The 61,060-nt window shown below is 44.8% G+C and overlaps 1 pseudogene; it reads left to right on the top strand.

Moving 5' to 3' along the window:
• The first annotated feature begins 638 nt into the window (after window positions 1-638).
• Window positions 639-28,419, top strand: LOC132515542 (small ribosomal subunit protein uS8-like; annotated as a pseudogene).
• Window positions 28,420-61,060: the final 32,641 nt, after the last annotated feature.

Here is a 61,060-nt window from a genome sequence, read left to right as displayed (position 1 = left end):
ATCTTTTAAAAATATAAATCAACCAATATCTCTCATGAACTTAGATGAAAAAATATTCAGCAAAACATTAGCTTATTGGATCCAGCAATGTACAAAAAATTTATATACTACGACAAACTGGGGTTTATTCCAGGGATGCAGGGCTGGTTCAAATGTTTGAAAATCAGTCAATGTAATCCACCATATTAACAGGCTAAAGGAAATTCACACAGTCATATCAATTGATACAGAAAAAGCATTTGACAAAGTTCAATTCACAATCATGAAAACTCTACAAAAAGTATAGAAATAGAGGGGGGGACTTCTCAACTTGCTAAGGAGCAACTACAAAAAATTCTACAGGTGACATTATACTTAATGGTAAAAAACCAAATGCTTTTCCCCCTAAGATTAGGAAAAAGGCAAGTATGCTCACTCTTACCACTCTCATTCAGCACACTACCAGAAATTCTAGCCAGCACAATAAAGCAAGAAAAAGAAATAAATGTCATATATATTTGAAAGGAAGAAATAAAACTGTCTTGATTTGCAGACAATATGATTGTCTATGTAGACAGCCCCAAGGAATCTACAAAAACAATTTCTCAAAACAAAACAAAAAGTCCTAGCTCTCTCAGCCACCTTTCCATGCTTCGCTAATGGTGTGAATGACTGTCCTGACTGATGCTCTCAAGAGCATCAACAGTGCCTAAAAGAGAGGCCAATGACAGGTTCTTATTAGGCCATGCTCCAAAGTCACCAACTGGTTTCTAACTGTGATGATGAAGCATGGTTACATTGGTGAATTTGAAATCATCAATGATCACAGGGCTGGGAAGATTGTTGTGAACCTCATAGGCAGGCTAAATAACTGTGGAATGATCAGCCTCAGATTTGATGTGCAACTCAAAGATCTAGAAAAATGGCAGAATAAACTGCTCCTGTCCCATCACTTTGGTTTCATTGTACTGACAACCTCAGCTGGCATCAGGGACCATGAAGAAGCAAGATGAAAACACACAGGAGGGAAAATCCTTGGATTCTTTTTCCAGGGATGTAATACATACATGCAAATAAAATGCCCCAGAGGAAAAAAGAAAAATCTTAGAACAAATAAGTTCAACAAGGTAGCAGTTTACAAGATGAACACACCAGGAAAATCTACAAACAAAATATATGTGGAAACTGAAATTAAACTGAAATTAAACACACAATACCATTTACAATAGCTCCACAGAAAATTAAATACTTAGATATAAATCTGACAAAACACATACAGGATCTGTATGCTAAAAATTATAAAATGCAGATGAAAGAAAACAAAGAAGATCTAAACAAATGAGAGATATACCATTTCATTTATTGTTCATTTATTGAAACTCAACATAGTAAAGATTTTAATTCTCCTCAAATTGATCTATAAGCTTAATGAAATTCCTATCAAAGTCCCAGCAAGCATTTTTTTATATTAGAGAAGCTTATTTAAAACTTTATGTCAAGCTAAAAGAACTAGAATAGCTAAAACAAGTTTGAAAAGGAACAGTAGTAATGTCAGAGGAATCACTCTATTTGATGTTAAGTTTACTATATGGCTACAGTAGTGAAGACAGTGCGCTACTGATAGAAAAACATATAGATCAATGGCACAAAATAGAGAACCCAGAAATAGACACACACAAATATGCCCAAGCGATTTTTGACAAAGTTGCAAACGCAATTCAATGGAAGAAGGCTAGCCTTTTCAACAAATGGTGCTAGGGCAATTGGACACCCTAAAGCAAAAAAATAAAAATAAAAATAAAAGAACCTTGAGCTAATCCTTACAGAATTAACTCAAAATAGGTCCAAGATTTAAATGTAAACATAAAACCACAAAACTTTTAGATAAAACATAAAAAATCTTCAGGACTTAGGATGAAGTAAAGACTTCTTAGACTTCACACCAAGAGCACAATCCAAAAAAAAAACCAAACCCAAAAAAAAGAGAATATGATAAATTTGACTTCATCAGAATTAAATACTTTTACTCTGTGAAGACTTTGTTAAGAAGATGAAAAGATAAGCTACAGCTTGGGAGAAAATATTTGCAAATCACGTATCTAGCAAAGGGCTACGTTCTAGAACATACAAAGATCACTCAAAATTCGACAGTACAAACGATCCAGTTAGAAAATGGGCAGAAGACATGTAGAGACATTTCACTGAAGTACAGATGACAAATAAGCACATGAATAGATGTTCAACATCATTAGCCGTTAGGGAAATGTAAATTACAACCACAAATAAAATATCACTATATGTTTATCAGAATGGCAGAAATAAAAATTAGTGATAACACCAAATGCTGGTGAGGATACAGAAAAACTGGGTCACTAATCATACATTGCTCGTGGGAACGTAAAAGGTACAGCCACTCTAGAAAACAGCAGTTTCTTTTAAAACCAAAAAATCACTTACAGTACAATGCAGCAGTCTCACTCCTGGGCATTTATTCCAGAGAAATGACCACTTATGTTCATGTAAAAACCTGTACAAGAATGTTCATATTATTCATAATACCTAAACCCTGGAAACAACCCAGATGTCCTTCAGTGGATGATAAACAGGGCATTTATTCCAGAGAAATGAAAACTTATGTTCATGTAAAAACCTGCACATGAATGTTCATATTATTCATAATAGCTAAACACTGGAAACAACCCAGATATCCTTTAATGGATGATAAACTATGGTACATACATACCATGGAATACTACTCTGCAATAAAAAGAAACAAAGTATTGACATAAACAACCAGGTGGATGGATCTCAGGGAAATTATGCTGAGTCAAAAAAGCCAATTTCAAATGGTTACATACTGTATGCTTCCATTTATATAATATTCTTTAACTGTTGTAAATATAGAGATGGAAAACAGATTAGTGGCTGCCAGGGATTAGGGCTTTGGGGGAAGTGGGAAGAGTGGCTACAAAGGAGTTACATGATGGAACAGTTCTGCATCTTCATTGTGGTGGTGGTAAGACTACTCCTGTTATAAAATCACCTCTAAATATAGACACGCACACACACACACACACACACACACACACACACACACACACACACAAGTACAACTATAGAACTGTTGAAATCTGGATAAGCTCTGTGGGTGGCAGCAATGTCAATTTCATGGTGTCATTATTGTACTATATTACATATAGGTACTCTATATATTGTATGTATATAGTTATATAAGTTACTAACATAGGGTGAGGAGGGGTGAAGTTTCAGGAGACCTGTCTGTACAGTTTTATGCAATTCCTGTGAACCTATAATTATCTCAAAATAAAAAGTTAAAAAATGTAAATCAGATCATATCAGATCTCTTACTTAAAATCAGTAGGAGACTTACTAATCAGAATTAAAAGAAAATTCAAATTCCTTCCCTTATGTCATCTTCTCCCTAACTACGTCTCTGACCTTATCTCACTCTCCATCTTATTAGTAAAGCCACGCACATCTTCTTTTGCCTACTCTGTGCTCTTTCACATGCCCAAGATGTTTCACTTGTTTCCTTCCTGGAAAGCTCCTCACATATCTCATCTGCATGTCTTATCATTCAGACTCACCACAGTCACCTCCTTAGAGAACCTTCCCTTTGCCCCCAGTCTAAAGCATCCCCATCCACTCTGTTACCCTCCATGACATTACACAGTTCATTCCTTCCTAGCACCTGCCATTATCTGAATTTACCTTTGATCTTTGTTTATCAACTGTCTTCCTCCTTTGGAATGTAAACTCTATTAGAACTGGGGTCATGCTGTCCTATCTCTAGCGGTTTAGACAGTGTCTGGTCCTCAACTCCAAGGGTCTTCCCCCCTCCCCCCCCACACACAATAAGCAGCATTCCTCTTGCCCTTCAGGTTCTGAACAACTTCAAGAAATATAATAAAAGGGTAAAGACAGAAGTGAAAATATCACCTATATTACCAGGGGCTAATTTGGAAGCATAGCCTAGGCAAAGCTAACTGGTTGTGGAATTAGGCAGCCTTACCCATTGGGTCCCAGCCAACTCTGGGCTGGATTAAGCCCTCCTTCTCCAGCACATGGAACATAAATGCATGCTAAATATTTTGTAAAGGAAAGAGGGAAGAAGTAAAGGCTGTGACAAATCTCTGAGTCCTCTCTCGTATTGGGTTTGGGAATAAGGCACAGAGGCCTGCTGATTTAAGGATACCGGGAGGATAGGGTGAAGGTTAGAGACACAGGTAGGAGGCAGCCCATAGAAAATCTCACATGCCGAGGCATTAGGAAGCTGTTCAAAAGGAAGTTGGGGAGATGGTACATCTTTTAATCCAATTCCATCAGCTCATTTATTTTGGTGCTATTTTCATTATTTGGGGGGGGAAGGTGTGAGTGATTGCTTTTCCTATGACTAAGCTCACATCAGTACTCGACACAGGTACAGTATTAAGCAATCCATCAACCTTAATAGAGTTTATGTCTTTCCCATAACTTTCTTGTCTCAAAAATAGTAAAAGCACGCCTGACATGCCTACTTGTCAGCTACTATAAGGTGCCACATTAATTGGAAGTGGAATTTAAAAAAAGGTAACTCATGAGTTCCAAACCATCACCACAGTATTTCCTTTAATGGAAAAATGAAAGTTTTGGGGAGCCAGATAGTTATATTGTCTGGAGCAGTCTGGCTACAGTCATGAATAAGAGATTTTAAAAAGGTGAGTGTGAGCAGAATCAGAGGAAAGGAATACAGGATATTCAGAAGTATGAGGGATAAACAATACAGCAAACTTGAAAAAGAAAACCTTTAAGAAAGATGAAATGATGGCGCTTCCCTGGTGGCACAGTGGTTAAGAATCTGCCTGCCAATGCCGGGGATACGGGTTCGAGCCCTGGTCCGGGAAGATCCCACATGCCACGGAGCAACTAAGCCCGTGCGCCACAACTACTGAGCCTGCGCTCTAGAGCCCGCGAGCCACAGCTACTGAAGCCCACGTGCCACAACTACTGAAGCCTGTGCGCCCTAGAGCCTGTGCTCCGCAGCAAGAGAAGCCACCGCAATCAGAAGCCCGCGCACCGCAACGGAGTAGCCCCCGCTCACCGCAACTAGAGAAAGCCCGTGTGAAGCAACAAAGACCCAACGCAGCCAAAAATAAATAAATAAAATAGGGCTTCCCTGGTGGCGCAGTGGTTGAGAGTCCGCCTGCCGATGCAGGGGACGCGGGTTCATGCCCTGGTCTGAGTAAATCCCACATGCCGCGGAGTGGCTGGGCCCGTGAGCCATGGCCGCCACTGAGCGGCGCGTCCAGAGTCTGTGATCCGCAACGGGAGAAGCCACAACAGTGAGAGGCCCGCGTACCGCAAAAAAAAAAAAAAAAAAACAAAAAAAAACAAAAAATTAGTTAAAAAAAAAGAACAAGATGATGCTAATATTTAAAAAAAAAAAAAGATGAAATGATGTCTCTATTCTGAACCACCACCATCATCAAATGGCCACAATGTGTGTTGGACACACACCCAACTTTCTCTTGACAGTTTCCCCATTATTTCTCCAGATATATATGTGTAAAGATAAATTTAAAAATATAATACATATATTTCTATTTTTCCAGTTTGTCCTGTGCCTACTGAGCAAGCTTAAGCCCACATGTATGCTCTGCTCTGTCAAATGCTTCTGTGTGCATGTGTGTGTTGTGTGCGTGTGTGTGTGTGTGTGTGTGTGTGTGTGTTTATACACTGGGGAAATAGGAGTGAGAGGTGCTGTGTGTAAAAACAAGATATACTGTGTTTTGGCGTCATTTTAGGATTTTAAAGAGTTGTAATGGGTCACTAACAGCTTGGGGTACTAGTTTTTCTCCTTGTTTTCCTGTGGAAGAAGAGATCCAGAGCCCCAGAGTAGCATGAAAGGAGGGAAGGGGAGGGGAAACACAGATTTTTACTTACTTCACAATTTTACTTAATGCCTATTTATAAAAACCAATCCTTTGAAAATGAACAGACCTCTCCACATTAATCAACGTTGCTCAGTGTTGCAGAAAAAAAAATATAAATCAACTGACATTTGAAAATGTCTTTTAGTCAGAACTTTACCCATCTTAGTGAAAACCACAAGTGGCACCCTGTAACTCACAAGAAAGAGTTTTTGAGACAGATTTGGGGAGTACATTTCTATAAATAAGGAAGATGGACTACTTGCTTGACAGGGGCTTAAACTTTTCTCATGTTTGTTATGGCTTGATTCATATCGTCATTTGATTTTCCAACTGTTTATCCCTTGTCCCCCAGGTGTGTCAGTCAGGGTCCTGGCAGGAAGCAGAAGTACACTCAGGTGGAATTCACGAGAATTGGACAAAGGGACTATTTACAGAGGTAAGGGCAGGTTAAGGCACCACGGGGCTAGCCTCAGGGTGGTGGTCTCTGCCACCCCTTGGGGCCCGTGGGAGCTGGTATCATGAGGGAGGGGATCCCCAGTGGGGGCTGAGGCTGCGGAGGGATGCAACCATTCCAGAACCATGTGCAGATCACAGAGGGATGGTGAAATACATTGACTTCACATTCCTTTAGCTCTCTACCTCCCTCTAGTACCTCCCATTCATACCTCCACGAACCCACCTGGAACCCAGAGGGCAAGGGAACCCAAGGGCTATGGTCCACGGCAACTGGTTCCTTGGCACACAGAGCAGGCACAGGAGGAAGGCGAGGGTACCCAGTGGTGGCAAAAAGAGGGAAGTGTGCCAATTCATAACATTGTGCTTGAATTCCAGGTGAAAGAAAAATTAGATGCAGCAGATTCCCGCTGGATAGGACCATTCAGGAGAGAGGGTGAGATAAGAAACTTTAGAGGTTTTTTTCTCATAAAAAACAATGCAGTTGCCCAGACCTGGACTATTCGAGGAGTGAAAGAAGACAGAGAAGATAGCACATTCTAGACTGGTCTCCAGAGGCAGCAGGCAGCCCAGATTTGAAGCAACTACCCTATGTTTGGGATGATTTATGCCCCTTCATGCCAGAGTGTTGCTCCATTTTGCCTGGAATTCAGGCAAAGTTTGATTTAAGAGGCCTGGATTCTCTGAGAAATTGTCTTGGCCAAAGAAGTGCTGACTTAGCTCACCAGGTCTTCAATCCCTGAGGTCAAGCCTTGTGGCATCCTCCTCCTGGGTTGCTCCTGGCAGAGCCTGATGGACTCATATTACTGTCACTGTGTGCTGGTCAGAAGTCATACTGTTTGGAGGAAAGACAGGGATTATCTTGCCACCAGGGCTAGCTACATTGATGAAGTTAGAGTTCTTACAAGTGGCTGAGATTTGATGGAACATGAAAAGTCCCTTCTGAACTCCAGTGTTCTCCTTCAGAGGTCCTCTTTCTATCTTGTTTTTATTGTTGTTTACTTGTTCATTCATGCAGTTAAGTATTTATTGAGTTCAGTGGGTCAGGCAGAGCTACTATATCTTTCAATTCTAGGATATTCTGCAATGCCATAGTCCTGTTTCTCAGGGGTATAAAGACGAGTAAAATATAGAACATACAACGTACAACATACAAATTTAGGAAATGCAGTGAGTGGGAGAAACGGGTGATAAATCACATTGCGACATTGAGAGTACTGCAAAAGATACCAATCAAGAGTTGGAGACAGGACAGAGCAGTGAACTCTGCCTGGGGCAGTGTAATGACCTAGGAAGTCCCACATCATCTATTACTTGGGTTAAGTCATCAAACACCCATATAAAAGCATCAATATTTCCTGGGAGATAGCTTTACCCGTTAACAATTTTCAAGTCCATATTATAGAACATGATCAACTTCTTTCTTCCTATGTATGCTTCTCCTCAGCATTTAAGGGTGCTCAAGCCTTGTACCTCCTAAAGAATTCCCCCTGGAGTCCACTTCCCCCACCGCTCCACGTCTCCTCTTCCCCTGTGTGGTAAGACTTCACACAAGAACTGTTTACTTTCTTGCCGTCATCATTTTCTTGCCTCCTAGTCACTCCTCATCTCCCAACTCACATCATCCTGGCTTCCACTCCAGCCGCCATCAAAATGATCCTCCCTAAGATTAACAATGGCCTCCACATTGCTTGAGCCAATTGGCAACCTTTCAATCCTCAGCTTACCTGACCTCTCAGCAGCATTTGATGCTATGGACACCAGCTCCACTTGTTAACTTGGCATTTGTGAAACATTCTCCTGGTTTTTCTCCTTTTTTTAAAAATAGGCTTTATTTTTTAGAGCAGTTTTAGGTTCACAGTCATACTGAACGCAAGAGATTTCCCATATGCCCTTTTGCCACTGCATCGCACAGCCTCCCCCATTATCGACATCTTGCACTGTAGTGGTACCTTTGTCATAACTGATGAACCTACATTGACACATCATTATCACCAAAAGTCCATAGTTTACATTAAGCTTCACCCTTGGTGTTGTACATTTTATGAATTTGGACAAGTGTATAATGACACGTATCTACCATTATTGTACACGGTAATTGCATTGCCCTAAAAACCCTCTGTGCTCTGCCTTTTCATTTCTCTGGGACCTGATTTTTGGGAAGTTTAGGGATTCTAATTCAGAACCAGAATGACAAAATGTCTGATTCCAAAGCTCGAAGCCCATAGTAATTATGTGCTGTTGTTTTGTCAATAAATACTTCCTGGTCAGTAGCCAGGTCAAGGAATTTCAGGCATACTTGTTTGAATATGGGCTTTTGAAATCTCAGTGGTTTTTCTCCTCCTTCTTAGTACTGTTTGCTGGATCACCCTCCCCTCTGTGATCTTCAAATGGTGCAATCCTTAAGGTCTTTTCCTAAGCCTCTTTTCTCTTATCCCTCTGTACTCTCTCCCCAAGTGAACTCATCTGCACTCATGGCTCAATGATCATCTATATAATAATAACACTGAAAAGTATATCTTAGCCAAATCCTCTCTCCTGAGCCTCAGATCCATATATTTTGACATTTCCATTGAGATGTCTAAAAGGTGTTGCAACTTCAGTTTATTTAAAACCAAACTTACAGTGTCCTGGGTCAAAACGGGCCTTTTTACAGTGTGTATTCTGACAAATAGCTCCACTATCTACCCAGAAATGCAGCATCATTCTTCATATCCTCTCGCCAGTCTCCCCAGCCACCAAGTTCTGCGGATTTTTCTCGAATCTCTCTCCAGTCTGATCACATCGCTCCTTCTCCAACGCTACCATCACTTCTCCCTTGAACCATGGCAATGGACTACTAATTTGTTTGCATATGTTCACTGCCGTCTCTTCTCCAATTCATTCTCCACAGGGCAGCCACAGCCATCTTTTCAAAACACAGCATGACCTGCGTCTTTCCTCTGCTTAAAATCATTCAGTGGCTGCCTGCTGCCCTGAGCAAAATCCTTAACAAGGCCTAAGGCCCTGAATGACCCGGCTCTATCCTCCCACATCTCAGCCCAGCTCTTTTCACTCTACCCCTTGCTCTGACACACTGGCTTTCTTTTGTGCTGCCCATTTTTGTGCTTCTGTTTCAGGACCTGTGGAGTGCTAATTCTTCTCCCTAGAATTCTCCCTCCCCTCTTTTCACCAAATGAACTTAACAGATTTTCAATCTCGTTTCAAACACTACCTTCTCAGGGAGTTTTTCTTGAATTCTAGACTAGAAAAGACCCCTCCGTTATATGCAGTCATAACAGCTTATGCTTGTAGTAAGTTTGTAATTATATGCTTGCCTGATTATTTGATTCATACCTGTCTTTCCCTCTATACCGTAATACTCGTGATATCCGAGTCCATTTCTGCTTTCTCACTATGGGAACCCTAGTGCTTAGGGTAGTGTCAGGCACATGGTAGGTATTCAGTAAATATGTTTTGGAAGAAGGGAGACTTTGTAACCCGGAAGGGCTCAGGGGGAAAGTGACCAAGGGCAGGTGGGTTATGACATTTGGAATCACTCGGGAAAGACGTAGACAATTAGGTGGGTGGGCCATGACAGTGGTGACCTCTGGGCAGGAAAGAACGGAGAGGGCCTGTCAGGGACAGAGGGCATGTCCACAGGTGCCCTCTGAGCCTCTGTAAGGCTGTGTCTTGTGGGAGCAAGTGCCCAAACTCTGCCAGGAGACCTGCTTGTGGGGCCTGGATTTGATGCTAACTAGCTGTGTGTTTTCCCCTCTCATTCTTAATTTCATCTGTAAAATAACAGAGTTGGATTATTATAGCAGTCAGGGCTCTTAGCTGCAAAGAAATATTGCCTCTGGGCAATTTCAACAGAAAATGAACTGATTGAAGGGCTGTTGGCCAGCTCACAGGATTCCTAGCAAGCTTGAAGAACCAGACGGAGAGAACTGGTAAGAACAGAGAAGACTGAATGGGCAGAACCGAGGCCAGCATCTCAGTGAAGGGCCAGACTCTCTCGAAGCCAGCACAGCTACCCACCGTGCCATTGAACGCTGAGCAACACAGCTTGTGCCCCTGCCGGGAGTGGGCAAGGGACACCCCTGTTGGCACCACTGGCTGTGCTGCCCTTGGGAACTGGATGTTGCTGCCTTTGCTGTTACTCTCGGAAAGAATGCTCTGCTTTCTTTCCTTTGTGTCATTAGTTTCTGACTCAAAAACCTGAGCAGGTGCATCTGACATCCTGAGCTCGGTGTGCGGGGGCAGGTGTGGGGATGGAGGCGGGGGCCGACGACGGCAGACTGGAAAACAGCTTCCTAGAGAGGGAGGCAGGCTCTGTTGGCCATCAACCCTCCTGAAATGGAGAGTTCCCCAGGGGAGGAATCAGAGGGTTCAGATCCCGGGCAGCCAATCAAATCGAACGTCCAGTACTAGGCAGTCTCGATGGTCCCTCCAATGCTAACAATCCATGCGTCCACCAACAAAATGAAAATGGATCCAGTCGTCACCTCACACCCCTTTCCATTAACCTCAGCAACATAGAAAAGCTATGACATCAGCGTTTCGCCTCAGAAGATTTTGTTCGGTATTACAACTCCTTACTTCTAGGTACTTTGGAGACGACTCTGTGTGTCCTTGTCTTACGTGTTTATTTGAGCCACTGAAGCCAGCCTGTGTTTCCTGGCTCCACAGTCCTAAAAATAGGGCATTTTTGAGTAGCCTAATAACCTGTTCAGAGTGCAGCAGGGCCTGTGCTGGTTTGTATTTTTAGCAGATGCTCTTTCTATTGGAGGATCTATTTTTAAACCAGCCAAATGTCAGTTCTCTCTCAACTGTCGATTTTCATTCTCAAAGACATGCTGGTTTGTTTGTTTGTTTTTTCCTGGTAGAATTTACTCTACCATATAAAAGGCACATTTCAGTCATTAATGGTTCCTTTTGGACAGAAATAACATTTTCTTGCCCATACTCTACAGTATCTTTTTTTTCAAACTTGACTGAGAACTAGGAGAATCAATGAAAAGGGAATATTCTGGAAGGAAAGGGTCCAGGATCTTGGAGTTGATTTATAGCACCTTCTTTTAATGCAGTTTCCACCATATCTGCTTCCTTAGGCAAGTAGCTTGCATTTAAAGTAGCCGAGCTGTGGGAACGAAGCAAGCTTTATAAAATCATTCAGTGTGAATAGCTGATTCCGGCTTAATTTGCTACCACTCCAAGGTAACATAGAGGTGTGAATGTAAAGTAACTTGACTGATGCTTTAAAAACCACCAGAGATCTTACACATCCAAATGAATGTGGAACTCCTCAAAGAGCCCCCTTTGGAAGGCATTGTACTTGGTCTGACAATGTGTTTTTGCTCAAAGCATTTTTGGAGTACCTTTTTCAGAACTACCTTCCCAGGCATGGATCAGGCTCTGGAATGTCCTCAGTGATCAAAGCCGTTATGTGCTTGGGGAACGTGGGGCATTCGCTGAGGAGAAGATGCGGTCCCATTCTGGTGGTGCGTGTGTGTGTGGGGGCAGCGTAAGTGTGGTCATAGTGGAGCAGGTGTGAACTTTGGAGTGAGACGTTTCGGGTTCAGTTCCTCTCTCTTCCAGTTACGAACTTGGTCAAGCTGCTCAACGTCTTAGAGCACCAAATTCCTTGTGTGCAAGATGAAAGAAATCCACCTTCCTCGTGGGGTTGTTGTGAAGATTAAATGTATTAATGTGTGTAGAGTTCTGGTACCTGGTAAACATTCAAAAAGTGTTAATACCCTTCTTGACTACACAGTTCTTCTAACACACTTTGTCTCCAGCCAAATGAAGCTGCTTTGCTCTTCCGCTTTCAAGCCCTTCCTGTCTTTACTGATGTTCTTCCCCATCCCACCTCCCACCTATATTTCCCCCTCCTGCATCTCTGTATGTCCAAATCCTGTTTGTCTTTAAGGTCTGGCTCTAATAAAAATAATACTAATGAAGAAAGACGTTAAGCAACTTGCTCAAGGTCTCACAACTCTCTTTTGTTTAAAATAAATTTATTTATTTATTTATTTTTGGCTGCATTGGGTCTATGTTGTGATATGTGGGCTTCTCATTTGCAGTGGCTTCTCTTGTTGCAGAGCACGGGTTCTAGGCTCTCGGGCTTCAGTAGTTGTGACATGCAGGCTCATTAGTTGTGGCTCACGGGCTCTAGCGTGCAGGCTCAGTAACTGTGGCGTACGGGCTTAGTTGCTCCGCGGCATGTGGGATCTTCCCGGACCAGGGATCAAACCTGTGTCCTCTGCATTGGCAGGTGGATTCTTAACCACTGCGCCACCAGGGAAGCCCCAGGGTCTCACAACTCTTATGTAAGTGCTAGAGCCAGGCTTTGGGCGCAGGTCATCAGACACTAGTGTCAACACTCTACAATGTCTACACTACACTAGGCTACATTATACCCACGTGTATAAATGCCTCTTCCACCTTCTACATGAAGTTTTCCAGATCCCTCATTTAGAAACACCCTCTTCTGCCTTTGAATCACATATACTCCATTTACAAAGCTTTTCTTATGAAGCATTAACTTTCCACATGGTATGATGATCATTTTGGTGATTAGTCTTACTGCCCTGCAAAATCGAGTGCTCAGTAAGTGTTACTTTTTCCAGTCTCTTCTTAATATCTTGCATAATTTGTTGTAGGCGCTCAAGAATGTTTGTTGAGTGAATCGTTTAAAAAAATGTAAATCTGATCACGGCTCTCTGCTTAAAATGTTCCATTAACTTTAGGGTGAAAATGAAAATGTTCAATACAGCCAGAAGGTCCTGAGGGCCTAGTCTGCCGCCTCGTGCCTCACCTGGAACCACTCTTGCCCTGGCTCTCTGCTGTCCAGCTCACAGTGCCTTTCTGTTTACTCTTCACCCGCCCTCCTCCCTGAGGACCTTTTCACTTGCTTTTCCTTTATCTGGAAGGTTGGATTCTCTTTCCCAACCTTGCCTTTGGCTTGCTCATGACTATTCTGATGACCCTTGTTACTTTGCCTCTAGGTACGTTGGGGAAGCACCCCTCTGGCCTGCTTGGGAATGGATGTGTTACATCCTGGCCCAGACTGTCCAGCCCTGACAGGGGACCTACCTGGTGGCCCTGGCTCTGTCCTCACTCTGCTGGTGGGAGTGCCAGGCTGCGTGATACTTGGGGATTAGGGCCTGACCTCTGCGGTGGCCTCTGGGGCAACAGAGGCTGCTTGTCCAGTCCAGCTTGCCTCGTCACTGAGGAGGAGAGCTCTGACTCCAGGCCAGAGATTGATCCTGGCAGTGGCATTTTCTGAAGGCAACTGTACCCTTCATCTCCCCTTGGTTCATACATTCTGACTGCCAGCAGGCCTGGCTCAGAGCCATCTTAGCAGAGAGGAATTTTTAAAGCCTGGTTGGTTTCATTTTGCTGTCTTCCCAGATTCCTATCCTTGGGCAGAAATAGTCTCCAAATAGCTTTTGCACCAAGGGTGATACGAGGGGGGAAGCATGCAGGGGAGGAAAGAGATCACAGCAAGGACATCTAAGCTGGAAATAAGTTACTTCCTCATTTAATAATAATCTATTATTTTTATAATAATAGGTAACATTTATTAAATACTTACTAGGTCCCAGGTACTGTACTAGGGATTTGTCCATATATTAGCTCATTTAATTTTTAAAATTATAGCCCTTTAAGTGGGGCTCTATTATTATTCCCACTTTATAGATTAGAAAGTTGAGGGTGAAGGAAGTTAAGGAACTTGCCCAAGGTGAGTAATAGCAGAGGTGGGCTTAAAGCTGAAGGTAGGGGAGTTGAAAGTTTTGCCTTGAGGATAATAATATCAAATTACATTATGATTTCCAGTGTAGGGGTCTAGCAAAGAATGAACATCAAAACAGTGGACTCCAGAGAGATCCAAGCATGATCCAGAATATTCCCTGCATGTTGACACATTAATGATTACTTTATAGTTACTTATCCAGTTCACTGGGAAGCAGCCTGATGTGAAAGAGAGAACATGGAGTCATGTCGGAGTCACGTAGACCTGGGTTTGAAACCAAATGCAGCCTCTTCTATCTGTACTGCCTCATACAGTTTATATAACCTCATTGTGACTCAGTTTTCTCATCTTTAAAAATGGTCATTGTGATTCATAACCCATAGGGCTGTGAAGATTAAGTCAGAAAACACAATACAGCTTTTTGTGCTATGCCTGGCATGTAGATAGTGACCAATAAATGGTAGCTATTAACATGGCATGGATGTGAAGGGAAGCCACGGGTGATATTATTACTAGCCTCCCCTCCATAGTTCATTATTAGCTGATAAATTCCACCGTTGACATTTGAATTAAGATGTGCTGTCTCTGGGAGGCCCAGTGGCAAAGAAAATACCTTAGGGGATTCCCTGGCAGTCTGGTGGTTATGACTCTGCACTCCCAATACAGGGGGCATGGGTTCGATCTCTGGTTGGGGAACTAAGATCCCACATGCCACACAGCGCCGCCTTAAAAAACAAAACAAAACAACACAAACAGAAAAAACCTTAAAGAGAAAACATATTAAATCACGATCAATCTCAATTATTAAGTCTTAATTAATAATTAAGCTATTTATTGTGCAAGCTGGAAAGTAAGCTTGTAACTTGCAAAAAAAAAAACCCTTAAATTAGTAATACAACAGCTGCCTCCATTTAATTAGGGTATATTATATGTTTGATGTCTTTTATTTTATTGTTAATCCTTGTCACTACCCTGTGGGGATAGTATTATTACCATTCTATCTATGATGCTTAGGAAGAGATTAAGCAACATGTCTGAAGCCACCTGAGAGTAAGTGACGAGGAAAGGATTCAAATAGAGGCCTAACTCCAATGGCCATATTTTCCCCGATATGCCTTGCTACTCTTGGGACTGGCAGTCCCACTTCTGAGAAAATGTCCTAAGTAAAAAATTTTAAAAAGAAAAGAAGATCAGTTGTTAAAACAAAACCCCCAAATCTTTATAGCTCATACTCATCACATAGCCCTATGGCCCCAGATTGGACAGTAAAGTAGCCAGCTGCCACACATTAACATAACAGAACCAACTTCAAAAGACCAATACATGGATCATGTCAGCGGAGAACATCTGAAACTATATTTAGGAAAAAGGACAGAATGCAAAATAGTACCACAAAGAGTATACACACACTTGTCAAAGCAGAGAAAATTGGTATCTGTATTCCAATAGGGAAGAGGAATACTCAGAGTTATGCAAATGATTAGCGTATGAAGCCTCTGTTGTATTTTGGGGTAGAGTAGTTTATAGTATTCAATTAAAAAAAAAAGAAAGAGGGCTTCCCTGGTGGCGCAGTGGTTGAGAATCTGCCTGCCAGTGCAGGGGACACGGGTTCGAGCCCTGATCTGGGAAGATCCCACATGCGGCAGAGCAACTAGGCCCGTGAGCCACAACTACAGAGCCTGCGCGTCTGGAGCCTGTGCTCCGCAACAAAGAGAGGCCGCAACAGTGAGAGGCCCGCGCACCGCGATGAAGAGTGGCCCCCTCTCGCCGCAACTAGAGAAAGCCCTCGCACAGAAACGAAGACCCAACACAGCCAAAAATAAATAAAATAAATAAATAAATTTAAAAAAAAGAAAGAAAGCATATTGAACAAGTTTAAAAAAAGGAGATAGGTTTTTTAAAACTATCTAGTTTTAAGTTGTCAAACTAGCTTCTTGAAATCTCTGAAACAAAAAGTGAGAGGGATTTGTTTTTTATAGTGTTTCCTCACCTGGAATATTAGGACTCGTAGGGATAGTGATAGAGGCGCTCCAAATTTGTGCTGTATTTCACAGAACATGATGGAAATTATATATTTTAAAAGCACATTTAATCACATTGGCAATAGTTAAGGATAGTGAAGTTTGGCTCTGTCATCAGCTCACCTGAATTTGAACCCCAGCCTTGTTACCTACTTGCTAAGTGATGCTGGACAAACTAATCTCTTCTGTTTCCTTGTCTGTAAAACTGTGTTAATAATAATGCCTACCTCAATGGGTTACTGCCCCAGCGCATTGTAAGTTATCTGTAAACATTAGCTGTTATTAAACTATAAAGCTTCTTTGCTCTAATCTGGAGTTATATCAATTCAGCACTAATTTTATTATCTCAAGCAAATCAGAAATCTCCATTGACCATTATACAGCATTTGATTGCCAAAATATGGGAAAATGGGTGAAATGTGAGCAACTGCACTTTGGTCAATAAAATCTTTCAAAATATGGGTGAGAGGGGAGAAGAAGAGAAGAAGTGTCAGGGATCCTTGGTGATAAAATCTGAGGATGACTATACAAGATGGATGCATTTGATAAGGATGAGGGGAACGGGAGGCCTGAGCAGAGCACAGAGGCGGAAAGCCACAGCCTCCTCAGGCTTTCCCAGAGTCAGAGGGAGATGGTCATGTTTTGTTGAGGCCTGACACATCCTGTTGTTCTCCTCTGCTCTCTGTGCCAACGTTGGATTGCGACACCTGAACCCAAATCAGGACTTGTAGAGGTGAAGATGAAGGGGGTTGTGCAACCTGGGTACCAGCTGGGGCTCCCCATCCCTGGGAAGTCTGTGTAACCTTGACCTGAAGCCAAATTCCATGGCCTGTGACATCACAAGACTTCTGCATGGTTTCTCTCTGGTTCTGATCGCTTCCCCCACTTGCTGCTTTGTGCTGCTCTAAGTCAAAGCAGATGCAAAGCCCAGCCCTCCGACCAAGTTCCACAAACAATGCACAGACACTGATTCTTTCATGAATTTAGTAAAATGCTACTGACTATGGACAGAGGCAAGTATTCCAGGTCAGGGGCACATCCCAGACACAGCCTCTGCCTCCTCCCACTTTCCTTTCCTCCATTTTTCTGGTCTCTTTCCCTCTCCTCCTTCTGTCCTGCACATAAATTCCTCCCCTGTATCACATGGGAGAGACAAACCAACCCCAGCCTAAGCACTCACCACTGTATTTTGCCAACAAAGATAGTTTACCCACCTTAAGAGGAATTTTGGTCAAAATGTGTTCTCATTTACATTACGGTTATGAGTATTAGGTCAATAGAGCATTTGTGACTTTCATTTTATGCAATAGGAGTGCTTATTAATAATATAGAATTATAAAAATAGGAAAATACGTATAAATAGTGGTCTATCAGTGGAGTTTTGACATATCAGAACCCCAATGGTGGTAAAGAGTTGGAACTAACAGTAAGGGTAAGGGGAGCTCTTGGGCTGCACCTCACAGGCCTGCAAGCCCTGGACTTGCCCAGCCTCAAGCTGAAGAAAGAGCCGGAGTCAGTGACAGAGACACCAATTATTTAATAGGTGGAGGATCTTACACCTCTGAAGCAAAAGAGTCCCGGTGCGACACCCCACCGGATGGCAGGCAGGACAGGGCAGCAAGGGGAGAGGGAGGTTACCAGTCATAGGGAGAATTGACATCTCATTGGTTAGCAGGGAGTCCAGCAGAGGGGCATGCACATCCCTCAGTACCCCTTTGATGAGCTATCATAGATCTAAAGATTAGAATAATCACTAGCTGGGGCTGGGGGCAGGTATGTAGGCATTTACTGATTAGGCTCTATGATGAAGAGAGAAGGTCAGTCATGTGAGTAGGGTATAGGTGAGGCAGGAAGGGTACTTCCTACAGGGGGAGGTATAGAGAGCAAGAGAACAGCCATCTTGGGTGGCCTGATCATACAGGAGCCATGGAGCCATTGAAGAATCCTAGTAGGAGATTTATGCCATTAGACTTATGTCTTTCAGGAAGGTCACTCTAGTCACCCTAGGTGAAATGACAGGAAGGAGGCAAAAGTGGATTCCAGGAAACCACAGGCAGAAGACAAGAAGCTCTAGGATAAGGCATGGTTGGTGGTAGTGGAATGGAGGGGTGGACTCAGGAGGTTGAGCTTACAGAAGTAAGTGGCCAATGGATGTGGGAAGTGGGGGTGAGGATCAAGAATTAGGGTAACCAACTTGTCCTGGTTTGCCTGGAACTTTACCGGTTTTTTTTTTTTAATTGGAGCATAGTTGATTTACAATGTTGTGCTAGTTTCGGATGTACAGTAAAGTGAATCAGTTATATATATATATATATATATATATATATATATATATATACACATATATCCACTCTTTTTTAGATTCTTTTCCCATACAGGTCATTACAGAGTATTGAGTAGAGTTCTCTGTGCTATACAGTAGGTCCTTATTATCTATTATATAATATATATAGTAGTGTGTATATGTCAATCTCAATCTCCCAATTTATCCCCCCTTTCCCCACCCCTCGTAACTATAAGTTTATCTTCTACATCTGTTACTCTATTTCTGTTTTGTAAATAAGTTCATTTGTACCATTTTTTTTAGATTCCATATAAAAGTGATATCATATAATATTTGTCTTTCTCTGTCTGACTTACTTCACTCAGTATGACAATCTCTAGGTCCATCCATGTTGCTGCAAGTGACATAATTTCATTCTTTTTTATGGCTGAGTAGTATTCCATTGTATATATGTACCACCTTTTTATCCATTCTTCTGTCAATGGACATTTAGGTTGCTTCCATGTCTTAGCTATTGTAAATAGTGCTGCAATGAACATTGGGGTGCATGTGTCTTTTTCAATTATGGTTTTCTCTGGATATATGCCCAGGAGTGGGATTGCTGGATCATATGGCAGTGGAAGTTTACCAGTTTGTTTTGTTTTTTTAAAAAAATATTTATTTATTTTTTTGGCTGCATCAGGTGTTAGTTGAGGCACATGATCTTTGTTGCTGTGTACAGGATCTTCACTGCAGCATGTGGGATCCTTAGTTGTGACATGTGAACTCTTAGCTGTGGCATGTGGGATCTAGTTCCCTGACCAGGGATTGAACCCAGGCCCCCTGCGTTGGGAGCATGGAGTCAGCCACTGGACCACCAGGGAAGTCCCAAAGTTTACCAGTTTTAAAACTGAAAGTCCTATGTCCTGGGAACCCCCTCAGTCCCAAGGAAATTGGGATGGTAGGTCATCTCTTAGGTGTATTATTTGGGAGAGTGGAGTTTGGTAAGGGCATCTACTGAGAGGAAGGATATAGAAGGAGGTGGTTAGTAGGTGATAAAGTGGGACAGGAAGTGGTGGAGGTGGTGTCTGGTGATAATAGAATCTTAAATATCCTGTATTTGAGATGCCTGCGGGATATCCAAATCAAGGTAACAGTCTGGTGTTCAGATAAGAAGTTAAAACAGGTGATAAAAGCTTGATAATAAATCAACAGCCACAACAACTGTGATTTAAAAATAAATATTCTAAGTACTTTTCATTTTTTGCCTCGTTTGATCTTCACAGCAACCCTATGAAGTAGGAATTATTATTACCATTTTACAGTTGAGGAAACTGAGACACACAGAGGATAAGGAACTTGTTCAAGGTCAAAAGTCAAAAAGTTAGTAAGTGGAGGTGCTGAGGCAAACATCTCTGGCCCAAGGTGTTCTCTGAGACATATGCTACAGGAGCAAGACATCAGAAACCCCCTAACTAGGAGGCAAATAGGTAGGTAACCTAGGATACACTCATGAAACGGAATGAGTGTGCGCCACTTGTTCCCTGCCCCCACCCCCAGGAAAAGAACGCCACCTTCCTCTCTTTCTCTGCCCCCAGCAGTGGCTCTGGCTTTGCTGGTCTTGTTCTTTTAGGCCCCTGTGATGTCAGAAGGACAAGCAAGTGAGAGGGATGATGAGGGGGAGTGCTGAAGACATTGGCATGGAAGCAGCTGTAATGTATCAGGGTCGTGGATGAGAGAAAAGGCAAACTTTGTAAAGACATATTCTTATTGCATGAGTCCCCTTCACGGTATTTAAAAATACAAAGGGCTTGAGATTTTTAGAAATCACCTTCTGGTGGCTGAGCTCAGTTTCTGTGATGGTGGCCACGTGAACGGTGCAACATGGTTGGGGTAATGGTTTTACCATTATTTGCCACAGTTTTGTCACCACCTCAGGGGGTGACAGAAACAAGGCAGGGGGTTCCTAGAAACCACCTGAACAGGAAGGGCACAGGGCTTGACCAGGTACTGAGAGCTTCCCATGTGCAGGTGCTAGAACACCTTTCAAACAGGGATAAACCACAGCCCTGGGCTGCCTGGAGCTTCCAGCTTCCTGGAGGAGAAGGATACAGAAATAAATTTTCCTATAATGCAGTAAGTGGATTGGTGGTGATCCACACAGCAGGCTGCTCAGGTAGGGAGGAACCCCACTTTGCTTAGCCGTGGAGGGACTTAGGCTGTCAAACAAGGCTTCCTGGACCAAGTCAAGAGGGAAGGGAGAAGGCAGGTGGGGATGATGTTCCAGAAGAAGGGACCCGTATGGGCAAAGACAGTAAGGCAAGAAATAGCCTAGTGTGCACAGGGAACTACCAGTGGGTCAGTGTGACCAGAAGAACAAGTCTGAGGTGGGAGTGTTGCAGGAAGGGGGACCCCTTCCAGGGCCTGAGAGTGGGCTCTTTTCTAACACTTGGAAATGAATTGTCTGAGGAGACACACGTACTGACAAAGCAAAAGACTTTCTTGGGAAGGGGAGTCCAGGCAGAGAGCAGCAGGGTAAGGGAACCCAGGAGAACTGCTCTGCCACGTGGCATGCTGTCTCAGGTTTTATGGTAATGAGGTTAGTTTCTGGGTTGTCTCTGACCAATCATCTTGCTTGGTCGCTATTTGATCTGACTCAGGGTCCTTCCTGATGGTGCGTGCATCTCTTAGCCAAGATGGATTCAGGCATGAAGGATTCGGGGAGGTTGGCAGGACATATCGTTTCTTCCCTCCTCCTTTTGGCCCCTCCCGAATTCTCCCAGTTAGTTTTCGGTGGCAGCACCTATTCTTTACCGGGACCTCCTGTTGTGAGACAACTCAGGCAAGCCATTATCATCGTGCGTGGTCAAGATGGGCAGTTTCCGTCAATGGTTCCCTAACAGGAGCGGAGCTGATGGGGCTGGAGTGCAGATGTAAATTTTCTTGCAGCAGGAGAGAAAGCTCTGGGGGGGTGCATTCATTGGCACCTCTCTTTCCTCAAGCAGTTTTTCATAGTGTGTGTTAGGGGGTGGGAAATGATGGGAATGAGGGGGAGAACCAACTACAAATTAGCAAACGGTTGTCAAAATCTGGGTCAGCTGAGAGGGGAGGCTGTGAACCAGTCAGCCTGTGCCATTTTCTCCAGCAGCACTTGGGGTGTAGGAACCAAGAAGACGGATTGAGGCAGGTGAAGCAGGGCTGCAAAGTTGGTGAAGAGGTCGAGGGGAGTCTCTTTCAGGCCAAACAACCATGGGTTGAACTTGGGTAGCCAAGAAGGAACAGAAAGGGTGTTGCTAGATTAGGAGATAATGGGGGAATCAAAGGCAAAGAAGTTATGGTTCGGCCCATTTTTCCCCACCCCGTGCCAGAATGGCTTGCAGTGGCAGTACTAGGGTGCTGCCTGGCCTTGAATAAGTAAGTTCACCTTCTGGGCCTCAATTTCGCCATCTGTATGATTACACAACCACTATGGTATTCTCCAGCTCTGACTGTAGGATTGTGCAAACCAACATATTCCAGCCTCTTGGGCCCCCAGGTGAGACCCTTTCTGTACCTTCAGTACTGGAGGTGCAGAGTCAGTGTGCATCATTTCTGCTCAGAAGGAACTAACCCTGGGGAGGTGAATGAGATGTGAGATTTCAGTTCATCAGGGCCGGATGTGAAGCAATGGCCCAGAGTTCACATTTAGGTCACTTTGCCTCAGGGGTCTCAGTAAATATTAACCAACATACTGGATGACCTTGGTCAAGCTACTGAAATAATTCACCACTTGGTTTACTCAACCACTAAGGAAAAGCAAGTAGTTATATGCTCAGGGTGGCCACAAAGAAGTGTGACTCAGAATCGTTGGGGAAACAAAGGTACAAACAGAAATATGTATTCCCGGAAAGGCTGCTGCCTTAGGTTGGGTTCCCTAGAAGCAGAGCCTGAGAGAGGGATTCTTGTTCAAGGGATTTACTGGGAGAATGCTCTCAGGAGAAGGGAGTGACAGAAATGGCATAGGGCAGAGGAGAAAAGTTAGGGAAGTGTGGTTTCCTCCAGAGCCTGGCTTCAGTCAGCTCCTACAGGAAAACTCTACAGCACAAATTGTGCTGCCAGGTTCGTCTCATCTAAGAGTAAGAGAGTGGGCCTTTTGTATCCAAATGTCAATCAATTACTGTCTGAGGTCCGTGGACAGGTGGGGTGGAGGAGGGAGTTGTGTAACCTCCCCGGGTGAGGTGCTCTCGTTTGGTCCAGGGCACTTCTGTTCCGAAGAGGGCAGCAGAATTTTGTCAGCAGTACTCACATTCACTGGGTAGGAAAAGGGGCACCAATGGGATCCACTATAGCTACCCTAGAAATGATAAACAGAAGATGTATCTTCAGGTCTGTGGAGGATGGAAGATGACATATTGGTAGTTAGAAAAGAAAAAAAAGGAAACGGTAGCACTATCATCCATGCAGAATTAAAAGCCTTGAAGATCACATACGTCAACTCATAAACATTACTCACATTCTAGTGACAAAGCAGTAGAACTACCTTCATTCCTTCTGCATGTATTTATTAAACTTCACACTGCTGGCAAAGAATGAATATCCTTAGTATATAAAGAACTCCTACAAATCAATAAAAATGAAGACCCTGATAATTACATAGGTAGAGGATATTAATCAACAATCTACAGAGGGGGAAATATAAATAGCTAGCAGACATTTAAAAAAATCATTCAACCTTGCTGATAATCAAAGAAACACAAAGGAAAGGAATATGCAGATTTTAAATTACAAAGATTTAAAAATGAGAGCACACAAAGCTAGCAAGGAAAGGAGAGATGGGTGCTTTCTACTCAACTCACAGGAATGTACATTAGCTCTTCTTAGAAAATAATTGTATGGTACGTTTCATGAGATTTAAAAATGTTTAAACTCTTTGATTTGTACTTCTACTCCTTAGACTCATCCTAAGGGAATAATCCAAATGTTTCACTGTTATCATATAATGGAATAGAGAAATTGCAGTGTGCTAGGCATTGTGCTAAGTGTATTAATACATATATTTTTTTAAATCTATACAATTGACTTAGTAGATGGGTACTTTCATTAAGTCTCTCCTTACAAGAGAGGAAACTGAGGCTTAAGGAAGTTAAGTAAAGGTCACTTATTGTGAAGAAGTGGAGAAGTTGGGATTTTCTGACTCTAGTGTATGGGTCCTTAATAACTTTACGTGGGTCCAAGAAGAGGGTGAAAAGCTAATGTTTTTACAAAATGATTAAATCAGGTGTGGAATTAATTAAAGAAACCTCAGCTAAAATTGGAGTCAGGACGGGTCTGTATGGGAACTGTCACACACCCACCATGCATGTCAATTACTCTAAACAAGAAGAGACTTCTGCCTACATCTCTGATAAGAAGGTGTTACCTACTCTACAATCCACCAGGAAGAAGAAAACGCTCTGTGAGAGTACAGCCCAGCCAATCAGAGACTGTAGCAGCCCAACCAATGAGAAAGCTTCGTACTTTGGACTCCCAGCTTCCTCCAATGGACTCTTCGGTTATTACAGCCCCTCCAAATTGCCCCCTTTCCCTATAAAAGCAAGTTCCCTGTCTTTGTTCTTTGGATTTGCCTGTGGTCCTCCTTCCGTAGTCTTCATATCTGGAATTGCAGTTCCATTGACTATTCCCAGGTAAACTCACTTTTGCTGTTAAATAACTGGCTATTATATTGTTAAAGTTGGCAGGGGCAAACTGTTCCTCGTTCCATTGATCAGAGAGCCTCAGCAGCATTTGGATTTCTAATTAAGTCAGACATTTAATTAGGGATCCTGGGGCTATCACCTAGTCCTTTGAAGTTTTTGTGATGAGTTTTACGTAAAAATATAAAAGAGTCCTAGGCTCCTCTGTGCAAAATGGTGAAGTCAGGTACTGAGTTTGGCACCCTTTGGGGTTGAGGTGGTAGTGAACTGACGGCTTCATAACAACCGGTTACGAACAATCAATTGTATAAACTTGTTTACTTGTCTATCCCTCCTCCAAAACTGTGAGCTCTGTAATAACAGGGATCATGTCTGTCTCATTCATTGAAATAACCTTAGAAGGTGAGATTGGATTATGGGCAGGCATCCAGCAGTGTCTGCCAAGCTGTCCTGTGCATACAGGAAGACATGTGACAACAATGGTCATTGCAGTGGCATTGTTAGTATTTGTAAAAAAATTGGCAGGACATCTGAGTTGTTTCTAGTTTTTGACTATTTCAAATAAAGCCGCTATAACATGTGTTTACAGGTTTTTACATGAACATAAGTTTTCATTTTTCTGGAATAAATGCCCAGGAATGCTATTGCTGGTTTGCATGGTGGTTGCATATTTAATTTTTAAAGAAATGGTCAATCTGTTTCCCAGAATTGGGTACTATTTTACATCTGACCAACAATGCGTGAGTGATCCAGTTTCTCTGAATCCTTACCAGCATTTGGTGTTGTCACCCTTTTATTTTAGCCATTTGGATAGATTTGTATTGATATCTCATTGTGGTTTTAATTTGCATCTCCCTAATAGTTAACAATGTTAAACATCTTTTCATAGGCTTTTTTACCATCTGTATATCCTCTTCAGTGAAATGTCTCTACATATCTCTTTGCCACTTTCTAATTGGGTTGTTTGTTTTTTATTCTAACTGCTGAATTTTGAGCGAGGTTTATATATTCTATCCTTTGTCAGATATGTGGTTTGCAAATATTTTCTCTGAGTCTGTAGTTTGTCTTTCCATCCTCTATATAGAGTCTTTCCTGGAGCAAAAATTTTTAATGTTGACAAAGTACATTTTATACATTTTTCCTTTTATAGATCTTGAAGATTTTCTCCTACATTTTCCCCCCAAGTTTTGTAGCTTTACATTTTACATTAAAGTCTATTATCCATCTTGAGTTAATTTTTTGTATAAGGTGTGAGATTTGGGTCAAATTTCATTTTTTCCCCCTTCTTTGGATGTTCAATTACTCCAGCACCATTTGTTGAAAAGCCTCTTTTTCCTCCATTGGATGACTTTTGCATTTGGGTGTATTCGTGTGGGTTTGTTTCTGGGTTCTGTATTGTGTCCCATTGATCTATGTGTCTTTCCCTCTGCCAGTAGCACACAGACTTGATTACTGTAACTATAGAATAAGTCCTGAAAGCAGGGAGTCTGATTCCTCCCATATTATAATTCTTTCCCAAAAATTGTCTTAGCTATTCTAGTTCCTCTGCCTTTCCATATAAATTTTAAAAATATATTTATTTATTTATTTAATTACTTCGGCTGTGCCAGGTCTTAGTTGCGGCACGTGAGATCTTTTAGTTGTGGCATGCGGACTTCTCAGTTGCAGCATGCATGAGGGACCTAGTTCCCTGACCAGGGATTGAACCTGGGCCTCCTGCATTGGGTGTGTGGAGTCTTACCCACTGGACCACCAGGGAAGTCCCCCATATAAATTTTAGAATAAGCTTCTCTATATCTGTAAAAAGTCTTGCTGGAATTTAGAGAAGAATGACGTTAAATCTACAGCTGGATCTGAAGAACTGACATATTTACTATATTGAGTCTTTCAATCCATGAATGCTGTATGTCTCTCATTTATCTCTTTGAGTTCTTTCACCATCATTTTATAATTTTCAGCCTATAAGTCTTATACACGTTTTGTTAGATTTACACCTAAGGATTTCATTTTTTTCTGAGTGATTGTAAATGGTATTTTAATTTGTTAGTTATATAAATACAATTGATTTTTGTATGTTCATGTTATATCTTATGACCTTTCTAAACTCACTTATTAGTTCTAGGAGTTAAATATTTTTTTTTTGTAGGGTTCTTGGCATTTTCTACATAGACAATTATGTCATCTGTGAGTAGGAACAGTTTTCCTTTTCTATCTATATGCATTTTATTATGTTTTTTCTTGCCTTATTTCTCTGGCTAAGACTTCCAGCATGATGTTGAATAAGAGTGGTAAGAGGGTTAATCCTTGCCTTCATTCTTATCTTAGGCAGAAAGCATTCAGTCTTTCACCATTAAGTATAATGTTAGCTGTAGGTTTTTTGTAGATGTTCTTTATCAAGTTGAGAAGTTTCCCTCTCTAGTTTTCTGAGTTTTTTTTTTTAAATCATGAATAAGTGTTGAAGTTCACCATAAGATTTTTTTTACAATTGATATGATCGTGTAATTTTTCATCTTTTGCCTGGTAACACAGTAGATTTTTTTTTTTTTTTTTTGCGGTACGCGGGCCTCTCACTGTTGTGGCCTCTCCCGTTGTGGAGCATAGGCTCTGGACGCGCAGGCTCCGTGGCCATGGCTCACGGGCCCAGCCGCTCTGCGGCATGTGGGACCTTCCCGGACCGGGACACGAACCCGTGTCCCCTGCATCGGCAGGCGGACTCTTAACCACTGCGCCACCAGGGAAGCCCCACGGTAGACTTTTGAATACTGAACCAGCCTTGCATCCCTGGAATAAATCTTACTTGGTCATGGTATATAATTCTCTTTATGTGTTATCAAATTCTATTTGCTAATAGTTTAAGAACTTTTGCATCTATATTCATGAGGAATATTGGTCTGTAGGGTTTTTTTTCTTTTATATTGTTTTCATCAGGTTTTGATATCAGGGTGATATTAGCATTATAAAGAGGACTGAGAGATATTCTATTCTCTTCTATTTTCTGGAAGAGATTTTGTAGAACTAGTGCTAATTCTTATTTAAACATTTGGTAGAATTGTACAGTGAAAACATATGGGCCTGGATATTTGCTTTGGGAGAGTTTAAATGAATTCAATTTCATTCACAGACAAAATTTTGGAGACAGTGCAAAGATTGGTGATTGTCAGGGGTTCAAGGGGGAGTAAATGAGGGATGAATAGGTGACACACAGAAGGATTTTTAGGGCAGTGAAACTATTCTGTATGGTACTATAATGGTGGATACACGTCATTATACAGTTGTCAAAACTCATAGAACATACAACATGAAAAGCGAATTCTGATGTGAACTGTGGGTTTTGAGTGATAATGATGTGTCAGCATAGGTTCATCATTTGTAGCAAATGTACTGCTCAGGTCGGGGACGTTGTCATGGGGTGAGAGGTGGGGTTGGCTTCGGGTGTGTCAGGGCAAGGGTATGTGAGAACTCTGTACTTGCTGCTCAGGTTTGCTCTACACTTAAAACTGCTCTAGAAAACAGTCTATTAATTAAAAAAAAAAAACACACAACTCTGAGTCTGTGTGGTTGCAAAATGGGTGCTCTTACACCATTGTCCCCATCCCTAGTGTTCAGCTCGTGACTCACATCGTGCCTGTATTGGGCTGCCCTTGTGTAGACACCTCCAGACTTCATGCTGTGAGCAGCTGGCCGGCTGTTGTGCCTAAGTCTGAGGCTGCCCTGGACTTACTCCAGTTTGATCTGCTGTTCTGCTACCTCCTTCTTCCCTGTGTCTTGGTAGGTCTGGAACCTCGGAACTAGGCAGACTTGAGTGGCAGCCTGCCTAAGCCTCTTTCTCCTCATCTGTATAAAAGGGGATACTACAAGATTATGATGCAAGGTGCCCAGGGCGCTGCCTGGGACAAGGGGTAATTCCTTCCGCTTCCTTTCTCCTCTCCCAGTGGTGTGGCTTAGGGTGGCCCACTCTGGAAAGGCAGCCCTTTCAGAGTAAGAAGTAAGGAGACCGGTGAGGGAAGGTGAATGGAGAGGGACGACCCCCAGGACCCTGCACACAGTGGCCAGGCCAGCTAGTCAGTGCCCTTTCCCACGATGGACGCACGTCTCAAGATATGCTTGTTTCCTGGGCCCCCCTGAGGGTGGGGGTGGGAGCAGGGAGCACATGGGGTGACGGGGGCAGGATGTTGGTTTTCAGCTGACAAGAGCAACTCCGTTTCCGATTCTCACAGGCGACCTGAATGCCCATCACATCGGGCAGGGAGAGCTGCCCAGATCTGACACTAACCCCTTGTCGAAGTGGCTGGCAGGCCCCCGGGGCGAGGGGACGCCTGTGGGCCAGCGGAGGCTGAATGAATTTGGAGCCTGTGAATGAGGTGGGGTTGGCATCCCTTGAGACAAACTCCCTCTTTGTTCCTCAGCTGCACCTCCTAGACACGGGCAGTGCCAGCTTTCTTCACTCCATCCTGTCCACATTCTCTGGCCCAACTCAGCTGTGCAGAGAGGCACAGAGGCTCCCATGTTTTAAGCCCTAAAAAGAATCCGTTAATTTGTGTCTCGGAGACCCAGAAGCAGCCTGCAGCCTGCACGGCTGGGGTCGTAGAAATGAGTGTTGACAAGGCAGCAGTTTTCAAACATTTTTTTGACTGTAGCCTTTAGTGAGAAATAAATTTTGCATCACGACCTTGTCACATACACAGACACCTTCACGTACACCCTCACGCATAATTTAAACATTTAAAAAAGGAAATAAAATAGACTAGACAGTGTCAGAGTGCAATGAAGATAGATACTGTTTTGGTGAAACTCTCTTTTCTGTGTCACTGAAAGGAAAGGTGTATTCATTTCAATACACATTGGGTGTGTGTGTGTCTTGGGTCATGATATAAATCGTCTTTCTGACTGTGGATTGTGGTTAAACAAAGATTGAGAAACACTTGTCTGGATCACTGTTTCCCCAACTATATATTAAATCGTCAGCTTGGAGAAGGACGAAACGTGTGCTTTTTAAAGGCCCCGAAAATTCCTGCAGTAAAGACATCCGTGGAACTTTGCTAATCCAGTGTGTTGCTTTGGATTGCTTCTTTCCTCCAAATCCTCATACTGCCTCATGGAACGAATATTTCATAGCACACAGACTTAGAAGGAATCTGAAAAGTCCCCTAGAATTTCCTCAAGGGTTTCAGCAGCAGGGTGAGGGGAGGCTGCTTCAACAAGAGAGAAACTCCTAAATCTGTTACATTGCTGGTTGCCTTGCAAGATTGTGTCTGAAAAATTTCTCCTGCTAAAAATGTTTGAAAACGGCAAGTCTAGTTGAACTTGCTTGTGTTTTGATTAGAGAAACTGAGGCCCAAAGAAGGGAAGGGACTGGCCCAAGGTCACCCAGTGAAGTCATGTTAGAGCTGGGACTCAGTTTTGCTGAGTTCTTAACGGTAACCCTCTGACCCTACCTCCAGGGTCAGATAAACACCCTGGTGCTGGGGGCCTCGGGGGCCTGGGATGGGGCATCAGAGGGCCAGCCTGGCCTTATCCCTTGTCCCCTGCTCTGTTGATGACCTTTTGAGAATGGTTTGACTACTCTGTATTTGAGCTTTCTCATCTGTAAGATGGTAAAGATACTACCTTAAAAGAGTAGAGTATGAGGTACTATATGACACGTCTTTGAAAAGGCAGATATTTTATAATAAATATAAGTAGCTTATTTCTTTTTTCTAAACCTCAGAAGCGAGGTTCCATAGTTCCAACCAAGACGTTACCAACCCTATTGTATTGTAACTTAATGAATTTTTTTTTTTTTTTTTTTGGCCGAGCCTCATGGCTTGCAGGATCTTAGTTCCCCAACCAGGGATCGAACCTGTGCCCCCTGCAGTAGGAGCACGGAGTCCTAAACCCTAGACTACCAGGGAAGTCCCTGAACGTTCTTTTCTGTTGTCCAACTCTAAGAAAAGTTGCTCATTGCTATATTTTAAAAAAGTAAAAATGTTTAGGAATTCCTCTTTTGTCCAACTAAAACTCTATTCTTGTTTTCCCAGAAGTGACTTTGCTTAGATTGTATTCCAACCAGCAAAGAATATCTGTTCCACATCCACAGAGGTTTAAACTAGAATTGTTTTGCATCCAACAGTGTCTGAATATAGTACTGCTCGTGAAGCTTCTGTTGAAGGGCCAGGCTTGAATGGTGTGTGATTGCCTGCACCTCTGAATCCTGGCATCCCCTGCACCCTGCTCCTCGTTTCCGGAAGCTGACATCCAGGGACTCTGTCAATAGCTTCCTGGGTTGAGTTTGGCTGAACGAGAAGCACGGACAGGAGCTCAGAGGGTGGAGGACAGCGGGTTGGGGTATTTATTCCCTTGGTCGCTTCCCTCTACTGAGGGAGTCCTTCCGACCCAGGCTGCTTTAGCTCTGGGTCTAATCACCACTTCCTTGTCTGGCTTTGGCCTGCAGGTAAATGTCTGTCCACTGTTCCTTGTGGTTTCTTCACACCCTGATTGTAACTTTTATAATTTCTTTATCAACTTTCCCTAAGTTATCCAGTTTGAACGAGACATCTGTTTTCTGCTGGGACCTTGACTTATACACTGTTTCATGTACATTTTCTCATAAAGACAGCATACTTTCTTGCCCTTTTACCATTTGGTGTCCTGACACCTGTTAAAGTACAGAAGACTCACATTTTCCTTTCTTTGGCATTCCTTGTGTTGAGAGGCAGTGATGAGTAGGACTTCACCCTGGGATGATTTGAAAACCACTGGTGCCTGAAACCCACCTGGAGGTTTGGGTTGCTGGGTCTGGGTGGGACCCCGAGGCACTCTACATGGGAGCCACTGATGTAGGGAAGGAGGTCTAGCGCTGCAATTTGCTTCTGCGAGACCACAGCTGAGGCCTCTGCCCTGAGCTTCAGTGCCCCACCTGAAGTGTGTGTGTGTGTGTGTGTGTGTGTGTGTGTGCATGTTTGTGCACGTGTGTTTGTGTGTGTGCGTGTGTACGTGTGTGTTGGTCCTTGACTCTGACTGGATCTTCTATAACTGTCCCTAATGCTGATATCAGGAGAACTTTTGTTCTGACCACATGCACCACTGCCCTCTTGTGGACAGTGACATGGCTGTGCCGGTGGCTGAAGTGTCACTTCACGGTCCCTGTCACCTACTGTCAGGACTGAATGGGGCTTCAAGAGGAGGTTTAATCAAGAATAGGAAAGGCTGCACTTAACCACTCTCAAGCAGACAGCCGTCTCCTTTTCTCTAACCGCCTTCAGTAAGGGCCCCCTCCTCGTACCTGTGCATTCTTATTTCAGGAGCTTGTTCATTTGTTTAGAATTAGCTCTCCATGAGAAGGGCATGGGGTGAATGAATTGCTTTGCAGAATAACCATGATTAAAAATAAGGCAGAACATTTAGGAAAAAACCCTCAAACACCACAAATTAGCCCCTGGGAGACAGAGCCAGAGAGCAGAGTAGCCAAGCCCCGGGGACCAGGAAGCAAAGTTTCTGGGTGCAGCTGTGCTGCTGAGAATGCCCCACTCACTTCCTCCCAGACGCCCCCTACACCCCTCCTAACGTACCTCCTCCTGGAGATCCCTTCCTCTGGCTTCAGCCTCCTCTTGCCCGCATCTTCTGAGCCTTCTCTCAGCCCCTCCTCTGAGCATCCTCCTGCCTCTGATTTCCAGCCTCCACACCTGCTCCTCTATCCCCTTTCACGCAACGTGCTTTCAGCGGCCCTTTCACAGAAACGATGGTAGCAATTAGATAGCTGTTTTTCATCAAATTTATGTGCTATATGGTGCATTAATTATTAGTATATTTTAAATTACATTATTATTATTTTTAGGGATGATATATGATGAAGAGTATTGTGCATTAATCATCAGTGTATTTTATTTTTAAATTGAAGTATAGTTGATTTACAATATTAATTTCAGGTGTACATCATAGTGATTCAGTATCTTTACAGATTATACTGCATTAAAAATTATTACAAGATAATGGCTATAATCCCCTGTGCTATACAATATATCCTTGTTGCTTATTTATTTTATACGTAGTAGTTTGTATCTCTTAATCCCATACCCCTATCTTTTCCTTCCCCCCTCATCAGTGTATTTCATATTAAACAATTTTTATGATTTTTGGTGGGGGGATATATAAGAAAAAAGGCTAAATGTGTTCCTAAAAAGTGGATGTAATTTTGACCACTTAAATTTACACCAAACAAATTTTTGTGCCATATTTGGACAACTTTTAATAATGATTTTAGGTTGCCCATGATCCCTACCACCATTCCTGCACTGCCATTTTCTGGGTTAATATGAGTCTGTTCACTCATTCAGTGGTGGTTTTTCTTGAGTACATACTTTTGTGCCAGGCACTGTTCTAGGCTCTGGGGCGACAGCAAGGAATAAAACTGTCTCTTCTTTCATAAAGCTCAGATTCTGATGAGTGATGAATGTGTATAGAGTCTCAGGGGCTGGGTCATATTTCATTTGCCTCAATAGGTCCTTCTTGAGTTTTGGAAGTGGAAACAAGCCCCCAAGCTCCTTTTCTTTCACCATCTCAGACATGTGATCTCTTTTGGGTAAATTTTTGGGAGAACTTGGCTACTTATTGGCGATGCCTGGTGACTGGGTTTAATTAACCATTCACAACCTGGTAACTCTTCTAGTAGCTGACGTCACAGTAAGAAGAGGGGGAAAGGGATGCCACCTTCCAGGGCTGAACTAGTTGTCACAGGGCCGCTGGCACTTGTACAAGGTGTGAGAGGAAGTCACACTGCATCAAGGCACTTTAGCATGGTGTCCACAGTGTAGCTCTGAGGACTCACGGACCTGGGTCCAAATTCTGGCTTTGCCACATATATATCTACACAGCTTTGGGCAGATGACTTAACCTGTCTGAAGCTCATTCTCTGCCAGCTCCCACCCCTACCTCCCACAGAATGAGGAAAACGATAACTGTCGCCTAAGGGGCTGCAAGTGGTCAATCAATGAGGTTTTATAAATGTATGTGTGTGGATACAGTGCTTGGTACAGTGAGTTCCTGGCGCAAGGCTCAATGAATGGTAGCTGTTATTACTAAGTATAATTTAGTGTTACTTCCCTCCTACCAGCTTTACTGAGGTATGACTGACAAATAAAAATTGTATATATTTCAGGTGTACAGCATATTTTGGTATACATATACATTGTGAAATGATTACTACAATCAAGCTGATTAGCATATCTATCCCCTCACATAGTTGCCATTGTGTGTGTGTGTGTGTGTGTGTGTGTGTGTGTGTGTGTGTGTGTGGTGGACCACTTGAAATATCAATATATACTCTCTTGGAAAATTTCAAATATACAATATAAAATTATTAACCTTCTCTACCAGCTGTATCCTATAGTCATCATACTGTACGTTTGGTCTCCAGAACTTATTCATCCTATAACTGAAAGTTTGTACCCTTTAACCAGCATCTTCCCATTTCTCCCAGCCCCCAGCCCCTGGTAACCTTATGCAGTATTTGTTAGTGTTTCTTAATTTTCACATATAATGGGAGCTTCTTGATTAACTGCATATGTAAAGCTACAAGGGAAATACAGGTTGATACAGGTGCATATAGCAAGGCCACCTGACAGTCTAGGCAGACTGCCTGGAGGAGGAGTGAGTTATAAGCATAACACTGAAGGATGAGTAGGATACAGCTGGTAGAGAAGGTGTGTATGTATTCATGTGTGTATGTGTCAGGGAGTAGTGGCTAAAGGGCCTCAGTCTTATGAGGGAGACCCATAAGTGGACAGGACAGGTTCCAATGTAATTTAGTAAATGTTATGATGGAGGAGAGCCTGGAACGTTAGGAGCACGGCAAAGTGTAATGGCTCTGCTTCATGAAGTTATGGATATGTAAAGCTAAAAGGTGTGCTGCATGCTTAAGCTAAAAGGTGTCAGACCTGGGTTTGAGTCCTCTTTTGCCTCTTAACGATTTTACTTTGGGCTAGATAATAAACTTCTTTCAGTCTGTTTTCTCATCCTTACAGTAGGACTAAAAATCCCTGCCTGGCAGGATCCACATGAAGCTATCTGAGATACATCAGATACAATCAAGCAATTAACAAAAGGCAGGTGTCAGGGCTCCGCTAGTGGGAGTGATTTTAATCCCCGGGTGTCAGTTCTTACAATGTCACAATGGGCATCTGGCCCACAGAGAGACTCTCAGGTCATGCTGCCACTGCAAAACACCCAGGAGGCACGGCAGCAGGTAGAGAGGACAAGAATAGCCAGGAGCCCTGACAGAAGGAGGCTGTGAGCATGGCACACTCTGGCCAAGGAAGAGTCCAGCAAGCTGGAGGATGTTGAAAGCCGCGTGCGCAGAGCACGGGGCCGGAAGATTTGGGCCCTCCCAGCTATGCACAGGCTCATCCAATGAGCTTGGCCCTCCTGAGTCTCCATTTCCTTAAATGAAAAATGCATTGACATATATACACTAATATGTATAAAATAGATAACTAATAAGAACCTGCTGTATAAAAAATAAATAAATAAAGTGAAATTCACACACACAAAAAGAAAAATGCAGGAGGAGTTTGCATGGCAGATTTGATCCTTCCCACCCGCAGTGGAGAACTAGATTGAGAAGAACTCAGAAGCTTTGTCCAGATTCAGTAGGAAAAAGCGTTCAGATCAATCAGTAGTGTCTGCTCTGAGTGACAGGGAAGTGGCAGCATGTGGGCCACACAGTTTTTATTCCTGAAACTTGCTAGGAACCCCTAACATTGTTGTGTGCTTATTTTGTACCAAGCACCATACTAAATGCATCATGTGAATTGTATAATTTAATTCTCTTAACAACCCTGTTAAGTCAGGGACTATTATTATCCTCATTTTACAGATGAGGCATTTGGCACAGAGAGGTTAAGTAATTTGCCCTAAGTCATACAGTTGTTAGTTGTGACCAGAGTCTCTTCCAGCTCTCGTAGTCCACTGAGACTGAAAGCTCTTTGAGAAGAGGAGCTTTATCATACTTATTTTTGAATCCCTAGGGCCTGGTAGGCTTTCAGACCATGTTTATTTCTGTGCTGAACTCAGTGGTTCTAGCTGAACATACAATCATTGGGGGCCTCTAAAAATTTTCTCACACTTGGACCCAGCCTCAGATCCCTTGCACCTGAATCTCTGAGGCTGGGGCCTGGGCACCTGATTCATGATTCTGGCTAAATATTCTGATTCTTTACCGAATGCTAGCCCTCCTTCTCTGTTCCTGCTTCATGGCGCTGGGGGGTGCTGTTGGATAGTCTAAGAATTAATAGCCCCCTCAACCCAGGAAAGGCGTTTCTTTTTGTTTTCAAATTTGTTTTGTGTATCTCCTCTCCAGAACTTGGAGAACTTGCGAGATTGACCTGCACTAGACTTTCTGTGGCTCTTTTGAATGTTAACCATTGATGTTTAAGCAAATAGATGTATAAGATGGTGGGTCTGCAGTTTTGTTTTGTTTTCAGCCTTCCTTAGGAGCAGGAGTCTGTGTTCAGGAAGAGAAGGTTTGCAAGGAATCATGTGAGGTGAGGTGGTCTGAATAATAGGCCCTCAAAGGTGTCCATGTCCCAATCCCCAGAACCTGTGCTATGTTACCTTACATGGCAAAGGGAACATTGCAGATGTGATTAAGTTAATGATCTTGAGATAGGGAGATTATCCTGTGGATCCAGTGTACTCACATGTGTCCTTAAAAGCTGGAAGTGGATGCAGAAGTTTAGATCAGAGAAGGGGATGTGAGGATAGAAACAGAGCTAGAGTCAGAGGGGGCTTTGAAGATGCTTTGTTGATGGCGTTGAATATAGAGGAAGGGGCTACAAGCTTGTCATGGGATGAAGGCAGCCTGTAGAAGCTGGAAAAGGGTTTTCCCCTACAGCTACAGCTTCATAAAAGAACACAGTCCTGCCGACACTTTGATTTTAGCCTAGCAAAATCCATTTTGGACTTCTGAACGCCAGATCTGTAAGATAATAAAATTGTGTTTCTTTAACTACTATATTTATGGTAATAATAGCAGCAATATGAAACTAATACATGAAGAATACCTGAAATGTCTCCCCATGGTAGACATTACTGCTTGGCTACCTAATGGCCATTCCTAACCCCCTCCTCCCTTGCCTTCTTCCCAGGTACTTGTATTTCTAGCCTGCTTTGTACTCTGGTGATCATGTGACCCAGTGAGTCATAAGGAAAAGTCAGCAGGGGAAAGTGTCTTCTTTCCTGAAAAAAGAAGCTAGGTACTCAGCGAGAGCTCTCTCTCACTGTCTCAGCCACTCCCTGATTTCTTACTTTGAGAACGTACTGTGAGAATGTGATGTCTAGAGCTGCAGCAGCCATCTTGGGACCATGAGGTGAAAGTCCAAACATCACACCCTTAACCATCCTTAGGATCTGAAACCATTGCTAGGTCATCCCAATGCATCATAACTGTTATACTTCACTTTCTAAAATATGTCCCTAATTGCTCTTTCAGGAGCCACATAATTTCCTCCAGAGAATTATATAAAAATCAATAAATATTTATTGACTGCCCCAGGCTCCAGGCTGAGCATTGGGATGAAGATATGGATTAAGCAGTCCTGTTCTGGAGGAGTTCACAATGTATTTATACGATTTTTTTCAGTTACAATTATGCCAGAAACCCAACTTTATTGTGGTGCTGTGAGACTCAAATGAGACAAGAAATAAATCTAAGGTAACTAGCATGGTGCTTAATAAATGTTAGTATACTGTGATTATTAGAGGACTTTCAGTTTAGAAAGCTCTTTTATATGTTTTTCATTTTCATCTTCATAAAGATCTTGAAAATAAGGAGAATAAAATTGTTACTCTCCATTTGCAGATGAGAAAACAGAGACCCAGATTTTGTAATACTTTCTCAGTGGCACTGAAACCCCATGGCTCGGTGCTCAGTAGGTTCCAGGTTTCCTAATTCTGCTTTGCTGCTTTTTTCCCTCATGGATCATTCAGTGTCAAAACAGGTAAAAATCATCTGGCTCAGGGATGGCAACTAGATTTTTAATTACTTCATGTGTCAACTCTGGGCTACTTGTCCCAATTGCCTGAAGCAATGTATTATGTCCTGCTTATGGGGAAAGGGTGCTGTGATTGATTAGTAATGTCTGCATGGGCTTTTGGTGGATGAGTGAGGGTGGCATGTACTTGCTCTACCTGATCTAGTCCAACTCTCTCATTTAACCAACAAAGAAATGAACTTTAGAGAAGGAAATTGACTTACTCAAGGTTACATAATGAACTAGGGGCAGGGCTGGGACTAATGATTTTTCTCACTTCAGTCCAGCTTCCAAGACTACCAGTCATACTTAACTATTTAAACATCCTTTTTCTAGGGAACCCTCATACACTGTTGTAGGAATGTAAATTGGTGCAGCCACTGTGGAAAACAGTATGGAGATTTCTCAGAAATATAGAAATAGAGCTGCCATATGACCCAGTAGTTCCACTCCTGGGTATATATCCGGAAAAACCAAAAGTACTAATTTGAAAAGATGCATGCACCCCAATGTTCATAGCAGCATTATTTTCAATAGCCAAAATATGGAAGCAACTTAAGTGTCCATCAGTAGATGAATGGGTGCAGAAGATGTGTTATTTATATACAATGGAATACTACTCAGCCATAAAAAGAATGAAATTCTGCCATTTGCAACAACACGGATGGACTTGGAGGCTATTATGCTTCGTGAAATAAGTCAGAGAAAGACAAATACTGTATAATATTACTTATATGTGGAATCTAAAAAATACAACAAACTAGTGAGTATAACAAAAACGAAGCAGACTCACAGATATAGAGAACAAACTAGTGGTTACGAGTGGGGAGAGGGGCAAAATAAATAGGGGTAGGGTATTAAGAGGTACAGACTACTACGTATAAAATAGATAAACTACAGGGATATATTGTATAGCCCAGGCAATATAGCCAATATTTTATAATATTATAAATGGAGTATAACCTTTAAAAATTGTGAATTACTATGTTGTACACCTGAAACTTACACAATATTATACATCAACTATACCTCAATAAAAGAACTTAAAAAAAAACCCATTCTTTTTCTTACCTCAGCGGATTTCCGTTGTTTAAGTGGAAATCATTGAGGCAACCTAGAACATTAAAGACCATAGGCTCTAATCTCAGCTATGATGCTCTGTAGCATTAAACACACTAATCTTGTTGTGCTTACAGATGAATCTGCTTCCCCTGGATATCTTCCCCTATCTCAAAGAAACTGGACAGCACTGTGTACTAGATGTTGCCTAAGACACGTCAGCCAAGAAGTTTAACATGAAAGAAACACTGTGGCATAGACTATGTAGAGACCTTGAAAGGCAGCTTGAGTCAGTCATTTGGGCTCTCAGTGTGTGTCAAGGCTGTAAGCTGGAGAGGAAAGAATGGCTAGATTTGCATTTTGCAAGAAATAAAACAAAAGAAGCAATCCTTTCACCTCCCAGGTTACAGAACTCTGGCTTGATTTTTGACATGTGACTGGGCTTTGGAAAGAATCCCATTTCCCATGGGTATTTGGCCTTTTGTGAGAGAGGCTGGGTTGTTCTCAGGTTTTTAAGTAATCAAAAGCTCTGGGCCCTTCGGGTTTGGAGGGAGATCAGTGACCCAGGCTGATGTGGGGAACTCTGACTGGCCCTTTCAGTTAACTGTAGCTCCTTAAGCCCTGGGATGTATGCTTGGGCTTGCAGGTGAGAAGTAGCATTTCTATGGTCTGAACAACAACATAAATTATTTCTGCACCTTTCAGAGAGGGGCCTTGGGGTCAGAGGGAGTCTGTGAAAATTCTGCTTATCAGTCACAGTGAACTGGAGTGGCCTGGATAATTGAATCTGTATACTGGGTCTTCTAGCAGAAACATTATAGACCGTAAATGCAGAACCAGATCATAAAAAATTAGCCTTTATGGTTTAGTATTACTATTGCCCTAAAAGTCAATAGTTTAATTTTTAAATACTCCATGACATTTCAAAGTTTACAAAGTTCTTTTCCACGTATCATCCTGTTTGTTGATTTTCCACGAGTGGCAGGGGGGAGTCTCCCTATTTTAGAGGAGAGGCAACAGAAGTTCAGAGATGCTGAGTGACAGGTGGAAGGTCAGGCAATGAATCACTGGAGAGGCTGGGACTTGACCTGGGACCTTTGGGTTCCCAACCCAGCGGTATTTCTGTCTCATGGTGGCGGCCTTTGCAGGGTGAGTTTGGTTATTTGGAGTCCTGAGGGAGGAGCGGAGGTCAAGACCAGGGGAGGGGCACATGTGGTTAGAGCAGTTGGAAGTGTTGGACTCGGGGTGGGCTTGCATCGGTGGAGGGCTGGGCAGGCGGGATTCTGGGGGTGAAGGACACGGCATAACCAGGAGATTGGTTTGTTATCAGCTGTTACTGGTTGAATTCTTACTCTGAATTAGGCAATATGTTGCAGGCTTAACGTTCATAACCTCATTTAAATTGTAGCAAACGCTATTACTTTTAGGATGTGCAACCTGATTCAGGAAGGCTGAACATCTGGCCCAAAGTCACACAGCTTGGGAAGGGACGGGGCCCAGGATAGAAATCTGGTATATCAGCTCTGAAGCCTGTGCATCTGACGACCACGTGAAGCCCGAAGTGTGTGAGCCCATGAGGTGTAGTATTGAGAAATAAAATTGTAAAAGTAGGCTGGGGCCAGCTGGGGAGGCTCTGAGATGCCAAATTAAGGAGCCTTGGGCATTGTCTTGTGGGCAGCGGGGAGCCCCTAGATGGGTAAGGAGAGCAGAAGTCTGCCTCTCCTTCCTGAGTCAAATGGAAATCTTACTTGTAAGTCAAGAGGGCGCACTCCTGGTGCCATTTCCATGGGCTCTCACTCTGCTTTACCCCCATTCCCACTACACCCGTCCAATTTCTTCTAAAAATAAAATAAGGATCGTTTAAGAACCTCTGAAATTCTGAAGCCATTCTTGCCGCGAGCTTGGTGAAGGTCCTGCGAGGTTGCAGAGGGACAGTCTGGCCCGGCCGACCCTTGCCGCTCTCTCTGGCCAGCAGCCTCTGCGCGGCTGTTCCCCAGAGAGTGCGCTCTTTGGCATCCTCGACTTACTTCATGTGCCCCTAAATAAACACTGTGGATTTAAATGCTCCCACGGGGCCTTTCTAGGGAGAAGAGTGTTCCTGAAACAAAAACTCAGATGACGTTGACACATGTCCAGCTCATCGGTCTCGCTGACGAGGGACCGAATTCCCGGCGGCCCATTCCGGTCTTTGCTGATGCCACAGGGCCTGGCCTGGACTCCTTGCTGGCCTCACACGTCAGAGTGGAGGTGGCTGTGAGGCATGTGGGAGCTTGCCGGGACCTTTAGTTGGGGAGTGACGTGATGTGATGGGCTGTGATGGAACGGAGTGGCCTGGTCCAGATGTGCCCCGTGTGTCCTTCACGGGAGGTGTGGCTTCATGTCTGTGGCCCTCCCACCCCCATCAGACGGTAGAGCATGTCTGTCTATTGCTTTATACTTTGTAAGGATTGTATACATACATGAGCTCATTGAATTTTCTCACAGCAACCCCGGGAAATATTATACAAGTTATCTGAAATTTATAGGTCAGCGCACTGAGCCTTAGAGGATGTCTCTTGGACAGATCTCAGCGTCCTATCCTCCTTCTTCCCCGTACAACTGTGTAATTGGGTGAAGTTGGGTTTTAAACACTACCAAGGCAGGCACGATGGGGGGCAATTCTTAGGAACAACCCACAGTGTGCTGCTTAGCAGAGGGACCGTGTGCTGTTTATCTGTCATCTGTCCTTGCAGATCCGTTCTCTTCTCTACTTTACTCTGCACCCTGGGGAGCTGACCCTAACAGACTCCTTCTGTGGGTTCCATTGCCCCCTGGTTTCTGGCTGGGTTCAGCCAATGGTTGGCACTGACAGGGGATTAGGGTGTGTGTGACCTGGCAGGGGGTTCTCCCAGCCAGGAGGCCATGAGTTGGCTAAGTTATAGGCAGCCTTGCTGCCACTAACCCCAGGGAACTGCATTCCCCCTTGATGGTTTTCTTGAACTCTGCTCACATCTTAAAGAAGAGCCCCTTTATTCACGTCCCACCCCCATTACAGATTTAGTGTACTACCTGCATCTGCTGGGAACCCATACAGCTCACTACACAGGTAGTGAACTTGAAAAGGTTGTTTGCCACACACATTAAAGAAGGTATGAGTATAAATGTCTGTTATTGATCTGCGGGCTGGGTAAGGACGGGCTGTGTCTCTCCAGGCACTAATTGGTGGATTTGAATTTTCTCCCCTGTTGGCCTCTTTCTTCTCCGGTTCCTGCCCAGTCAGGAATTTTCCACCTAGTAAAACTTCCAGATAATTAAATGTCCACTTTAAATGCTGTGAATCTGGAGAGAGTGACTCAGGGGCAAGTGAGAGTTTATTCTGGTGGCAGTGGTGCCTGTTCTGTGCCTCGTGTCCAGTGAGGGCCATGGTGGTGCCGGTGGTCCAGAGATGTGCCCCCGTCAGACTCTTCCTGCCACAACAAAACCCCTGGTCGGCAAGAAGGTTTAACTTAGAGACTGTTCAGTTATGTATGAGTGATAACATTTGTGGACACATTTGTAAAGCGGATGTGATGATTATCATAGCAAACCCTGGCCAAAGCAGAGAAAGGAGAAAACCCATGAAAAATCCTGCGTCTGATGCAGCTCTGCTCTGATGTCCAGATCAGAGTTGGAATTATGTGCATTTCTTTAAAGGTGCAGACAGTTAATCCCACAGCTCCATGCTCTGACCAGAATCTGTCATTTGTATCTGGCAGATTGCTAAAAAGCATCCCCAGTGAATTATTTCTCCTATGGCATGTCCCTTTGCAGTGTGACCTTGCTTGCTCCTCCCAGGGAGGGGTTGGGGTCCATTTCTGCACCTTCTGGAATCTAGGTTGGACTTGTGACTTGTTTTGGTGAGGAGAATGCAGCAGAATTGACATCCTGAGATTTAAGGAGCCTTTTCAGAAGGCTTTTGCTTTCACTCAGAGGAAAACATATTTACTATGTAAAGAAGTCCAGAGTATCCATGTGGAGAGGCCACGAGGAGGAAAACAGACACTCTGCAGAGCAGAGAGGAGGGGGTCCCTGCTGAGCTCTGCTGGACTTCCCTGGTGGCACAGTGGTTGGGATTCGCCTGCCAATGCAGGGGACACGGGTTCGAACCCCGGTCCAGGAAGATCCCACATGCCGCGGAGCAAGTGGGCCCGTGTGCCACAACTGCTGAGCCTGGGCTCTAGAGCCCGCGAGCCACAACTACTGAAGCCCGCGTGCCACAACTACTGAGCCCACAAGCCACAACTACTGAAGCCTGCACGCCTAGAGCCCGTGCTCCCCAACAAGAGAAGCCACCGCAATGAGAAGCCCATGTACTGCAGCGAAGAGTAGCACCGGCTCAACGCAATTAGAGAAAGCCCGCCCGCAGTAATGGAGACCCAATGCAGCCAAAAATAAATAAATAAATAAATTTATATATAAGAAAAAGAGAGACGCCACTGCAATGAGAAGCCCGCGCACCTCAACGAAGACCCAATGCAGTTAAAAAAAAAAAAAAAAAAAAGAAAGCCTCAGAACTGGGAGCAAAGAAAATGATTGTCCATCCTCATAACTGAGAGCAAAGAAAGTGATTGTTGTTGGATGCCAACAGGGTGTGGCGTGATTATTATTTGGGTGGGTTGTTATGCAGCAGTAGAAAGCTGGTACACTATCATGTCCAGCTTTACTTGACACACAGGGTGATGGGCTTGGAACCCATGAATTCACAGACACTGAGTGAATTTTTTTTCAATACATACTTTATGCGTTGTCATCTACTGGAAAGAGTCCAGTCTGGGATCTGGGTTTGGATCCTGACCCTGTGGGTGATCTTTCTGACCATGACTTTCCACGTTGGTTAAACAAATGTGGAGCATCGTGAGCTTATAGGAGATAATGAACGTAAAGCACGTGGGCGTAGTGAGCACCAACAAACGCGGCCATTAATTCACCTTTATGACTGTGAAGAGGACAGGGTCTTTGCTTTCAGTATTACAGGTTAGTGAAGAAGTATAGTTAATTTGGGGGATGAATATGATAAAGTCCAAACTAACCGTACAACAGAGTCCAGGCAGGGAGAGAGGGATTCCTTCCAGGGAGTGTCTTCCTAAAAGAGGTGGCATCTGAACCAGGGCTCTCAAAAGAAAATAGATTTTAGCCAGCTGGCAGTCTCCGGCAATCTCTAGATGACAGGCAGTCTCCTTAATGACAGCAATTCTTGTCACTTGGGGTTTTATGTATTGTTGCGTTTTAGTCCTTGTTTATCTTTGCAGCTTTTTCCTCTTAAAGTACAGTATACCCACAGATCAGCACCAGGGCAGTACAAGTGGGAAGGTGGTAAGTGGAAGGCAGAGTGCTTCAATATGGAGGGGCCAGGATCTGTCCTGCCTTTCCCCCGAAGCCTCCAGCCCTCAAATACCACTGCTCTGAGTGTAAACAGGGATACACCAGCTTGGATTCCAGAGCCACTGAGCAGGGCTGGATTTTAGCCAGTGGCACATGGCATTTTGCCTTCCTAGATCCTTCTGTGTCAGCAGCCAGTGTGTTGGATTTTATACAGTCTGGCCGAGAGTGGCAGTGGCCATGGGCCTCGGCCTACCCTTCTTGAGTTAGGTAGCTAGCGTTTCAATCTCAGCTGCATTATAGTTTCATTATATTTGGCTACGTTACTTCACTTCTTTGTGTCCAGTTTGCTCCTTTGTAAAATGGAGACACTTAGACCACTTTTATAGGCTGTTGTGAGGATTGGATGAGGTGACACGTGGAGGACTAACAAGCTTGTGTCTGGCAGGCTGCTGACCCTCAGCAAATGCTCTTTCTTTTTGTCTTCCTCTCCTGCTCTCACAGGTTGGTTTTCCTTTAAATAATGCTCCCCTCCCTCTTCCTTACTTTTCTCACTAGTGCTGTCCCTTTAGCTCTGCCTCACTCTTAGCTCCTTCTGTTGGCGGGAAGAGGCCAGCATCATAGCACGTGTGAACACAGCAAGTTTGAAGAAGGATCTGAGTTCAAATCTTGATGCTACTGTTCACTGGCTCGGTGACCTCGGGAAAGTTACTTATGCTTGCTGAGCTTTTGTTTTCTTACTTGCAAAACAGGCATCCAAGTATCTACTTTATACAATCCTTTTGAGATTAAATGACTTAATGAATAAAACATACCCAGTCCGGGGCTTACTCAGTGTCTGTCCCCTTCATCCAGGAATATGTAATCCCCGTCATGTTCCAACTTGTATTTTGGCCAATCACTCTGGCTCCTGTACACACTTCACAGGCAATAACCAAAGGGACTGAATTTAATGGTACTTCTAGAGTTGTGTTCTCTGGTGACTCATCTGGAAAATGGAGCCAGGAACTGCATGAGTGTTCTCTTGGCCTATCCTCGAGGCCTGGTTGTCCTACTTAAGTGGAGCCGGCATCCCGAGAGCAGATTCTGTGGTCGTGTGGCCCAGGGAGGAGCGGGGTTTGCCACCCTTTCACGCCAGATTCTTTCCCAGGGCCTGGGGCTGCAGGAAAAATAAGACAAGGGTCTGCCTCTGAGTAGCTCAGAGTTTAGCAGAAAGGACTAAAATATAAGGGTCTGACTTTACAGTTTGGACTGCAGATATTGTCCTCCAAGTGTCCTGGAGTGCAATCTTCTCTCTAACTCCCTCCTGCTCTTACTAAAAGAAGCCTATTCATTCTCCTCCAGGAACCCTGTTAGGGTTCCTGGATACTCACCACTGTGTGTGTGGGGAGGCCCAGACCTACTGTCTCCCAGCTCATCACAAGAATCCAGGAGGCAAACCCTATTGTCTAAGGCAGGAGGTGCCCAACTTCCACAGGAGATGGCTTGCTTTGGGATGGTTTGGTGGCTGCTGGGTCCTCGGACAGGGGAGCTGATGTAGCAGTTGTAGTGAAGGGAGTCTGAAGGAGCCTTTTTCTCTATTCTTCTTGTTGCTACTGACCAGGTTTCTTCAAGGGTGGATGATTCTCCTTTCCAAGGTTGAACTTCGGCACTGATCAAATGGACAAATTCTTGCCTAGTAAACATTGCCAGATGTGGCAGAAAAGGCTGGTACTCACCAATATTCATGTTCTTTTCTTCCTCCCGGGCATGGAGCTCAGCTAGACTCCCAGTCTCCCTTGAAGCTATGTGTGGCTATGTGACTGGGCTCTAGCCAGTGGAATGTGGGTGGAAGTAATTGCACCACTTCAAGAACTGGCCCATGTGTGATACTTGCTCTCTTTTTTCACCCACCTGCTGTATGGAAAGAACTCTGAGGACCTACACGGAAGGGGCCTGGGTCCCTGAATAACACATAGAGCAAGCCTCCCATCCCTACCACCTGGCACTGGGCTATGGCATAAGACAAGAAATAAACTTGTAATGGGTTCGACTATTGATTTAGGCCCTCAAGTGATTTCCTATAAAGTGACTTGCTGCCCCCATTTCTAGATATAACAGAAACTGACCTCATTTGAGGTGGCCCTTTTCAAAGAGTCAATTATACAAGTGACCAGGAAAATCCAATACAGTGAGATGAAGTGGTAACAGGGATATGCAGAGGCTCTGGGAGCTCAGAGAAGGCTCTTAACTCAGACTTGGAGGCTCATTCAGGAGAAACTCTGCTGAGCAACTCAGAGGGCAAGGTGGGGGATGGTGAAGACGAGGAGGAATAGGCAAGCAGGCACTAAGGAGTCTGGGGCAGAGTAAGTGGTAGGAGGTTGAGGCCTCCGTCCAAGGCCAAGTTAGGAGTCCCAGTTGAAGGAGAAGCAAGGAGCCCTAGGGCAAAGCTTTAAGATCTTGAGTCTTGTAAGAGCTGGCTTGGTTGGCTTGGTTTTAGGATTCAAGTCTGGGGAAGGGTGTGTGCAGTTGAACAGGAGATGAAGCAAACAGAGCCGTCCAAAGTCTCCAAATTACTGTCAGTTGGCCGGACCTACCATAGGATCTGCAGGGACGCCCCTACGTGCGTCTGACGTATTCTAGGTAGGGAGTGGAGACGGGTGATGGGTTTGAGATCCATTTAAGAGAGGTGACAGCAGGACTTGGTGACTGCTGGGAAGAGAGGAGTTGAGGCCAGTATCCAGCTTTTTGGTTCAGGTGTCTGAATGGAAGTTTCTGCCATTCACTCACAGAGGGGACTTGGGATGAGCGGTATCGTGGGATAGGCATGAAAATGAATCTGGTTTGGGGAATCTTGGGTTTGAAGGGCCATTCAGTTCCTGGCTCCATTTTCCAGATGAGTCACAGAGAACACAACTCTAGAAGTGTCATTAAATTCAGTCCCTTTGGTTATTGCCTGTGAAGGGTATACAGAAGCCAGAGTGATTGGCCAAAATACAAGTTGGAACATGATGGGGGACTACATATTCCTGGATGAAGGGGAGAGATATTGAGTAAGCCCCGGATTGGGTATGCTTCATTCATTAAGTCTAAGTCATTCAATCTCAAAAGGATTGTATAAAGTAGGTATTTGGATGCCCATTTTGCAAGTAAGAAAACAAAACCTCAGTAAGCATAAGTAACTTTCCTCAGGTCACTGAGTCAGTGAACAGAAGTTTGAAGGGCCTCTGGGACACCCCGCAAGAGAAGTCCAGTAGGCAGATAGCGATTTGAGTCTGGATCTCGTGAGTGTGGTTGGAGCTGGAAGGGAGTAAGTGAGAGGAGAAGCAGGCCAAGACTGAATCCTTGGGAGCACCGACACTTATGGGATGGACAGACAAAGGAGGGCCCTTGTAGCTCCTTTGGGTTTCCCCCAGCTCCCAACAACAAGCCTCTCTTCCTGTTTAGGATACAACCATGCAACGCCCGGATGGTTTCTTCAGCTTCGTTTCCCTTAGACTAGCTGTTGGCTAAGGCCCAAACATGCTCCCTTTCAGAGCCCACCTAAGCTGGGATAACCCCACCAAGGCAAGTTCTATTCTGCATTAGGACCCTGCTCTCCTAAGTCTTTATATCCAAGCTTTGGTTTTCCACCCCCTCTGCTTCAGCCTCAGTCTTGGAATTGGAGTTGGTGGCAAGGCCTCTGGCTGCATAATTCATTAAGGGCCCCGCTGTCCTCCTCAGGCAGCCCACTGACAGTCTGACTCAGGCGTGAGTTCACACTTCGGGAATTTTAATAAATGTTGTGCATCCCAGCCAGCCCAGATTTCTCTGTTTCAGTGCCAGTGTCTTCTCTAAGGTGATCCCTTCCCATTTGTCATCCTCTGTGCCAGGCTTCCTCCAGCCTTTTAATTAAAGTCCCCCACCAAAGAAGAAAGCATTTAGAAGGTGTGGTGAATGCTCCTTTAAGCTAATTGACCAAGGTGTCTGAACATTCATGTGGTTTTGTTTGAAGAGTCTGACCTGGGTCAGGAACATTTGCTTTCCATGGGGTTCAATTTTTTCCTTCTTGAAACTTCCACAGAACATTTTTTTTTTCAGATTGATCTGAGCCAAATATTCCCCTAACTTGCCTAAGTTGTCACAGATGATTATCTGGCAAAAAAAAAAATACTGTAGACCTATCTAATTTGGTGTTATTGGTTGCAGAATGATCAGATTCCATAAAAATCACCCAGAGGATTTCTCCCAGCCCTTATGAAAGCATTACCTGGGTGTTGCGCTTCCTGCCAGAAACCACTATGATTCCTAATGGGGTCTTTTAACCACCATGCTACTCTTTTTATCTCTAAGACTGCTTTTCCTGCAGTGACCCAGTGGCTTCACTAGGAGGTGGATCCTCCAGCCACCCTGGACACCTTCTTTCTCAGGCTCCACATTCAACCAGCTACAGGCCTGGCTGATTTGTTCAATACATAGTTATTAACAGTGGACCATAGGACAGGGATTATGTTTCAGCATTGGGAGTAGAGTGGTGAGCCAAGTGGGAGCAGCGCCCACAGTTCTAGAGATTCCACTTCATAAGGAAGACACTGAAACAAGCAATTACAATCGAGAAGGGTAATTCTTATGGTAGGACTACACCACTGTAAGCTTTCATTTAGCTCAGGACAAACAAATCTGTCAACGCGAAGTTAGCTTTAAATTGCAAAGGTCTTATGCAAACATTGGTCATTCATTAATATTATCAATGAGTCCTTAGAATCTACTCTCAAACATGAAAGGAAAGGAGGAAAGGGCCCAAGCTGTGGGTTAGTGAGAGACACACGAGGAGGTGAAAGCCAACGGTGAGAAAATGCGAGGCGGGACTCCAGGACTGAAGAAAAAGTTCATTTTTTCAAACTGCAGAGTTACTGGTCTCTGTGATGAAAGGGAATTTCTGAACCGTGAAATGGGAAGGAGGCCACCAAGACCGCTTAAAACCCTTTACCTTTACTCCCCGCTCTCTGCTTCCTACCCAGGGGCCTACCGTTGAGGGAACTGGGCTGCAGAGATGAGAAGGGACCAGCGAGGGCCCACAGTGGGCCAGTGACGGGCCTGGGCTGGACCCTCGGCCTCCTGACTCCTACTCCAGGTATTTTTCTCACTGTACATTTTTTCATTTTCTTGGTCAGGGGCACCCGTCATTCAATAAAAACAAAATTCACAATTTCCTTTCTGACCAAGGGCATCCTGTTTTACCTTTGGGTGTCACAAACACAAACACAAACTGATTGGCAGCCTGGTGGTGTGCTCTCCCAGGCGCGTTACGGGCTGGGCCCTGGCCTGGTGCCTGCCTTTTCAGGGCTGCTGGTGGTTATGAAGGGATCATCACAACACCTGGGTGGTGGTCATGGTGGGGGAAGGGAGGGGCCTCCCAGCAGGCTCTGCAAGGGCAGCCAGATCTGAGGTATGCACTGGACGGCCCAGGGACGCCCTAAGCTTGCCACCCTGGGGCCCCCAATTGTCCTAATCGCATGGGAGCTGGTCAGTGTTGAGGCTTCTCCTACAGGCTCTGCCCCAGAGCCCCTGAGCCATCCTGACTTGGGTGCAGGTCCAGCTCTCTCAACTCGGTGGGTATGGAGGGAGTCTTGCAGCCTGGAGTGAGCTTGGGGTCCGCCTGTGTGCCTGGGGATGATGGCAAGACCTAACGTTAACTGAGAGTTTACCACCTGCCCAGAATTGTTGAAAGTGCTTCACGTGGGACAGCCTATTTAATCCTCCCGACAGCCCTAGTAGGAAGGTATTGTTTTGAATATCTGTAACATACAGATGAGGAAACTGAAGCACAGAGGTACCTCCCATAGACAAGAAATGGCTGCACCAGGATTCAGACCCAAGCAGGATGATTTCAGGGGCCATGTATTGAACTATTAAGGATACTGGGAATTGCAGCCCTCTCCCAGCTGGGTCCCATACAGCTGGGCTTTTTCCTCAGATTCCCTGATCCGTACCTCAAATCCTTGATGAGGTTAAGACCTTCTATATTAGTCAGGACTTAGTTGCATGTGTCAGAAACTCAGATTGGTTTAAGCACAAAAGGAACTGGGCTGGCTTCCCTCGCTGGAAAGTCTAGGGGTTGCGCTGAATTAAAGCACAGCTGAAACTAGGCGCCCTAATGATCAAGTCAGGATTTTCCTTCTTTTTCTCTTTCTCCTCTGTGCTCCTTTGTATTTGCTGCATTCTCAGACAGGTGCGTCCCAGGTGAGGAAAGGTGGCCACCAGCAGCTCCTGGCTGGTGCTTCACTTCCTAGTTTTAGGAGCAGGTTCCTGCCCTAGTTTTAAGAGAAGCCCCTGTACTGACTCTCATTTGTACTAACTCTGGTCATATGCCCATCCTGAACCAATCACTAGGACCATTCCCTCCTAGGGACTCCACTGGCAGAATTCCATTCCTGAGTCAGGATGGAGCCACTGGAAGCCCTCTTTGAACCACTTGGACTGGGAGAGTTGAAGGTGGAGAGGGGCCACCAGTGAGCGACCAGGTGCTTCGTGTCCATCCCAGCTCACCTGGGTTGCGGCAGAGTGCACAATCCAGAAGATCAAAGAATAGCCTTGTGCATCCATCAGGAAATAGACGGTCAAGTTAGGACGCGTCGAGAAGTTAATAAGGGCGCTCTTCATGGCGGAAGGGCGGGTAAGGAGATCACAAGGGATGTTGCGGAACTTCGGAGTTAACAGCAGAGAGGATTTTTTTTTTATCATTCCTTGTCCTGAAAGGGTGAGGGGGTGGTAACTGGACCAAGGAAGAGAGGGCTGTATGGAAGGGTTCCCCCCCTGCAGCATCTGGATCTGCAGCGAAGGGATTCAGCCAGCCTGTGGTGACCAAAAAGAGAGGGCACTGGGGGAATAAATACCCCAACCTCTTTATTCTCTTCCTTTAATCTCTGGATCATATTTCCCATTGTTCCCATGAGGACAAGGACACCCAGTGATATAATCCATATGTGAGCCAGCAGGGACAGAGAGTCAAGTACAGAAAGCTGGTAAGTGGTGGAAGGGGCCTGGGCTCAGCTGACATATTGGCCTGTGACCTTGTTGTTTCTGCCTTGAGGTTACTGGAGACGGGAGCATTTATTTAGCATAGAGGAAAAAGGGCTAGCGTCCTGTCCTGGTATACTGTCAGCGCAGACAACTGGCTGTCCCGGACTGAGGGAAGGCTGTGGGTGGGAGAAGAGAGGTGAGCCCACTCAGGTCCAAAACAAGCCAAAATTTAAAAAGTAGGGTCCAGAGACTTCACTGGTGGTCCAGTGGTTAAGACTCCACCCTTCTACTGCAGGGGACGCAGGTTCTATCCCTGGCTGGGGAACTAAGATAACCGCGTGCTGTGCAGAGCGGCCAAAAAAAAACGGTCCACATTTGTGAATAGATTCTGCCTTTTGAGGAGGTGGGATTGGAACTGAGGGGTTGGACATCCGTATGCAGTTCTGAGTGGTCTTTAAAAGTGTAGGCTGCCTGAGTTCAAGTTCTAACTGAAAGTTTGGGAGACGTATTGGGTTGGCCAAAAAGTTCAGATTTTTCCATAAGGTGTTACAGAAAAGCTGAACGAACTTTTGGGCCAATCCAATACTTAAATTGTGCCTCAGTTTCTTCATCTGTAAAATGGGAATTATACTATTACCAGTCTGATGGGGTAGCGGCGCAGATTAAATAAAATTGTTCCAAGCACTTAGAACAGAGTCTAGTACATAGTAAGGGCTCAGTACTTGTTAGCTGCTATTATTGTTGTTATTATTGGCAAGAGCACTGAACAGAGAGTCTTCAGACTTATATACCAGTCACGCTCTACTACGACTTGCTTTGTGCCCTTGGGCGAGTCACTTTCCTTCTTAGACTTTGTTTTTCTCTTCCCTAAAGTTAAGGGGTGGGATTCAAAGTTTCTGAAGACACATTTTGGCTAGAAAATTCTAAATTCCACAAGTCCCAAGTCCATCACAGATTTTGCAAAGGTGCCCAAAGGGGAAATGTGTTTCCAGGGCCCCTCGGACTCCTGCCAAAGAGAGCTCAGGTTTCTCCCCCCAGCATCAGCTTGAGGAGTTCCCAGTAAGGGGGACCTATATGGCTCCTCCCCGCAGGTGTCTCAGGGCCGAGTGCTAATCTATTTTTGATGGCCTCCACCTGCAGGAGATCTCCTGCATGCTGCCAGGGGGGAGGGGCCATCCCTTTGCTGCTGGTCCTTGGGGCAAATCACTCACTTGCGAAGGTCTCCCCTGAGGCCTGAAGTTCACCTTCAGGAGGGCCCTGAGCTGGCCGGTGCGCTGTGGGACCGCTGGGAGGCTGTTACACCATCTGTGGGTGAGTAGGATGGCCCAAGGCCAGTTAATGTTCTGAAATCTCATCTGGGGTTTTCAACTGCCAATTTGCTCTCAAATGGCTTGAACTCAGGAAATTTGCCTTCCAGTTCTCTTTTCCTGCTTCCTTGTTGTGTTTCTTCTGTTCCTTTCTCTTGATAAAGGTGAGCCCCTTAGTCTGGCCTTGGGCATTGGCTCCGCTGCCTCCCAGCTCTCCTTGCTGCCTCTGCGGCCCTTGCCCTCTGAGCTCCTGCTGCTCTGGGGGCCTTAGTTCCTTGATTATGCCAAGCGGTTCGCATCTCACGGGCTTGGCACATGCAGTTCCCATGCCTGGAGCACCTCTCCATCCCTTTTCTCATCAGCTAACTCCTACTCATCCTTTGGATCTCAGTTTAAAGCTCATTTACTCCTTGGAGGCTCTGTTGACACCCCTGGTTACCAGTGGTTACGGGTTTGGAGGATGTTCTCAATGTCTATTTTCCCGACAGGACAGGGAGGGCAGGGCTGTTTCTGCCCAATTCACACTGGCCTCCCTGTGCCTGGGACAGAATCTGGTGCTTGGTCACTATTTGTAATTAATTGATCCTTCTCCATTTGTTGCTGCTTCTCTTCTTCCTCCTTCTTGTCTTTTTTTCTTCCCATCTTCTCTGTCTAAAATGCAAACCTGATGACGTCAGCATCTGTTAAGATTGCCTGACTTTCCCATCTTCTTGGATAAAGGTTTGAGTTACAGGACTCACCAGGATGGCTCCTTGCCCTCTTCCCAACCCTGTCCCCACAAGCACCTTCTTTCACTCCACGCATGCCCGCCCACACCCAAATGCTCTTTCCCATCTTCAGGCTTCTTCACAGACTGCTCACTCTGCCTGGACTATCTTCCCTGACTGTTGCCTCCAGTTTTTTTAGTTCACAGCTCAAGGGTCCCTTCTTTTGGAAATTTGCACTTCACCTTCTGGACTGACCAGTTGCCTCTTCCCTCTCCCACAGTCCCTTGGGCCTCCCTTCCTCACGGTTCTGGTCCTGCTGGGTTGGACTTGTCTCCTTACTTGTATTCCTCACTACAGGGGGAAGGGCCTTAAAGGACCATGCCTCCATTTGGAATCCCTGGTACCTTGTATATGTTGCCTTGTACACAGTAGGTACTCAGCAGAAGTTTACTTAATACTGAGTTTTGTTAATGATAGTTAACCGGGTCACGTCTGGCTTTGTACTGAGATAACATATCACTTACTACCTGAACAGACATAACAGTTACTCCACCCTTGCCAGTGACTCTCCACTTTTGGGGTATCGTGTGTTTAGGGGAGATGGCTCTAACCTCAGTCCCAGGAGGATGAATCGTGGTTGGTTTAAGTCATCCATTGTGGTCTCAAACTGTCAGTAATTGGTTTGGGTATGGACCCATGAACCAATCATATGGTCCCTAGGACTTGAGAGGAAACTCACTGTGGGGCTTCTGGGAAAGAACTTTATTGCTGATAAGAGAGATGCACAAGAAAAAAATGTCCCCTTTTTTAGAGTGTCCTTGAGTGATCCCTGCTGCAGCCATCTTGTGACCATGAGGCAAGAAACCAGCAACATGCTGAGGTCACAAATCACAAGGCTGACCAGCACTGAGCCTTTGACGATGTCTTCCTGCCCCCGAATTAACCAAATGTAGAATTTCCCCTCGTTCCTGGACTTCTGGTTACGTGGGTTAGTAAACCTTTATTGTTTAAGCTATTTAAAATCAAGTCTTCTGTTACTTTTAGCTGAAAGCATTTAAACTGGTTTACTGCCCGTGTGTTCTTGGGCAGATGACTTATTCTTGCTCAACTTGAGTTTCTTTATCTGTAGAAAGAGATGCCAGTCTTCCTGCCCATCTTTTCATCGGTGATCTTGTAAAAGAAGTGAATTTACTTGGATAGAGGGCAGAGCTGCACGAGTAGAAGAAGGGTTTGGCGTCGGCCCCCGCTAGGGGGCTGGATGGGATAAAAACACTGCAGATGGCTTGCTCTTCCTCCTTTGTTTTGTGACCAGGTGGTAGGTTTAAACATCAAAAAGTATAGAATGATCTTCCACAAAGCAGGAGGCTGGGTTTCACTCAGCTACTTTCTCACCAAGCTGCAAAATCCAGAAGCAAACAGGAAAGTTAAGCTCTGCCCTGTGTCGTAATGTCTTTACTATATTGCCCTGGTCACATACATTATTTTTTATTCACCTGAACTGAACTTTTAAAGGAATGAAAAAAACTGTAGAATAACATAAGGTGAGAATTTCCCATCCACTTCTTCCTCCCACCTGCTAACTCACACTGTCCACAGCACTCCCCAAACCAACCACTATTGCTCACTCGTTTTTCTGCCTTAGAGGTGTTTTATATACGTACAAGCACAGAGTACACAAAATAGAGTATTATTCCCCACTTTTTTTTAACTTAATCCGTTTATCACTGTTCTGCACTTTCACTCAGAAGTATATCTTGAGATTTTTCCTTAACAGCATGTAGCAAACTTAATTATTCTTTTCCTTTTGTAGTATCACAATATTTCATCGTAGGGTGTATCAATTTATTTACTCCGTTCCTCATTGGTGGTCCTTTAGATGTTTCTAATATTCATTATTACAAACACTGTTGAAATGAATAACTCCATGATTAGTCTGGTTTAACCATAGGAAAGATTTTTAGGAGCAGAATTGCCGGGACAGAGGATATATGCATTTATAGCACTCTGAAAGGTAGCCCACTTGAATCTTAAGTACTGAATCCGGGCTAAAGGAAAAAGACTTGAAATTCCCTTTTTTTATCCACGCCCGTACCTGTTCCAAATATCATTCTGGGCCAATCTGACTACCTTTCTTTGCTCTGCAAACGTTTACTGTAGACATGGGATGGCTATTCTGGTGGAGTGGCTCTTTCCTGAATGAATGAGCCTAGTTAAGAGCCTGGAGATGATTTAGCAGATGAGGACTTGAAGCCCAGAGAGGTAGAGTCATTTCTCCAGGCCTCTACAGCATAGCTGGAGCCAGGACCTCGGGCTGCTCGAGCCCAGGTCCAGGACTCTTTCCTTTGTGCAGACTGTCTTTTTCCGTTGCAGGGCTCTTTGGAAACCTCCACAGGGAGCTGCCACATAGTTAAGTTCACATCTTCAATAGTGTTCTTCACAGACCCCTTGTGTATTCTTCAGTCCTGTCACATGGAACCACTCACCGCTTGTTCGTTCGTGTGTTCATTCATTCATTCGTGGTTCACAGAAAGGAAATAAACCTCAGAGTGCCCTGCAGACGTGGAGGGGCTGGCTGTGTGCCGGGTGGTTGCCCTGCTCTGAACTGGCCCAGCGTCACCAGGAGTCGGGAGGCCAGTCCTGCCTGCTCCATGTCAAGAGAATAAAATCAGGCTGGACACCCAGGGGAAGGAGCCAGAATGGGGAGGGAACTTAAAAACAGGTCTCGTAAAGGCGTGATGGGGGGAAGTGGAAGTGATTGTCTTCAGGAAGGGTTTTGGAGAGTCAAAGGTCTGTGTTCAGGCTGAGGCTTCCCTGAGCAGAGGGGCTGGGGGTTCCGTGCTGCCCCTGAGAGGAGAGGAAGACAGATGCCTGGGCTGACGACAGGCAGGAGGAAGGGCGGGAGCTGACATTGCCTGGGCTGGGCGGCCTTAAGGGGTGAGCAAGTCGTTCTTGCCGAAGACCCTTCAGTGGCCTCCCACGACTTTTAGGATAAAGACCACACTTCATGCCGTGGCCTAGGAGAGCCAGCGTGGTCTGGCTTCCTGCCCCCGCCCCCCTTCCCTTCAGGCTCTCCTTATCTTACCGTCTCCCCTGCTACTGGGCCTCCCTTCTTCGACCACACCACATCTTTACCTGTTTCAATGCCCTAGCACGTGCTGCTCCCTTTAGAATGGGGCCGGTGACAAGTCCTTCCTCGATGGTATTGCATGACATAATAACAATGATAATAATAATAGCAGACACATTGAGACCACTCACCACATCCCAAGTATTCTAAGCCTTTGACATCTATGTTAACTCATTTAACGTGCACAGAAGCCCTGTGAGGCAGGTGGTGCTCTTATCCCCATTTTACAGGTGGGAAGCTCTCAGGCTGGGCTGCTCAGGAAGCCGACTCCGAGATGGGCAAGTGCGTGCCGGCTGCTTACAAGGGAGTGCTCTTGGGACCAGCACCCGTGGAAGGAGGGGAGGAAGCGGGATGGCCCAGGGGAGAAGTTGAATTGTGACCGGTCTCAGCCAAGACCTCAACTGACCCCGTGGGATGCTCTAGCTTGGATGGTCCTTCAGTCGGTCCAAGTTGTGGGGAGGGGACTGGGATTTGAACCACTTTGTTGATCGCACACTGGACGTGAGCGTTATCTTGGGCGATGTAGTTTTCTTCAGCCAAAGCCATCCCCAGAGGAGGCTGCCAGCTGTGGGCTGTCCGAGGCAGCACTCCCAGACACTGGGGGCATTAAGTTCTGCATTCCTTGAAGGGCACCTGGGGGCACTGCATCCGCCAGGCACACAAGCCCCAGAGTTTTCAGGGGGATTGGAACTCATGCTATGCTGCCTCCCAGGGAATCCTTGTGTTTCAAATAGTGCCTGACAATTAGTGCTCAATAATTGTCAGCTGCTCTTATTATTATTGTTATTTTACAGGTGAGAAAACTAGATATTGGTGAGGTTAAGTCGTGTTACCAGAGTCACACAGCTTTTAGGGAGTAGAGGTGGGGTTTTAAGTCCATTTCATTAACTAGAGAATTAATTAATATAAGCTTCATTAGAGCAGGGACTTGGTCATCACTGTTGTCACCAGGGTCTAACATGCCTGGCACATAGTAGGTGCTCAGTAAAAACCTGTGGAATTCATTAGTTACTTAGCTAAAGTACTTACGGAGCTTTGAGTCTGATTTCCCAGGCCTCTGCTCCCTCCACCGGCTCCCTCCACTGGCAGCCCCTTAGAGAGTATCTGGTCTAGGCACCCTCATCTCACAGGTGAGGAACCAAGACTCAGAAGGGGCTTGCCCAAGGTCCCAGAGCCTCTCGGTGGCTGGTCAGGACCCTTACCTAGGTTTCTGTGGCCAGCGGGTCATTCTGCCCATCAATGTGTACGCCAATCACCTGCAGATTCTGACTCAGCAGGTCCAGTGGGTCTGAGGTCCTGCATTTCTAATGAGCTCCCAGGTGGAGTGAGGTTGCTGGCCTAAGACCACCCTTGGAGGAGCAAGGCCACTGGGGACCACAGACGTTTGAGAGCAGGAGGCCCCTGAGAGCCACAGCGGGTTGGTGCCGAGATTTGGTGTCGAAAGCCTGGGGCCTGTTCCTCTTCCTGCCACATGTAATGCAGGTGCTGTCAGCAGGTGGCAGGAACACCTAGTTGTGGGATCACAAATGCACTCAGGCGCCCGGCTGTTTCTGACAAGCCTCCCTCTACATCAGTCACCTGCCGGAACTGGGGGGGACGGCTCTCTGTGTGTGTGTGTGTGTGTGTGGGCTGCCCAGGTGGGCTGGAGTCAGGCCCGGATTTGAGACCAGGAGCTGCTACATATTCATGAGAGGCTCGGGGGTGCTGCTTCCCCTCTCTGAGCCTCAGTTTCCTCACTTGTGAAATGGCAGGATTGCTTGCTAACTCACAGGTCATTGTTGTGAGGCTTGAATGACATAAACGCATGTCAGGTCCTCAGCTGGCAGGTAGCAAATACTTGAGTGTTTGTTTTTCTTATTTTCATTTTTATGGGAGTCCAGTCTTTCAGGGAATTTCTTGGTGATGAGGGAGGGAGGATTGGAGGGTTACTCAGCTTCCTACACGCAGGGTCGGCAGGAGGGATACGGAATCCTCAGTCTGAGCATCATCCTGGCCTCCGTCCTTTCTCTTATCCCCCACATCAAATCAATCACTCAGTCACCAGTTTCCCTTCTTCCTAACCTCTGAGTATCTTCCAGGTCTGCTCACATCTCTTCGTCTCCAATGCCTAAATAAGTGGACTGGGCTGGTGATTGATCAGTAATTTACTTAACTTTCCCAAGCTCCCTGCAAGACTTGCAAGAAAGAGGTCGTCTTGTACCCACTTAACAGATGGAAAAATCTAGGCTCACGGTGGTCAGGTGGCTTCTCTAGCTGGTCAGTGTCAAAGTCAGGATGAAACCCAGGTCTTCTGGATCATGGATACTGTGCTTTAGCCTCTACGCATTGGCCCTAGTATTCTCAGCTGTAAAATGAGGGATTTAGCTAAGCGATTTTTACATTTGTATCCATCTATCACTCGATCTTGCCTATGCCAGATGCCTTCTTTTGTTCAGTCATTGGACCCCATCCCTTGCCTCCCAGCTCCATGTTCCGACGCCTGCAGCATCCTTGGTCAGGGGCAAGGTCGGGCTGCCTGCCCAGGGTCCCCTTAGTCAAGCACATCTTTGTATCAAAAGTGACACAGATTCATCCTGATGTCCTGAATCTCCTCTGGAGGAATTGTAGATGACGAAGCTTTCACCATGGAATACTGCTGAGCTCCTTGAAATCGTTTCCACACCTTCCCCCTCCCATCTCCATTGTCATGGGTCCAATCTGCCGTCCTCTCTTGGGTTTCATCATAAGCTTCTTGAATTGGCATCTTCACTTTTCCAATCTCTGCTCCATACTACAGCTAGACTATATTTTATAAACACAAATCAGATTGTTATTCCCCTGCATAAAACCCAGTAAAGGCTCTCTTTTATCCTGGGAATGAAGTCCAGAATCCTCACCTTGACCTCTGAGGGCCTTTGTGATCTGCTCCTTTCCTGCTCCCGCTTCTCCAGACTCTTCACGTCCACTCTTGTCGCTGCAGCCGTATTGGACGTTTCTCTGTTTCCATACCACGTCTCTGCCCAAAGGCTCCCTCCTGACTATTCATCCTGCGAGTCTCCTCAGGGACGTCTCTGACCCCACACGGCTGGGCTTGATCCTCTGCTCTGTCCCTCCCTAGAACCCTGTGCTTCTTACAATCAGTACATTGATCAGGTACAGCTTGGTGAGATACAAGCGTGAGACAGTCTTATTTCCCTGTAATCATTGCCTTCAGATGTGTTTGATGGAATGTCCCTTTATAGAGATCTGAGCATTTTCTGGACAGTTAGTCCTTTAAAACTCTAATCTCACTTCCAATTTAGAATTGATTTTCGTCCTGGTCCAGGCCAGGCTTTGACCTGAAGGACCTGGATCAGGAAGGAGATGTGTCTGCCTTTTCTTCCGTCCTACACTCCTCACTTTTCTGCTTCTGGATCTTTCAGGGTTATGGATGCCATAGCGTGGGAAAGGGCAGCAGCACCCGTTGAGTGCAGGGCGTGATATTTTAAATGAATGAATGAAGGGCATGGGCTTAGGAATTCATCCCAGCTTTGGTTTAGCTTTAGGCAGGATTAGTCATTACTCAGGACCGTGGGCAAATCAATTTCTTTCTTTAAGCCTCAGTTTCTTTGTCTCTAACATGGGGTTAATAATCTCTACTTGGCAGTTTAGGGTGAAGAGAAAACAGAAAATGAGATAACTATAAACAACTGAGTGCATAATTGCTGCTTCATAAATGTTAATTCCTCTTCCTTATCTGTGAATGGGGGTGGGAAGGAGGTGATAATGCAAGTCCCATAGGGCTGGGCTCCCGGCCGCCTGTGATAACATGCGAATGGGGGCTTAACAATAATCATTTCATTTCCTTAGGATTCCCATGTGATCCTTTCTAATGCCTCTGACTTTACAAGGTGACCTCAAAGTCTCTAAAAGACGTAGACCAAAAGGACTTTTGAGCCCCCACTGTGCTAGGCTCTGTACTGGGCGTAGGAGGCACACACACTGGATAGACTCCAGCCCTGACCTTAGGACGCTCAGAGGCTCACTAAGGACAGAGACATCCCAGTTCAAATTTTGGGTAGAAGAGTAATGTGTACTATTCTAGGATAGGAAAGAGACATGGGAGCAATTTTTCTCTTGCCTGAATGTGATGCCAAAGATAGGCTTTTAGAACTTGAAGGAAGCTTCATAGGACTCAGGCTACACCTATATTGCATGACTGGGAAAGTAAAGGTCCAGAGAGGAGAAGCAAGTGTCTGAGGTCACATTGCTATTTGTTGGTAGGGACAGGAGCACAGCGCACAGCTCAGAGCTTCCGCTTCTTTGGCTAATTCCTACTCCTCCTTCCCATTAAATGAGAAGAGCATTTCCTTAGAAGGCTTTCACCATGGAATGGCCTTAGAAGAGCATTTCCTCTTCGCTCCCTCTACCCCCTGCACCCACCCTCCGCCATACACACACGGGTGAGGCCGCGCATGATCTCACCTGCGCTTCAGGCTTCCCGTTTGGTGACACTCATTACGTCTATCATCAATCACTATTTAATGGCCTTTTCTCCATTGGATTGCAAGCCCCGTGAAGGCAGGAGCCCCTTCCCTCTTGTTCACTGCTCTGTCTCCAGCACAGAAGGGGCTCAGTAAATAATTGTGGAAGGACAAAATGTTGTGTGCCCCTGACTCCTGTCCTCTGAGTACATCTGAGCCTTTCGGGAAGTGAGGACCAAGGGCATAGGAAGTGATGCCATTCAGAGTCCCCTCTGTGCCAGGCACGAGACGGGGTGACTGTCTCAGATGACCTCACTGGATCTTCTAGCACCCGAGTGCCTGGTGGGGCCCCAGAAGGAGACAGTCAGGAAACAGGTTTAGATATAACTTTAGTTTTGCTTAGAAGCCAGGAAGCGGTGTCATGAATGGACAATGGGAGAGATGATACTTAGAGGTACCCAGAACCTTCCCGGGGAAGCTAGTCATTCAAAGTCCAGTAGGCCTCATGTCACCAAAACCGGTGTGTGTGTGGGGGTGTGGCTGGTCGTTGACGGCACGGGCTCAAGCAAGGGCACATCTCCTGGGTTCCGTCCGCTCGTTGGTCTGCTGCATAGAGAGCCTTCACTGAACCGGTCAAGGAGGCAGTGACCATCACTAGTGGCCTCTAACTGTTCCCTGCTGGGCATTCATTTACTGTCCAGTATACTCAACCCTCCTGGAAACTGGGCTGTGACATTGCTTTCCTCTTAGCTCTGTGATCTTGGGTAAGTACTTTAAGCTCTCTGGACTTCAGATACCTCATCTATAACATGGGGATAAAAGAGTACTCAGATAACAGGCATTCTGTGAAGATTAAATGTGTCAAAACCAGCAAAGTGCTTAGATAATGATATAAATAATTAACGTTTAGTGAGTACAGTGTGCCGGGCCCTGTTCTCTTTCCATGACATCAAGAACAGTGTCTGGTCTTGGGTGGGTAAGGGTATTAGTTTGCTAGGGCTGCTGTAACCAAGCACCACCTCTGCTGTCGTAGTGTA

Source organism: Lagenorhynchus albirostris, chromosome 2, assembly GCF_949774975.1.
Source record: "Lagenorhynchus albirostris chromosome 2, mLagAlb1.1, whole genome shotgun sequence".
In the NCBI taxonomy this organism is placed as follows: Eukaryota; Metazoa; Chordata; class Mammalia; order Artiodactyla; family Delphinidae; genus Lagenorhynchus; species Lagenorhynchus albirostris.
This window is presented reverse-complemented; position numbering and strand designations above follow the sequence as displayed.